General features: G+C 36.3%; 2 protein-coding genes and 1 long non-coding RNA gene across 3 annotated transcripts; 1 reads left to right on the forward strand and 2 right to left on the reverse strand.

The window, feature by feature from the left end:
• Nucleotides 1-15654: 15654 nt before the first annotated feature.
• LOC127107273 (uncharacterized) lies at nt 15655-17196 on the reverse strand. Its single transcript, XR_007795671.1, has 2 exons — nt 16871-17196; nt 15655-16000 (listed from the first exon to the last, which is right to left on the reverse strand). It is a non-coding gene; the product is annotated as an uncharacterized LOC127107273 (long non-coding RNA).
• Nucleotides 17197-23100: 5904 nt separating this feature from the next.
• Nucleotides 23101-24656, forward strand: LOC127105688 (cytochrome P450 94C1-like). Its single transcript, XM_051042887.1, has one exon. It carries the CDS (start codon nt 23101-23103, stop codon nt 24604-24606), a length of 1506 nt encoding a protein of 501 aa, XP_050898844.1. The 3' UTR covers nt 24607-24656.
• Nucleotides 24657-56904: 32248 nt separating this feature from the next.
• LOC127103062 (cytochrome P450 94C1) lies at nt 56905-58676 on the reverse strand. Its single transcript, XM_051040356.1, has one exon. The coding sequence runs from the start codon at nt 58512-58514 to the stop codon at nt 57000-57002; it is 1515 nt and encodes a 504-aa protein (XP_050896313.1). The 5' UTR covers nt 58515-58676; the 3' UTR covers nt 56905-56999.
• Between the last annotated feature and the right edge of the window lie 13413 nt (nt 58677-72089).

Raw genomic sequence — 72089 nt, forward strand, 5'->3', positions numbered from 1 at the left:
TATATATGAGTCGGAATGCCTTGCAAAATGTCTTGAAATATTAATGGGCAAATTTTGGGGTATGACAGACACCAATAGAGGGCGCGTTTATGAAAGCGCCCTCTAAGGGTACCCTTAGAGGACGCTTTTAAAAAAGCGCTCTCTAAGTCCATGTACATTTCCAGTTTATAAGGCGCTTTTGGAAAGCCTTAGAGAGCGCTTTCAGAAGCGCCCTCTTAGGCCCCCTTTAGAGGGCGCTTTTTTTACAAAAGCGCCCTCTAAGGTCCCCTTTAGTAAACATTAAAATTATAACATATACTGCATGTCTCTTTATTTTCCCTCTCTATATGCTATTTCGTTTACGTAACTGGGTTTTCTCTCTACTGCGATTACTCTCGTCCTCCGTTCGTTCTCCCTCCCTCACCGTCGTCGTCGTCGTCGCCTTTTTCTGCTGCTGCGTTCACGTTCACTGAGTTATCTGCGTCCACCGTCGCTGTTCACTTTCTTCTCCATCATTACCGTCACCTTGAAGGTATTTCTCTTCTTCATCGTTACCGTTCACTTTCTTCAGGTGTTTGATTAGGGCATTTTCTAAACTGAGTTTTACATTTTGTGCATTATGTTGATTAATGTTGTTTAGGGCAAACAAGCACTATATGGTGTTCATGAGCACCTTGTTGTAAGGTTTTTTATTTCTGATTGAAAACTGATGTCATTTGGAGTGTGTTTGAGCTTGTGCTTGGAAGTTTGATGATTATGGATGCAAGTTTGTTCATGTTCCAAACACCATAAGTTTGCATTGGTCTTTTGTATGCAGTAGGTGTGTGTGAGTTTGTATTCAATAATGATAAAAAAAAAGAGAGTTTAGATTGTTGTAACATGAGAGAAATGGAAGGTATATGAATGTGTTTTTTGTGTAGCTTCACGAATATGGTCATTGTCTTACTTGGGTCTTATTGAATCATTTCTATATTATAGATAAAATGGCTAACCAAGACGATACCCATGACGCGAGTGGATCACGTAACAATGTTGAAAAAGAAATCAAACGAGGATTGACTGTTATGAAGTCAATCATTCGTGCAAGAGACAAGGGTGAAAAATTTGAAGTACATTGGAGTGCTGAAGACCAACTAATTGAGCCTAACGGTTCAATGTTGGTAAGTTACATTGGTTTCCTTGTTCGACAACATATTCTGATTACATGTGATAATTGGAGAAGTCCGGAATTGAAGGTTGGCAAAGAAAAAATATGGTCTGAGATACAGGTACTTACCATATATTGTTATATGTTTTTTTTTTGACTATTTGTTGACCATATATTGTTATAATATTACTTATAATAACACACTCCATGTGTATGTTTTTTAGAGATCCTTTCACATCGATGAAAGCCGGCAAAAATATTGTATTCAATTGGCCGAAAAAAGACTCCGAGGATTTCGATCCTTTTTGTCCAACAAATTTCTCAAGGATGAGGAAGGAAAATTTGTTGAAGCAGAACGGCCAATGAAGTATGCGGAGATTATTTCAGCCGAAGAATGGGATAACTTTGTCGCCAAACGAAGAAACGAAAAATTCCATGTAATGTCTATTAATTATGGTATTATACAATTGTTAAGTTACTTGGTTCTAATATGCCTTAAACTTTTTTATCCAGGAAGTAAGCGACAAAAATCGGAAAAGGGCATCAAAACCCGCGTATCCGTACAAAAAAGGGCGTACGGGATATGCACGGTTACAACAAAGAATTGTGAGTATATTCAAATGCTATGAGCTTATACATTGTCACAATATGTTATAATTTATGATCTTATAATCTGATTCATTGTGTAGCTAGCCGAGGAGAAAAGTGACGCAACATCTCTTCCGGAGCACGTATTGTGGAAGGCTGCTCGGGTTGGGAAGGATGGGGCTGTCGTTGAAGCGGTTCAAAATGTTTATGACGAATGTGTAAGTATATGTAACATTATTTCTTTAATTATATCGAAAATTTTGTTAGACATATAATTCATTTTTAATCTCCTCTAATAATATTTCAGGAGACTTTATCTCAAACCTTACCTTCAACCGAGGTCCAGGATTGCAGGAGCGTACTTAGTCGAGTACTAAATGTTCCTGAGTATTCCGGTCGTGTGAGGGGTAAGGGTTTTGGTGTGACTCCGTCGTCATTTTATAAAAAACCAAAAACAAAAAATCCTACCAACAAAGAGGTGATGGAGACCTTGGCAGAGTTAAGGGCACAAGTACTCGAACTGCAAAAGGAGAATGCAAGGTATAGAGAGGAAATGTGCGGTTCCGAGGCAAAAGATACTAGTGACCGAGCTAGTATCAATTGTCAACCGAAATTTCCTGAGGTAATTATATATGTTATTATGAAATTAAAATAGCACTTTTTTACTTGACACATATACACGTTAACAATAACATTTATTATTGGTTTAGGGCATTACACCTTGTCAGCTGTATCTATCATCACCAACTTATCGCATAGTTGGCAAGGGAAAAGTGCACAACACTTCGGGTGAATTACTTCACCATAATCCCCTCCCGGTGAGATATATGAAAGTTTCGGTTGACCTTGTATTAGATACGGACGCGCTTCTACCATTACCTGACGTTGTTTCAGAGACAACGTTGATGCGAGATGCAGTCGGATCCTTTGTTGGATGGCCGTCAGATCTAATTTTCCCAGATGCCGAGGTATATATGTTCTAAATGATTATGAATATTTAGTATTCACATTTCAATTCAGCTACAATTATGATATTTAATCAATCCTTATTACATGGTAATGTTAGACTCCTACAAGACCCACACATAAAGCTGGTAAAGGGATTTCAAGACGCATCGAGTCGGTTGCATCTCAAAAAGAGGTACAAATATATATACCCATTAAATTATATACGCAATGATTCTGTTGCATCACAAAAAGTCATGATTTAATTTATATGAATTTTTAGGTTCCCGGTCGAAAGTTGAAAAACGCTGGTAAGGATATTCCAACAACGTCCGGGACAAAATCTCAAATTATGATGCGTCTTGAGAAAATGGTGGAAGAGTCCGATATTATGCACGGCGCCATCCGTAGTGTAGATTTTGATGAAGGTGTTTTCGGAATTGCTCATTCCGAAATAATTGCAAAGGAGGACATGCAACAACTTTTTGAACACGAAGAATTGGGCATCGCTGTCATTCATACATACATATGGTACTCCGATCAATCTATTATTTACTTAGTTGAACAATTTATTTACACATTTCAATGAGTAGTCTAATGTTTATTATGTTTCTATTTAAGGTATATGTATGACACATTGATGCGGGGAACTGAATTGTGTAACCGTTTCAATTTTATTGCTGCTTCCCGTATCAACACAACGTTAATAACGAAAAATCCAACATCCGTAAAGAATGAACTAGTCGATAGATTCAGCGGCCGACGATAATACTACACCCAGTTTATATTTTTTACCGTTTAATTCTGGCAACGGGTTAGATTTTCTTTCTAATAATTTCATTCTAATCTATGTATATCTTTTACGTAGAAAATTTTCATGCATCTAAATTTTTGTTTTATTTTACAGTGGTCACTGGGTGTTGGTTGCTATGGATCTTTCGAGACTAATGGTGTATTATCTCGATTCGTTATCGGGTGATTGGAGTAAATATCCGAGTATGAAGAAGACGGTTGACGCGTAAGTGAAATTCCCCTAAATATTCGTGTGTATTTGTATATTTAATTATGTCTGTCAGATTGATCTCAATATACGTTTTTATTTTGTTAGGGCAATACTAAAATTTAGATCGAAAAAGAATTATCGTAATAGGAAGGACATTACCTAGGTCAGAGTTCAGGTATATATTAAGTATCTTATTTTTGCTTATAATAGTGTTTGTTTTTTGCTTATAATAGTGTTTGTAAGAAATTAACTATATATATATTGTTTGTTTTTCTGTGTAGTGTCCTCAGCAAAACAATTCGGTCGATTGCAGATTTTTTGTATTGAGATTTATGAGAGATATCATTGCGTTGAATCGTATAGACATCCCAAAAATGGTATGGAATAATAACTTAGGGTTTATTTTAATATTATCGGATATTTCATCTAATTTGTTACTAAATCATGAATATGTTTTATTCTCTTAATTGTAGTACTTTGACGAATACAAATCTTACTCAAGAGCTCATTTGGATGAAATGAAGGATGAATTGTGTCAATTCATTATTGATCAAAGAATCATATAGCTAGGTTGTATATTGTTGTACATATATGTATGGAATGTTGTTGTTGTATGTTGTTGTTGTATATATGTTGTATATTGTTGTTGTACTTTTACTAAATCATGAATATGTTGTTGTATATTGTTGATCAAAGAATCATATATTAATGTTGTATATATGGAGGATTAATGTTGTATATAAATGGATTCATGTTGTATATATCAATGGATTAATGGTGTATAACATTGGATTAAAGGATGAAATCAATATGAATTTTACACTTTTGCAGCATGCGAACAGGTTCCCAATTAAATACCCACTGTTTTTCAAACAATTTTTTTTAAAATAACTAACACTTTAGAGGGCGCTTTCTGTAGGAAGCGCCCTCTAAACACTTTACATTGACAACTTTAGAGGGCGCTTTGTCCAGAAAGCGCCCTCTAAGGTGGCCCTTTATGGACCACTCCAGAGGGCGCTTTTTTCTGAAAGCGCACTATAATGTGGCCCTTAAAGGGCCACTTTAGACAGCGCTTTCTCCAGGAAAACAAAGCGTTGTCTTTACCTATGCCAGCGCCACTTTAGAGGGCGCTTAAAAGCGTTGTTATAGGCCAAAATAAGCGCCCTCTTTTCCCTTATTTGGCGTAGTGTATCATGATTCTTTACAAAGGAAATCAATCAAGACAAAATTGTCGAAGTCTTATAACAAGAATGACATCCAAAATTATGGGAATTCCTTAGAATGACGAGTCATACATGACTTTATATAAAACATCAGGACAAACAAGATATAAAACTCTCTGTAGGTGCCAACGAAGTTGGAATTTGACCGTAAGCATTGGTTAAAATCAGCTTCTGATGGATCGATGCCAGTTACAACTGGACTTTTCAAAATGGGGCCAATAACGACTGAACTTTAAAGGTGCCATGACCATTGAACTTTTCAAACAATGTTGGTGACAACCAGACTTAAGGTACCAATTACAATTGGATTTTGAAATGAGTGCCAGTTATAACTAGACTTTAAGAATGATGCCAATAACAATTGGACTTGCAAACATTACCAGTAACAATTGGGATTTCAAAAGGTACCAATAACAATTGGATTTTAAATAGAGTGTCAATTACAATTGGACTTTAGGATTGATGCTAATAACAACTGGACTTGCAAACATTTCCAGTAACGACTAGACTTTAAAGGGTATCAATAACAATTGGATTTTAAAGCCATGTGCTAGTTATAACTCAACTTAAAAGGTACCAATTACAATTGGATTTTAGAACAACGTACCAATAACGACTGGATTTCAAAGATACAAATAACAATTGGATTTTTGATTACATCAATCACAATTGGACGTTTGAGAATGAAGGTCAGTGACAATTGGACTCTGTAGGGGATGTCAGTAACAACTAGATTTTGAAATAGATGTTGGAGACAACCTAACTATAAAGAGATACCGGTGACAACTGGATTTAGAAGACATATACTGATAACAACCAGACATTGCAAGTGATGTCATTGTAAACTGGACTTGGGATGCCAATAACAATTGGGTTTTAAAACAATGTGCCAATAACAATTAGACTTTAAAAGGTGCCAATAAAAATTGGACCTCGAGAGTAAATATGGTAACAACCAGGCTTGGAAAATGCTGTCAATGACAACTGGACTTTAGATGCCAATGACAATTGGTTTTCGAAAAAAAAGTTCTAGTTACAACTGGAATTTTTAAAAGATGCATGCTGGTAACAACCAGACTTTTGTTACCCATAATAATTGGAGTTTGTAAATAGGTGTCAGTGACAACTGGACTTTGAACTATGCTAATAACAATTGGACTTTGAATACCAATAACAATTGGATTACAAACAATGGGTGCCAATAACAATTGGACTTTGGGATGACACTAGTGACAACTGAATTTTGAAGATAATGCCGGTGACAACTAGCCTTTAAGGGACGCTAATAACAATTGGGCTTTGAAGCAATACCAATGACAACTAGAACTCAAGGATACCAATAACATTTTGATTTGAAAATAGATACTAGTAACAACTAGCCTTTGAACAAGATGCCAGTAACAATTGGACTTCGGGGAGTACGAATAACAATTGGGTTTTAAGTAAAACCAATGACATTTGGACTATGGATATACCAATAACAGTTGGATTTTCGAAAAAAATGCTAGTGACAACTAAACTTTAAAGGGTTCCATTAACAACTGGTCTTTGGGAGATGTCTGCGAAAATCGAACAAGGGTTTAAGGGCGACAAATAACACTGGGACTTAGAAGATGAACTTCCAAATGAAAACTGGACTTGAAGGTTAAATCACCAAACGGGAACTGGTGTTTTGTTTTTTTATTTTGTTTTTGTTTTTCAGGCGAGAACTGACTTTCAGATAGTCTACCAGACGAGAATTGGTTTCTTTTGATTTATTGTCAGACGAGAATTGACTTTGAAATGAGATACCATACAGGAACTGGTTAAAAATGAACCCCCATACGGGACCTGGTTTACAAATAGGCCACTAGACGGGAACTGGTTTTAAGAAAAGGCGACCAAACGAGAATTGGTTTTAAGAAAACTGACTTCCAGATGGGAACTGACTTTCAAATGATTTACCAGACGAGAATTCGTTTTTGATGTTTGACCCTTTTTTATGCTATGGGCATATGCTCGACGAATGAGATTATATGCATGGCTTAACACTAGAGTGAAGCGACATGATTAATGCATGAGAATGCTTTATGCAATGACTTGAAGGTTTCTAGAACGTCCAAATGGAGGGTAATGGATGGAAGGTCCCTTTATAGCAAATATTCTTTGATGAAAGGCAACAGGTTATTGATGGGGTGATAACATGATTCCCCGACACTCATCTTAAACTCAATGGTTGCTGATGTATAGCATAAGCTTGAACAACTTAAAGGTATGAAGATGACTTACCCCTATGTGGCTCATCTTGCCCCATTTTATAGAGTCTTTGAAGATGTTATCCTCACAAGGAATTTGGAAGTAACTTGTCACAATAAGACCTTGAGGTGACTTGCACCAATATTTGAAACCTTAAGGTGGTCCTTGACTAATCGACTCTCAGTGTGATTGGCTCAGATCAACTGATGCTCAAAGTGATTTACCTCTGATTGGATATCTTTCACCTGATCAAGTTTCTCAACTGGTTGCATTTTGTTGGAATTCCCTTGATGCTAAATGCTGACATGCAAATAAAATTGTTCATTCAAAAATGATAATTTTAATGCAGTTCTTATGAAAAATTTGAAATTAATATTATTGAAATGATGGTGATATATAGTGAACGAGTCAATGATCCATAAACAAGGTTGATATAGCCATTCACAAGGTGGAAGATGATGCGATCAATACAAATGATTAGCAAAGATCTTTTGGAGTCAGGTTTACGCAACCTTGCTGTGATATGCTTTCAAAATAAACCTTGTCTTAATTAGGTATTTTAAGGGTTGTAATGTGTCCTAGTTCATGATTTTTGAACAAAAAGGATATGAGGCTCAAAATTTAATTTTATCCCACCCTTTATTATTGATGATCTCCATTCCTATGTTCAGCTAAATCGAGCATACACATTCAAATCTCAAGAGGTTTAGACAATGTGAGGGTGAAGATGAGGGTTCAAGATAAGATTTTCTCGAAATGGCAGTCACCCTATTTTTGTGTTTGTAAAGGGTTTTGGGTGAACTCTTTTGGTTGATTTTTATCTCTAATTTTTCATGGACCATTTCTTGGAAGTTTTCTGTCCACTGGGATGCCCTGATTTTGTCCTAAGTCTTATTTTATGGTATCTACTTAGCGAGCTTTCTTTTCCTTCTTTTTTGGAAGGTTTTGAATGCCATGTTATTGGTTGTTGAGGAACAACCACTACAAACCTTTTGGCTTTTATCAACTTCTTTGACACTTTGTGGTGTGTGCGAGGAATGGCATGTGGTTGAATCTCAGGTGGGAGGTTTTCCCTTGCAATTTGAATGCAAAGTCAAATTAACTGAACAATTACCCTGCCCCTGGTTAAGATTAAGGGTTTTTTATTCCGAAAGAAACACCAACTTCTTAGGCTCAAAGTGGTTGACTATGGATTAACTCCTTATCTCTTTAGTGTTTGGGGATTTGAAATAATGCCTTACATCATCGGAAAAGTTCTATTCGAAAGCATACCACAACAATTATGGGTAATGGTTTTCATCCTCCTCCCTCCAATATTTTCTTAAACACAAGTTTCATAAGAAAATGAGTGAGAAAATATTCTTGTGTTTTTTTACATAAGTGGAGGAAAATAGAAAGAGTTAATACAAATGGATTTATTCAAAATGCACGATCACTTCATTAATATTACCATTAAAAGACAATAATGTTTAAAAATAAGTAGCATTTAACAGACAAAGAAAACACAAATTCAAATGATAAAACAATGCCCAATGACTGCCAGTGTTGAGGAGGACTTCCTGTCTGACCCGCTTAATTTAGGAGATTCCCCTTGAGGTCTTTGCACTTATCAGGGTGAGAGGTTGACGTTTTAAGACCCCAATTTTGACCCTAATATCCCTCATGCTATTTCATCATATGCATTGGCTTTGGGATCACACCTTGGCATCCTCCTTACCCTTCCTTCATTGGGTTTGCATTGGGAGAGATCACCAAGCATAATTTGATTGTATCATACTTTATTTTTCATTATTTACTAATCAAAATACCAAAAAATATGTCAATGTATAGTTTGTTACTTTTGTAGGTAGTGTGTATGCTCACATATGCTCTATCAAGTTCATATCTAGGATTTGAGACCCTCAATGCAAGGAGTTCAATCAAGAATTGGTTCATATTGGCTATAAGTATCATATATGGATCCCCATGATCTTCACATGTTATTTTGATCAAGAAATCATCAAGGGTTTGAAGTTTGTTTGCCTTGGAAACCCTAATTCATCTGGGTATCTTGTGTGACTTCTTCAATAAGTTTCTTCAACAATTGATCAAATATTTCAAGGTATACTTCATATTACATCATCTTATGCATATATGATCCTCGATGAGTCCCAACATTCAAGAGAATGTCAAGCCAGCAAGATGGTTCATGGTGGTTGACCAGAGAAAGTCAACAGGTCAAAACTGGGGTTCCCTAGACCCTATCTCTTACACTTTTTGTCATATGAAAATGATTAAAAAATAAAAGTTACTCAAAATGACATTCCAAACAACTTTAATGTTGAGGTCAATAGCTATTTTGTCTTGTAAAGTCATTTTTAATGGTGAAAGATTATAGGTCATTTTGTCTGAACCCTAGTTTGGAGGTCAACTTCCCAAGACCATAACTTGCTCAATTTTTATGATATTAAAGACATTCAAATTTCATGATCAAATTAAATATGTATACTTCAACGTTTATGTTTGGAGGAAGTTCAAATTCAACTTGCAATTGCATGTGCCAAGAGGAAACATCATAGGTCACTTTGGACCAATACCATTTAACACGTGATTTTCCCCAACTTCTAAAATGCATAACTCCTTCATGCCAAATCCAAATGAGGTCAAATATGTGACCAAATTGAAGAGGTTTGAAAGAGATACAACTTTGATGAAGGAACGTTTCTCATTTGAAGTCCATATAAAAAGTTATTCAAGGTGGAAGAAGTAAACATTTGACTTGGGACTTAGAAAATTTTCAAATATGTTTGATTTCCCAAACTTCCACCTCAAAATTAATCATGATCCAAGATTCAAATGAAAAAGTGTTCAACACGAAAGTTGTTCCCCTTGATCTCATCTTTCCAAAAAGTCCAAGATAATCTCATTTGGCCAAAGTATGAGGGACTTGCGCATGGTTCCATTGTGGGAAGTGTTTTGGCAAGTTTTGAACTTAAATGACCATTCTTCTTTGCATGCTTCCACATGATGAATTCAGTACACGTTGCACACGAATTGGACTTGGATTACATTAGTCCTTAGGCCCAAATCATTGCCCATGCACCCATGCAAGGAGGTTTCTAAATTTGGCCAAATTTCAAGTGGTGCAAAAATAAAATACATTGCCTATTTAAACAAGCTCAAGGCTTCAGAATCAACATCAACACCTTGCCCAAGCTTTGCTAGACTGATTCAAACCCTCACTGCCATAGAATTTCTGAAGATTTCTCTTGAAATCGAGCTTGAACTTCATCTTTTGTTTGGAAGTTCAAACTCCAGAAATTCATTTCCCTTTTCATCTCAATTGGTTCCTGCAAGCAAGAGGAAGAGAAAGCAATCAAATCCAGATCAAGATCAAGTGGAATTGGATCAACTCGAAGGTGATTTTTCATAAACTTCATCTCTTCGATTCTCTCTCAATTCTCCACCATTCTTTGTGATTTTTGGTTGTCTGAAGTCCTATCAATGTAGACAAGAAGATTGAGTTGCTTTGAGGTCAAATCGAAGCAACTCAATTCATGATCCTCAAAATTCAAATCCCTGTTTTTTTTATATACTTGGAATTGGATAAAATTGATGCCAGATTCATGCTCCTGAGCATTTTTTCTTTAAATCCATGTCCTTGTTTTTCATTTTGGTGATGGTTGATGGTGGACCAGTCCGGTGAGGTCCACCGGAGAAGAAGACCGGAGCCCTAGCTCCGGTGATGTGTTGTCATGCATCTCAGCCATATGATCCAATTAATTTATTTTAATCTTGTGTGTTGCTTTTGATTACCCCGTGTGTGGGATAGTTGACTGAAGCGCATGTGGAACGCGTGTTTCCATCCATCTGATCTGCCACCTCAATTAATGAGGGAGATCAGATGGCTCTTTTTTTTTTGAATTTCTGAATATTTCATTTAATCCATTATTTTTAATTAATTCATATTAATTTCGTTTTTATTTCAAAAAAATATGGGACTTTCACCAAAAAAAATCAAATATCTTCCTCTTTCATTTTCTAAATTAAAATTATTTTTTGGATTAATTTTGATATTTTTCATGAATTAATTGTTTTTGCGCATATTTTTAATTGTTTAAAAATACTTCTCACTTTTCAAAAATTCTGAAATTTTTTGTCCAAGGTCCTTTGACCTTGTTTGACCTATGATAAATCTCTTGGCCATTTAATTGGTGTTTTGTAGAGGTTTTAGGTTTTTTGATCAAACATAATTTAATTTAAATGCATTTTAATTTGATTTTTAATTGATTAATTGTGTAGAAATCATATTGAGCCATTTTTATTGACTTGTGAAGTTTGACTATGTGTTTGGGCCTTGGTCAAGGTTTATTTGACTTTTGTTGGATTAAAATCATTGGATTTAGGGGATTGATGAAATGTATATTTTATCTCCCAAAATAAATGAAAGATTTTAATTTGATAAAATTCCTCCCATGACCAATTTATGTTTGTCTCATCTCCCCTCCCTCTTCATCTTCAATTCCATTCTATCCCGCCCCTTTCATTGACCAATGAAGTCTCCATATCCTAAGGCTAATTGGTTCATCAATAACTTCATGTTAGATGAACCAATACAAGTATGGATGAGATTAGGTCCTTCCTTTGATCATTTTCTTTTTTTGTGTGGTATGTTTTAGGAGTATGGTTCATTATACCATATCTCTAACATGCATTAACACAAAAAAATTCCATTGCCCGACCTCAGATAGTTGTGACTTCTACATAAGTCCAATTATGATTGCTTAACATAGTGCTAAAGTTTGACCCAAAGGCATATCATTCTAGTAAGTGAGATTGTAAGTCTCCCCCCTTTCATGGTATTGTGTGGAAACTTGGCCTTTTTTCCTTCATTTGGAAGATGTCTTGGTTCAAGGATCCATGCTTGTGAATAGAGGGTTGAGTGTTCTCCAAAGAATGACTTAATCAATTAAAAGCAAAACTCCACTAACTTCTAATCAACTAACATTTGACTAACTTTTATTATTATTGCTTTTAATTTCAAGTCATTTACTTTATGCAACTTAAATTCAAGTCATTTACCATTTCACATATCATTTAACTTGTTTATGTTCATACCATTTTCACTTTGCTCACTTGAGCCATATATTGTAATTGTATATATTTTTTTTGTGTCTTGTTTGTGTTTGTGGTCTTAGGACCTTAAAATACCTAATAAAAAACAAAAAACCCTAAAAATGTTTGTGTGGACTGTTGGATTTGATCCGAGCTTTGGACTTAGAATTAGGCAACATTCCCTATGCAAAAGGACTTGGCCAATGCCAACTTTTCTGAGACCAAGTTACGGTGATTTGAGTTTTCATCTGATGCAAGTCTTGGGATCCACTTGAGTTCATCTTCTACATGGTCTTGATGCAAATGTTACTTTGAACCTGTGTCTAAATGCCTTATTCTGAGCCATTCAAGGAGTATGTCATCTGATACATGGGAAGATTAAGAATAAGACTATAAAGTTGCTAGCTTGGATGTGGCTATCTTTATTTGATTCCTTTCTCTTCACTTTGCTACTCGCTTATTAATTTTTCTTGATTTAAAGTCCAAAGGAAAAATGGGTTTCTATATGACATTCTTATCTATTGGATTGCATCCCATTGGTCAGATCTTTTCAACAATTAACTTTTAAATTTTTGCTTAGGATTAGTCTATCCATCTCCTCCCATTTCTTAAATTTCAAATCTCTCCCCCTTTTCAAAATCTTCTTTGTTTGTGATTTTTAAGCTTAAACTTTATTACAAATTAGAAACTTTGGCCTTATGCCATTGCATTTTTAAACTCTTTTCTTAAATCAAACTTGTAAATGAACTTAACCGTATTGACTTAAAATTTCAAAAGACAAAAAGAACTAACACTCATTCAAACTCTTTTAGGCCCTTTGTGCCTCTTCTTAAAATTAGATTTTGTTAAAAGAAATTCACTCACTTTGAATGGATACCACGAACTACGAGGTTTTGATCCCTCATTTTTATGTTGGTATGTAGGCACAAGTCTGAAGGTCTTGTCAAACACAAAAAAATATAATTAATGAATTCTTTTCTCATCCTCACACTCTATTTGTTTCAAACATCTTTTATACCAAAAACACATACACACATAAAAAAGAACTCCCTAGGAGTACCTAGGACACTTTGGGTGCTAACACCTTCCCTCCGTGTAACCAACCCACTTACCTGTAATCTCTGACATTTTATTACTTTTGATTTGAAGACTTCTTATCTTTGGGTTTTGTTCGTACTTTTCCCTTTTCCTTTGGAAACAATAAAAGTGTGGTGACGACTTTGATTTTATTGACGTTAAGCTTATCCATAGCTTGATGGTCATGAATTTACCGCTACGGACGTGAACTACCATGTTTCCTTCTGGAAAAGATATGTACTTTTTGTCGATCAAGTGTTGAACCTTAGCTTTGAAAGTGTTGCAGTCTTTAGTCGAGTGCCCTATTGATCCAACATGATATCCATATTACATATCAGGTTATACCTAGGTGGGCATGGTTATGGCAACATCTTCAGAGGTTTGGGATCCACCAATGAGCTTTGAATCAGAGGCTGAAGAAGTTGACTGTACGTCATAAGAATTCAATCAACAGGAGTATTCCTTCTTTCTAGGTTGTTGCAAGGCTTATGCTGGCTCTGATGTTGATTCTGATATTGGCCTTGGGCTTGCTAATTTGAATGAGGAGCGATCCATGGTTGTTGGTACGACACTCTGGGTATTGCTGGTTTCCCATAAGGATAGTGTGGCACTGGAACTGATGACCGCTGAGAAGATGAAAGACCATAGGGTATTGTTGGTGCACCATGAGAATAATTAACATCTACCATAAATGCATTGATTACATCCTCTTCTTCCTCTTGATAACTGCTAAGGGATTCAGTCTCGCTAGTCTGGTTACTTGAGGCACATTGGATTTTCCATTTTTGAGGTCGCTCTCGATGGGTTCTTTTACTTTCACAAGGTCAGAGAAGTCTGATGAGGTACTTCCTACCATCATTCCAAAGTATGGGCTTTGTAAGGTATCCATGAACATGTCAGCCAATTCCTTGTCTAAGAGTGGTGGTTGCACTTGGCCTGCCAATTTTCTCCACTGTTGCGCATATCTTCTGAAGGATTCATTGCTCTTTTGAGATTAACTTTGCAACCGCCTTTGATCTGGAGTCATGTCCAAGTTGTATTTGTAATGCTTCAAAAAGTCATTGGTCAAATCCTCCCAAGACTGAATGTGGGTACTTTCTAACTTCATGTACCAACTTAAAGATTCCCCACTCAAATTGTCTAGAAAACAGTGAATCATCAGTTTGTCGTCTTGAGTATGAGAAGTCATTTTTCGATAGAACATCACCAAATGGTGTCTTGGGCAGTTATACCATTTGTACTTCTCGAAGTTTGGTACTTTAAACTTCGGAGGTATAACCAAGTCTGGCACCAAACACATGTCATCAAGTCTCAACGTGCTAAAACCTTCCACAAGCCTCAATCGTTTCTCCAGATCACGACCTATTTCTCCAACTTCACTCACTTGAGAATGCTTTATCTTTGTCATCATGCGGGCACTCTTAGAATTTGGCACGTTCCTTGTGAATTGAGGATTCCCTTCATCATTATAAACAATTGAGGTCTTCTGCACCATGATGACTTCACTAGACATCGAGATATGCACCGACTGAGGTCGGGTAGGAATGTCCACTTGTTGAAGAGCATAGTCCGGGGGGAGATCATACGTAGGGTTAGTCACCATATTAAAGCTTGGTGGGGGACCAACATTCTTCGCAACAATATACTGAAGATTTGACATAACTATCACAAGCTCCAACGTCTAGTCTACTTGGCCTTTTAAGACGTATATAATCCTTCTTATCACTGCTTGATTCGCCTTCAAATGCTCTAATGTCCTTCAATAGCTACCACCGGTTCAATATGGGTGTCGAGAAATCAGCGGCTGGTTATGGACAAAGACATAATGACTTTTTTTTTTGGAAATGGTATGCAATGCATGCAAATGCAATGGTATATGAATGAAAGCAATGTGATGCCATGTATTTTTTTATTTCAAGTTTTGGTGCATGGGTTTAAAGGTCGGAGGTAACTGATGAATTTGATTGCTTTCCACAATAGGGTTCTCACCGGGTATGATCTAGGGTTTTTACAAAGGACCCTAAAGTCACGAATTCACAAGAATGTTTGACCCTTACGGAAAATTCTTGCCGATCGTGAACTCCTTCGAGATAATCTATTTTGGGTGAGGTTCTCATACCGACCCTTACGAGGTATTCGCCTAGGGAGTCCTCACTACACAACCATCGAATTCAGTTCTAGACAGGATTCTTAGAGTCATGGATTCGCAAGATTGTTTTCCTCTTACAGAAAATGCTTGTCGGTCGTCAACTCCATTAAGAGAATCTATTATAAGTGAGGTTTTGGTATCGACCCTTACGAGGTATTCACCTCGGGAATCCATACTACGCAACCATCATTCCTAGTTGGCCAAAAATATCCAATGTTCTAAAAGGTTCTTAGAGCCATAGATCCCTTTGAAACATTGAAGCTTACGAGGCATTCCCCTCGGACGACAACACTTTCAAAAGAATCACAATTTAAATTACATTACATAAGCATTTTTTGACATAAATGATTATAAGTGATTTTTTTTCCATTACAAGCATAAGAAGATAAGCTAATCCATGTCCTAATATTATTACATCATGTTAGCACCATCCCGTGCTATTATATAGCTCGTATCAAAAGGGAAAGAAGCTTGGGATTTCGGAAGCCCGTCATTGATCTCCTATGCTTTATACATTTCCATTTGGTCATGCCTCCCTCCATCCAATCACATAACCCATCCTGCAAGAAAAACAGTCTACGATTTCAAGCATTCAATAATAGCATATGTACATTTCACATTCATGATATTGTCACATAGGTTGCATTTTAATAACATGTTAACTAGCCAAGAATCATGAAACGTATAACATACCTAAAATTTTCACATAACAGTTCTAACAAAATCAACAACTAACTATCAAAATAATTCATCCAAAGCTAACTTAATTTCCCTAACCTTCCATGTTTGCCTTGACTACATAGCAAGTCAGAAATCCAGCAAGTCCTAACATAACAAGTTTTATTGATTTCTAATCCATTTACTAACATTCATATCCAAGCATGATAACAAAAGTAACATAAATTAACAATAATTCTAACAGAAAATAATAGGATCCTTTTTCAATCCTAAACAACCTAACAGTTTTTTTACAGTTATTAACAGAGTTTCAAACTCATAATTGAATTCAATCCTAGAACAACCTTCTAACAGAATTCTAAACTAACATAACTTTCTCACTGTGAATTCACCTCACTCTATTTAAACCACATTCCTCACTCAAAACCTCTCTCTCGATTCCCTCTCATTTTTTAATCTGTAAATCTCGATTCCCTTTCATTTTTTTCTGCACACTTCTTTAAATCAAACATAAACCCTCACATTTCATTTTTTACGACTCAATTTCTCACCAAATTTCCCACTCATTTTTTCGATCTGCAGAATTGTACCAGTTCATTCACTCATCCACCATAATTCACAAATTCTTAAAGCTGAATCTCAAGTCACACAACAATCTCTCAGAATGATTCATCGCAACTCTACCGCAAGTCGAAATCAAACAGAGGGAGAAGAAGAGAAGAAAATCGAAATCGGAGGGAGGGAATTCATACTTATTCTCATCGAAGCTTCCATCCGGTGAGATTCTCGCTTCAATTTCAATTTCGTGTTCTCTAGTTTTAGGCATGCAAATGATGACTCATGCTTGGATACTGATGTTGATTTCAGAGAAGGATTGCAATTCGAAGTCGTGTTCTTCATTTTTCCATCCTCAATTTCGCGTCTGATGAAGAATAATCGAGCTTGCCCCGGCATCGCAGTTGTGTTTTCCTGAAGCGTTTAGAACATTGAATCGCGTGGACATTGTGATGCAACGTGAGGAGATTTTTCTTCCGCGATTGATGATGAGAGGAGGCGAAGATGAAAGCTGAAGCTCCAATAACTTTATATGCTAATGTTTCAATTCTTGCAGTTTAATTCTTGTCCATTAGCATTCATGCACCTTATCTTCATATCATTTTATTTCTCATTTGTTCTTTATCTTGGTATCTAATCTAAAACGAATAAAAATATGATAAAATGGAAAATACTAAAAAGACCTAATTTAAGGACTATTGGACTATGGACGTGATGTTTTACCTTAGAAGTATACATGGAGTATTATGGACCATATGGACCTTGTGTATGATCTAAGCTTGGAAACTTAGAGGACTCGTTTGTACCTTTGCTTGGACCTTGGACCAATGTGATTGACCTATGCAACTTGGAGCATTATGGACTTGTAATCTTTCATTACAAGAGAGCATTTATGGCACTACCTTAGGGAGACATGCTTTGTAATTCCATTATTCGCTTGTTAGCTTAGGACACAATGCACACACAAGGCTTTCTCTTGGGCCACCTTACAACGAGACCCCTTTATTTATCGCACAAATCCCTTGTATTTTCATGTATCCCTCTCCTAATTTTCGTGTACTTTTTACTCACTTTCCTTTGTCTTATTGTTGCTTGTTAACCAACCTTAGGAGTTAGGATCGTCACCGTTTCGTAAACAATAAATAAACCCTTCATCCAACGTCAAATGGTATTTTATCAAATCAAATTCAAAACATCATAAAATACGATTAGGATTGTATGTCACGAGTCTTAAGTGGTAGATAAAGGATGCGAATGGCGCTTCCCTACCCTCATTATGAGTATTTTGGATACAAGACGCTTGACTTGGTAGTTTGACATATTCACCTTTGCCCATAGTCTTTAGTGCAATCCGAAGTCAAGAACACTATCTTTTCAAACCTAAAAACAAACATCAACTCATCAAACCTTTTGTTTGCGCCTTAGGGCATCACTCTGAAAATCCTTTTTCAAGGTATAAAATCAACAAAACAAACAAAAATTTTATACCACGAACTACGAGGCTCTGATTTCTCACTTCAACAAGTGATCATACGTAGGCATGAGGGCCCAAACCCTTGGCGAGCACACTAACAAAAAATCCATTTTCACTCCGTAAACTTTAGCAAATAAGCGTTAAGATAACGACACCCATTCAAGCGTATACATCCTCGATGGTTCCCATCGAGTACGATGGATGTGAGGAGTGTTAATACCTTTCCTTTTCATAGTCGACTTTCTAACCTGTTCATGGTTGTGATGACCATCTTTTGGGGTTTTCTCGACATTTTCCTGTTCCTTTGGAATAAATAAAATCTGATGGCGACTCTGTATTTTTCGCGTAGCGACATCATCAAAGTTGAAAGTGACGTCAAATGCATCAAAGTTTCAATGCATCTTTCTAAAATCATATCCAAACTCTTCAAGCATGCATCAAATGAAGAATCATAAACAGTAAAGTCATCCATAAACACTTCCAAGCAATTTTCAATAAATTCAGTAAAAACACTAATCATGCATCGCTGGAACGTGCCAGGAGCATTGCATATACCAAATGACATCCTCCTGTAAGAAAATGTACCGAATGGGCACGTGAAAATTATCTTTTATTGATCCTCGGGTGCAATATGGATATGAAAGTAACCTGAAAAAACATCAAGAAAACAATAATGTGATTTAATAGCCAATCGTTCAAGCATCTGATCAATGAATGGTAAAGGAAAGTGATTCTTTCTGGTTACATGGTTCAATCTCTTGTAATCATTACAAACTCTCTAACTATTTTGAACTCTAGTGGGAAGAAGTTCGTTTTTTCATTTCTTACCACTACAAGGCCAAATTTCTTAGGTACCACCTGTACTAGACTTACCCAATTACTGTAAGAGATAAGATATATGATACCTGCTTGCAAAAACTTGGTTATCTAATTCTTAACAACATCAAGAATTAAAGGGTTAAGTATTTTTTGGGTCTACCTCACTGCTTTAGCACCATCTTCAAGAAAAATCCTCTACATACACATGGAGGGGCTAATACGGTAATTCAGCTAAGGTCCACCCAATCTCCTTCTTATGCATCTTCAAAAATTGCAAATGCTCGCTTCTTGATTAAAGTCAAGGTTAGATAAAATTATTACCGGTAGCTTTTCATTCATCTCAAAAAATGCATATTTCAGATTATCAGGAAATTGTTTAAGCTCTAAGGAAGGTGGTTGTTCAATGGACAATTTGGTTGGGGCAGTCGGGATATCGAGAGCTTCAATTGCATAAATAACTTCATTTGTAGGAAAAATGTCAACCTGCAAGGAAACTTGATCAGGGATCCCTTCTTCCTTTCTCTCACTCTTATATTATATCTTTATTCTTTTATTGAGGACAATATGTGACTTAAGTGTAAGGGAGGGAACCATTTTTGTTTTGTTTGCATTGTCGCTATATGTCGGCATATTCGTATGAATTCCAACAAACATTGACGTTGGCATGCCATAAGGGTAATCCCTATTATTCATTGACATTGAAAAACCAAACAGTGGTCTTGCAACTACAGGGTTAAATGGGGTATTTCCTGGCTGCGGTGCAGGTGTCATCCCCTATGACGGTATTGGTGCAACTAGCGTTGACGATACCACATGAGCAGTAGTTCTAACGGACGTTGAAACAACTGCCTCTTCAACCGTCAGTCCGACCGGTTGTTTCACTATATTTTGAACATTGTTATGTGAAATGAGATTATCCATAGAAGGACACATCATTTTCGGTAAAGATTTTCCACTTCTTAAACGCATACAAAATGTTTAGATCAATTCATGTACGTAGAACAATTTTATAAGAGAAAACTATGATTGATATATATATATATATATATATATATATATATATATATATATATATATATATATATATATATATATATATATATATATATATATATATATATATATATATATATATATATATATATATATATATATATATATATATATATATATATATATATATATATATATAAGGTCACAAAAATTTTAGCACAAGTTCTACTGGGCGTGCCAATTTGTTTATTGTGAAATTTGGTAAACAAGTGATAGTTTCTTATTGAAAGTTACTTACAGGATCAACTAGATAATCCGAGGACATAGTGCTAAAATATTTCTTATAGCTTTGTGTAGAAAAGTGATGGATTTCGACTTGGTCAAAATCTTTGAGAAAAAGTAATGTAAAAAGAAGATTGTTTAAAAATGTAAGTCTTTGCGACAATGTTAAAAGGTAGAACTTTGTAAAAGCGAATGTAAAGTGACAATGAACTTAAAAGAGAAATGAAAACAGATTTGTAAAAAAAATAAAACGAAGTAAAAAGCTTGAAATTTGAATAGAAATGATGTTTCAAGATTCATACATTTTCTCATTGAAACTCGTTTCTCTCTACGCTGTTGGTCGATGCATCTTGCTGCCGTAAAAAACCTGAGCAACAATGTCGTCGAGGTGCTAAAGGAAATACTCTTTTTTTCTTCTGAAAAATACTAAGTCCCACTTTTTATCTCTCATCTTGAGACTTCGACTTCTTTAATATAACATGTCTCCAAATGTCCATTTAAACTCTCAACTTTTTCAAGTCTTCTCATTATGCTGAGATTTTTTAATCTTGTCAAAAATTCTAGCTAACAAAGGGTTAAGCACATGCTCTTTCTTAGACATTTATATGCTAATTTCAAAAAAAAAATTGGAGGAGATACAATTATTAGAGACTTAATGATAGGAGCTTGCTCGATACAAGCCCGAGATGCTAAGATGAAAGAATTGAAGGTTGTTATTAATGTGAAGGCTTGGGAATGACTATCTAAAATACCTACTAAAACATGATGTAAGCATATGCATTTTCTGTTTATCCTAAATATGATAAACTAATAAATAATTTGTGTGTGAATGGATGAGAAATTACTTAATAAATAGGAATATTGGTTTAAGAGAAAAAGTTAATAAGTTGCAACATAGAATAATGCCTAAACATATTACTATGTATAATGGTTTACATATTGAACACCCTAGTTTTTCACTTTTTACACTCCACATCACCTTCTCTCTCTTCCACCTAATAGTTCAACACTCATTCATCTTTTACTTACTAGAATGGTTTTGTTTAATAAAATTCAACATCCTACCCCACCATTTTTATTTCATATTCTTATCTTTTTATGTTTTTTATTTTTGTGATTATATATGAATAACAATTATCGATTGAAATAAAATTAAAATAATTAAGAGTTAAATATTTTATTTTATTCTAATTAAATAACTTATTTAAATTTTATTTTTCTAACTTTATATTCTTAATTAATTTTTTTTCTTGCAAGTAATAAAGACGAGATATATGGATAATCATTATTAAAACAAATAAAATTACAAAAAACTTAAAATAAAATACAAACATTAAGCACACAACAAGCCTAAAATGAAACACACATAATTTAATTAGTACAATAGATCCTACTGACAAACAAAATATTTTGAACTTTGTCCATGTGTGTTTGACTAGACATGCTTGCAATTCGTGATGTACATTTGAATTACGCATCACAGATCTAACACGCACATGATTCTCAAATGCAGGTAACACCTCGATCGAGAATGGCTCTGGTGTACTAAACCCACTTGCCTCATATTGATCATAATATGTCAAATGTTGAGCATATATATCTCGTTCATCCTCAACAATCATATTATGCAATATGATACATGACCTCATTCCATGGAGGATCAAATGAGCAATGCTTATTAGAGTAATCAACAATTTTACCCCAATATAAATAATTTTTTTGGTTTTTACTAATAACACTGTCTGTTTCATATTTAATCCACCACTAATTAGAACCAAATTTTGATCACTGGTCCATTTGGGGATTTTTCAGCGAGCAGAAGTTGAATCCTTTGCATTTGCAGTGGCTTCATGACCACCACTCATGCCACCAAGAGTCATTTGTGTAGAAAATTCAGGAAATTCATCAAGTCCAATATTCGAAACATTTTCATTTTCCATTGGAGTAAAAGAATAATAAGGGGTGCTTGAGATGAATATGACATCATTGATCCATAATACGGACAATAATTTGAATTAGATGACGACATGATAAAATTTGGAGGAAATCCATAATTTGGTATATTTTGGGGACCTTGTTGGTTGGAAGATTAATTTTGAAATCTCTAGTTGTTGGGATTTGGGTAGTTGAAAGGGTAATTAGTAGTTGGGTGTTAAAAGGGTTATTGTTGGGATCCATTTCACTAAAAGTATATTTAGAGCTACAAACAAGAGTTTATTGGAGGTTAAATAGAAAAATTAGACGGAAAAAAGTCGATTTTTTTCTATGTCCAAATCAAATGAACCAAGTCTTTATTTATAGACAAAAAAAAATAATGAATTTTGGTGAAAAAAATGATTTACAATAAAATAGTTGACCATAAATAATTAGGATGAGATAAAAATTTGAAAAATCACAACGGTCAATAAAATTTTGCCAAATATTTTACGCGGTCTCATCCCCTTCTCATTCAATGTGTTAGATCTTTTCCAACACCAAATAATCCACCTCATTTAGAACATTCTATTCAACATCCTATTACAACCCTTCAATTACTTAATAATTTTGTAACTACTCCATTGTAAATGTTCTAAGTCTAGTTCCACAAACATAGTTTCTGGTGGTGTTAGTCTTTATTTTTTATTTAACAAAAACATAACAATAACAGTTAATTTTGTTTCTCCGTTGCATAGTACATCTATTCTAATAATAAAGAAAACATCAAAACCATTGCACAATGAAAACGATATTTATTTTGTTTTGCACTGTATTCGTTATTATATTAATAGTTGATAATTAACAACCCTCCAACAATAATAGTGAACCAAAACTTATTGTATATATATCGACCATTCTACGTACTCTCATCATATTCCCAAAATGAGTTTTGAAGATGCTCTTTCTCTTCAATCTACCTTCACTTTCCTCTTCTCCTCTTTCACCCTTCTATTTTCAGTCTTTTCTATTCTCACCTATATCTCTAGAATAAAACCATGGTGTAACTGCAACACTTGCAAAACTTGCTTGACAATGAGTTGGTCAAAAAACTTCATAAACGTATGCGACTACTACACACATCTTCTTCAAACATCACCAACAGGAACAATCCATGCCCATGTCTTAGGTAACACCATAACAGCAAATCCTGAAAATGTCGAATACATCCTCAAAACAAATTTCAATAACTACCCTAAAGGGAAACAGTTTTCCACAATTCTAGGCGATCTTCTCGGCCGTGGCATCTTCAACGTCGACGGTGATACATGGAAGTTTCAGCGGAAAATGGCGTCTCTTGAACTTGGCAGCGTCACGATTCATTCCTATGCTATGGAACTTGTCACAGAGGAAATCCAAACTAGGCTCATTCCTCTCATAGCTTCAAAAACGGATCAGAAAGATGATGATTTTTTAGACATGCAAGATATTCTTAGAAGATTCTCGTTCGACAACATTTGTAAATTCTCATTTGGTTTAGACCCATGTTGTCTTGTTCCATCACTTCCAGTTTCAAAGCTCGCTAATGCTTTTGATCTTGCATCAATGCTTTCAGCTGAAAGAGCGATGAACGTGTCACCATTAATATGGAAGATGAAACGTTTCTTTAACGTTGGGTCAGAGAAGAAGCTCAAAGAAGCCATTAAAGTAGTGAACGACATGGCAAAAGAGATGATAAAACAAAGACGAGAAATTGAAATTGGAAGTGACTCGCGAAAAGATCTTCTCTCACGTTTTATGGGTTTTTTGAATTCAAACGAAGACGAATATTTAAGAGATATTGTAGTTAGTTTTCTTTTGGCCGGTCGTGATACGGTCGCTTCCGCATTAACCGGGTTTTTTATGTTATTGTCTAAGAACCCGGATGTTGAGAAAAAGATTCGGGTTGAGTTAGACCGGTTAATGAACCCGGTTCAGGAAGTTGCTACTTTTGAACAGACGCGTGAGATGCATTATCTAAATGGAGCGATTCATGAGAGTATGAGGCTTTTTCCACCGGTTCAGTTCGATTCAAAGTTTGCTTTGGAGGATGACGTATTACCGGATGGAAATTTTATAAAAAAGGGAAGCCGGGTTACTTACCATCCTTATGCGATGGGTCGGATGGAGAGCATTTGGGGACCCGATTTTTTGGAATTTAAACCGGAGAGATGGTTGAGAGAAGGTGTGTTTGTACCAAAATGTCCTTTTAAGTATCCAGTTTTTCAAGCTGGTGTGAGGATTTGTTTGGGAAAGGAATTGGCTATTGTAGAGATGAAGTGTGTTGTTGCTGCTTTAGTTAGACGGTTTGATGTTCGGGTTGTTGGACTGAATCCGGAGCCACGGTTCGCACCGGGTCTATCTGCCACATTTATAGATGGTTTGCCCGTTAAGTTTTATGAAAGATCATGAATCTTAAGATTTGACTTAGATGTTTGGTTATAATATAATAACTATAACTATAGTAAATTGTGAATAAAGGAAATATATGTGATTGCCAAAAATCGCAGTAGAGAATAAATTGTGATTAATTCATATCACAACAAATGCAATCTTTGTACGACAATTTAAAATATTGGGTTACACCAAAATAAATTATCTTCCATATTAAACTATGCAAGAAGTTTAATATTTATTTGCAGACATTGTTGATGTGATTGTTGTTGTTGTTCTGGTGAGTGTGTGTATGGTAGTGCGATGAGCTAATTATGCAATGCAAGACAGCCGATGTCTTTTATTTTATTCATGTTTCAATTGGTATTGTGCATCCATCCATTATTGTTGTTTCCTAAAATGATCACAATTACTTTGTACTCAAAATGCTATTAGCATTAGTTTTAGAATTAAAGTGAGCTTGTTATATGTGTCTCTTCAAATCACCTCTTTAAATCTCTATCTTTATGACTTCATTGGTTTACTGAAGTGGTTTGTAAGTATTACGAGATTTATAGTTTGTAGCTGTAAGCTTATAGTTTTGGCCCCAACATGACTTGTAATAAGTATTACAAGATTTTTAGTGTATAGATGCAAATTTCTAGGTTTGGCCCCAAGGTAGACATGCACTATGTGTATGATCACTATTACGAAAACTATTTATTATCATGGTCGGGAAAAAAAGTTATTACGATTGAAGGTTCGTGATAATGAATAGTATGATAATAAGTGCATATACTTTCCACCAAGGGTTAGGGGCTGTTGTGAAAAATACGATATCGCGTCACATTTCACTACGGTTGGTTTCTCCAACCGTAGTGAAAAGTGGAATGGTTATAAGTTCAATATCCAACGATAGCTTTTTGACATTTTAAAATGGCACATCATATTTCACCGCAATTGTAGATTTTAAACGAGGTGATATATACAATTGAATTTATTATATTTATACATCCCGAAAAATTAGTTAACCAACCGAGATAGGAGGTCGACAAAGCCTACTTGAGCATTTGAGTTCTTTAAGGCCAGATTGACGTGATAACCGAGTATGGTGAGGTCAACAGACCGGATAGTCATGTTACCATTACAAGTCGGGACCTGGGTAGGACATCAGATCTATTAATCGATGAGGACATCAGAATAGGCATAACGGATCTGACCTCTTATAAATCGAGAATGATCTCATCAGTACAAGTCGGGCCCGATGACAAGGCCCGTATGTCATTTGAAGGGTCACAAGAGACAGTTACAATATGATACATTATAGAAGGGAGTTATAATTATTGAAGAGGCGACCATTAAAAAGAAATTATAAGGAGAATTTATCAAGGGTATGGAGAATCAAACATGGGAAGAAGGAGACTGATAAATAAGAGGATATTTTGAGGGTAAAAGGCAGACAGAAAACAAAACAAAATCTCACATAACGAACACTCCAAACATTCATTTTAGGCTCTCCTTGAATTATAACAAGGAACTCAGTCTTTTAGTGTTTTTTAGCAAGAACATTTGGCACCCACCGTGGGGCCTTGGTAAAACTTGTTCAGGCCACACAAAACCATCATCAAAGCGTTAATACTTCAGCCGAACGATGTCAGGATCATCTCCCAATCGAAGTGTCCCACCTCCGCCGCCAGATATAACTCAATTGGTCGTAGTGGTAGAAGCACTTCGTCAGCAAAATGGAACCTTGCAAGACAGTGTCCAAGTCTTGCAAACACAAAGTCTTCAAGATGGAGATACAAAGGAGGAGCCTCTATGTAACACCCCGATAATAATAAAATAATTATTTAAATTGAGTTAATAATGTAATTATTAATTTAATTGAATAATTAGAAATTTTATTATTATTATCTTGGAATAATTATTATTATTTGGAAAATATATATATGTGTTGGAATAAGGAAAAGTTCTCATTTGGAAAAGCATTTCACGTGAAAACAGAACAGAGAAGCATCGTGAGAGAAAAGGGAAAAAGGGCAGAGAAGAGGAGCTGAAGAGCAAAGGTTGGAGAACGAAAGCTTGAAGCCCAAAGATTCTGCCGGATTGTTAAGGTAAGGGGGGTTTATCGTCGATTGATGGGTATTTTGGGATAATATGTAATGGGTAGTGAGAAACCGTTGAATCGACCCTAATTGGGATTTGGAATGCTGAAAAATTGTGATGAATAGGTTGAGTGAAAACCGTAATCAAATTGATAATTGTGTGTGTAATCAAACCGATAAATTGGTGATGAATGGTGACGAGTAAGTTTGAGTGGGAAGGGTCTGGGATGGGCACATGAGATCCCTGCCCAAAGAAAACGCGTCTGGTGAACTGTCATGTTCGCCTAGCGAACATAACCTTCGCCTAGCGAAGGAACGCGCCTCAAACTCGCCCCAGCGAGATTGAGAGGTTTTGCTACTGTAATGTTCGCTGTGGACTCGCTGGCGCTTCGCCTAGCGAGTGAGTGCTAGCTGTGTTTTTCACCAAAACAGAATGAATTCGCTATTACCTTCGCCTTGAGCTCGCCTAGCGAATTAATTTACCAATTTCCTGGAGCTGTTCGCCTTGAGCTCGCCTAGCGAACCAGAGCTTCGCCACTGCCTCGCCTAGCGAGCAAGGCAGAAGAAGTGTTTATACATGTGTTGCTGAGGTGTTTCATACATGTGTTGAGGAAGTGTTTCATACATGTGTTGACGATGTGTTGATACATGTATTGATGATGTATGATGATTTGCCGTTGTGATAAAATGTGTTAATGATGTGTGATGCTATGCATGATGCTGTGATTGTATCAGTTGTGTATGCATTTGTGAATAGACTGGTTTGTGGCTTAGAGTGTGAGCATGTGTCTATTCTTAAATTGTTGTTGATGTTGCATTTGCTAGGTGTCTAGCTTGCACAATGTGGCCCATTTGGGGTGGTAGCTAATTCCCATGGTGAGGAATTAGTGAGTTAGTCGTTATTGGACTGTTGTTGATTGTTTGCATGCTAGGTGATTAGCGTGCATTTCATGGCCCATTTGGGGTGGTAGCTAATTCCCATGGTGAGGAATTAGTGAGTGAGTCACTATGTCTCAAATGAGTGGGACTAGTGAGCTTGGTAGCCGTGCCTGGATTTGGACGGTGAGGTTGAACTATATGTTCACAAATAGTCGGTACCGCATGCATAGAGTCTCATTGCATAATAAATGTATGGCATATAATATGAATGGATGTATTCCAGTATTATATGTGTGTTGTGTGTTGTGTTGTTGATGTTGAGTATGGTTGAGATTATATATATGCTATATGTTATTGTTGAATATGATGTTTGAACGGATACTGCCGTTGCTGAGTGTGTAGTCTGGTTAGGGTGAATTAATGTGTTAATTACTTAGCATTACATGTTGTTCTATAATGCTTATTATATTGATTGAGGAACTCACCCTTACACCTATTTTTCAGGTAACGAGAAATGAGTTGAGTAGAAGCTAATGCTTGGAGTCTAGAGTAGTTCTTATGGGTCATGCTCTGATAGATGTAACATCGGGAGGGGATGTCTTAATTGATTTGATATTGGTTGTTGATGATTTACATGTATTGTGTTACATGTTGTACATTGAGTTGAATTTTATTCCGCTGCGAATTATGCAAAGAACCTTATTTTGATTAAATAAATGAGCATGACAGAATATTTTAATGATTTTTGTGAAATGATTGTGTGACACCCTTCGGGGCATAATTACTCTGATGAATACATTGTTATTTTAATTATAATAATTTGGGGTATTTAGAAGGGTGTTACATTAGTGGTATCAGAGCATAGTCGGTCGTGTCGAATCGTAATTATTCTGTTTCCCTGTACGGGATAGGTGTTGTGTAACCCTATCAGTACTTATTGTTTTAGTTTGTTGGGTTTTCAGAAAAGAGATGGCTGGAAGAGGTAGAGATGATGCTGCGATTGCTGAGGCTCTGGGTATGCTAGCTGGAGTACTTGGAGGAAATCCGAATGTTGTGGGAATGGGAGCTGCTCGTCAACTGAGTGAGTTCCAGAAGAACAATCCTCCAATGTTCAAGGGAGCATACGACCCAGATGGTGCTCAGAAGTGGTTGAAGGAGATAGAGAGAATCTTCCGAGTGACGGAGTGTGCCGATAACCAGAAGGTCAGGTTCGGTACACATATGCTGTCAGAAGAAGCTGATGATTGGTGGGTTGCTACCCGCACTGAGTTAGAAACTGCTGGGAATGCTGAGATTTCTTGGGCTGTGTTCAGGGAAAGGTTCCTGAGAAAGTATTTTCCAGAAGATGTCAGAGGAAAGAAAGAGATAGAGTTTTTGGAATTGAAGCAGGGTAACAGGTCGGTTACTGAGTATGCTGCGAAGTTCACCGAGCTGTCAAAGTACTATACTCCCTATAATGAGGCTGCTGGAGAGTTTTCGAAATGTGTGAAGTTTGAGAACGGGTTGCGTCCCGAGATCAAACAAGCTATTGGATATCAGAGGATCAGGGTGTTTTCTGACTTGGTTGACTGTTGCAGAATTTTTGAACAGGATTCCAAGGCTAGAGCAGAGAGCTATCAGCAGAGGGTTGATAGGAAGGGTAAGAATCAGATGGATCGTGGAAAACCGTATGCAGTTGGCAAAGGTTTTCAGAAGCAGAGTGGGATGAGGAGGCCTAGTGGGGGAGACTCTAGTGCTCCTGCTAAGTGTTACAGATGTGGTCAGGCTGGACATCGTATCCATGAGTGTACCAGTAACGAGAAGAAGTGTTTCAAATGTGGAAAAGGTGGTCATTTGGCTGCAGATTGCCGGTTGAAGACTGTGACTTGTTTCAACTGTGGAGAGTTGGGTCATATCAGTCCACAATGTCCTAAGCCGAAGAAAGAGAATCAGTCAGGAGGCAAGGTCTTTGCTTTATCAGGTTCTGAGACTTCTGCAGATGATCGTTTGATCCGAGGTACGTGTTATATTAATGGCTTTCCTCTTGTAGCTATTATTGACACCGGTGCTACTCATTCTTTTATATCTTTGGATTGTGCTGTGAAACTTAAGTTAGAGATATCTGAGATGCTTGGAAGTATGGTGATTGATACTCCTGCGAAGGGTTCAGTGACTACTACTTCAGTTTGTTTAAGTTGCCCATTGAGTATTTTTGGTAGAGACTTTGGGATAGACCTTGTGTGTCTTCCATTAGTGCAGATTGATGTTATCTTGGGTATGAACTGGTTGGTGTTTAACCGAGTTTCTATCAACTGTTTTGAGAAGACTGTGATATTTCCTGAGATTGAGGAAGGAAAGAGTTTGTTTCTATCAGCAAGGCAAGTGAAGGAGGAAGTAGCAGATGGGGCAGAGTTGTTTATGCTGTTAGCGACTTTGGAGGCTAAAGATAAACTGGTGATTGGCGATCTAGCTGTGGTGTGTGATTTTCCTGATGTGTTTCCGGAAGAAGTGAATGAATTGCCGCCAGAGCGTGAAGTTGAGTTCTCGATTGATTTGGTACCTGGTACTAGACCGATATCGATGGCTCCTTATCGTATGTCTGCTGTTGAGTTAGCTGAATTGAAGAGTCAGTTGGAAGATCTGTTGGATAAGAAATTTATTCGTCCGAGTGTGTCACCGTGGGGTGCACCAGTGTTGTTGGTTAAGAAGAAAGAAGGTACTATGAGGTTGTGTGTGGACTACAGGCAACTGAATAAAGTGACGATCAAGAATCGGTATCCTTTGCCGAGGATTGATGATTTGATGGATCAGTTGGTTGGTGCGAGTGTGTTCAGCAAGATAGATTTGAGATCTGGGTATCATCAGATACGTGTGAAAACTGAAGATATTCAGAAGACTGCTTTCAGGACGAGGTATGGACATTATGAGTATTCTGTAATGCCTTTTGGTGTGACTAATGCGCCTGGAGTATTCATGGAGTATATGAATAGGATTTTCCATCCGTACCTAGACCAGTTTGTTGTGGTATTTATTGATGACATTTTGGTGTATTCGAAATCTGAAGAAGAGCATGCTGAGCATTTGAGAGTGGTTTTAGGAGTGCTGCGAGAAAAGCAGTTATTTGCTAAATTGTCTAAGTGTGAATTTTGGTTAGAAGAAGTTAGTTTTCTTGGTCATGTGATTTCAAGAGGTGGTGTTGCTGTTGATCCTTCTAAGATAGAAGCGGTATCTAAGTGGGAAGCTCCTAAGTCGGTTGCTGAGATTCGAAGTTTCCTTGGTTTGGCTGGTTACTATAGGAAGTTCATTGAGGGATTTTCTAAGTTGGCGTTACCGTTGACGATGTTGACTAGAAAGGGGCAAGCATTTGTTTGGGACTCAAAATGTGAAGAAGGTTTCCAAGAGTTAAAGAGGAGGTTGACTACTGCTCCTATTTTGATATTACCGAGTTCGTCGGAATTATTTGAGGTTTATTGTGATGCTTCATTGTTGGGTTTAGGTGGTGTGTTGATGCAGAATAAGCAGGTTATAGCTTATGCTTCGAGACAGCTGAGGGTTCATGAGAGGAACTATCCGACGCATGATTTAGAGTTGGCAGCTGTGGTATTTGTTCTGAAGTTATGGAGGCATTACTTGTATGGGTCAAGATTTGAAGTTTTCAGTGACCATAAAAGTTTAAAGTATTTGTTTGATCAGAAAGAGCTGAATATGAGACAGAGGAAATGGTTAGAATTTCTGAAGGATTATGACTTTGGTTTGAATTACCATCCGGGTAAAGCAAACGTAGTGGCTGATGCGTTGAGTCGGAAATCATTACATATGTCTATGTTAATGGTTAGGGAATTGGATTTAATTGAGCAGTTTAGAGATTTGAGTTTGGTGTGTGAGAGTACTCACAATAGTGTTAAATTGGGAATGTTGAAGTTAACAAGTGGTATTTTGGATGAGATCAGAGAGGGTCAGAAATCTGATATGCTTTTGGTTGATAAGTTGACTTTAGTAAATCAAGGTCAAGGTGGTGAATTCGGAGTTGACGAGAATGGTGTTTTGAGATTTGGTAATCGAGTGTGTATTCCGGATGTTATAGAACTTAAGAAGAGTATTCTGGAAGAAGGACATCGTAGTGGTTTGAGTATTCATCCTGGAGCTACGAAGATGTATCATGATTTGAAAAGATTATTTTGGTGGCCGGGAATGAAGAGAGAAATTGCAAGTTTTGTGTATTCCTGTTTGACTTGTCAGAAGTCGAAGATTGAGCATCAGAAGCCGTCTGGGCTAATGCAACCGTTGTCTATTCCAGAGTGGAAGTGGGACAGTATTAGTATGGATTTTGTTTCTGGTTTGCCGAAGACAAGTAAGAATCTTGAGGCTATTTGGGTGATTGTGGATAGATTGACGAAGTCGGCTCATTTCATTCCGATCAGAATGGATTATCCGTTAGAAAGATTAGCCGAGTTGTATATTGAGAAGATTGTAAGCTTGCATGGTATTCCGTCGAGTATTGTTTCGGACAGAGATCCTAGATTTACATCGAAGTTTTGGGAAGGTTTGCAGAGGGCTTTAGGAACTAAGTTGAGATTGAGTTCTGCATATCATCCGCAGACTGATGGTCAGACTGAGAGGACGATTCAGTCACTAGAGGATCTGTTGAGAGCTTGCGTTTTGGAAAAAGGAGGTGCTTGGGATTGTTATTTGCCTTTGATTGAGTTTACCTACAACAATAGTTTTCATTCGAGCATTGGTATGGCACCGTTTGAAGCTTTGTATGGTAGGAGATGTCGGACACCTTTATGTTGGTATGAGTCCGGTGAGAGTGCTGTGGTTGGACCGGAGATTGTTCAACAAACTACGGAAAAGATTAAGATGATTCAGGATAAGATGAGGATTGCTCAGAGTCGTCAGAAGAGTTATCATGATAAGAGGAGGAAGTCACTTGAGTTCCAAGAGGGAGATCATGTGTTTCTTCGTGTTACTCCGATAACTGGTGTTGGTCGAGCCTTGAAGTCGAAGAAGTTGACACCTCGATTCATTGGTCCTTATCAGATTTTGGAGAGGATAGGAGAGGTAGCCTATCGTATCGCTTTACCGCCGTCGCTTGCGAATTTGCATGAGGTTTTTCATGTGTCTCAGTTGAGGAGGTACATTCATGATCCGTCGCATATAGTCCAAGTAGATGATGTACAGGTGAGAGATAACCTGACTGTTGAAACATCACCTATGAAGATAGAGGATCGAGAGTTGAAGCAGTTGCGGGGTAAAGAGATTGCCTTGGTGAAGGTAGCTTGGGGAGGACCAGCAGGTGGCAACGTGACTTGGGAACTGGAGAGTAAGATGAAGGAATCTTACCCAGAGTTGTTCGCTTGAGGTATGTTTTCGAGGACGAAAACTCTTTTAGTGGGGGAGAGTTGTAACACCCCGATAATAATAAAATAATTATTTAAATTGAGTTAATAATGTAATTATTAATTTAATTGAATAATTAGAAATTTTATTATTATTATCTTGGAATAATTATTATTATTTGGAAAATATATATATGTGTTGGAATAAGGAAAAGTTCTCATTTGGAAAAGCATTTCACGTGAAAACAGAACAGAGAAGCATCGTGAGAGAAAAGGGAAAAAGGGCAGAGAAGAGGAGCTGAAGAGCAAAGGTTGGAGAACGAAAGCTTGAAGCCCAAAGATTCTGCCGGATTGTTAAGGTAAGGGGGGTTTATCGTCGATTGATGGGTATTTTGGGATAATATGTAATGGGTAGTGAGAAACCGTTGAATCGACCCTAATTGGGATTTGGAATGCTGAAAAATTGTGATGAATAGGTTGAGTGAAAACCGTAATCAAATTGATAATTGTGTGTGTAATCAAACCGATAAATTGGTGATGAATGGTGACGAGTAAGTTTGAGTGGGAAGGGTCTGGGATGGGCACATGAGATCCCTGCCCAAAGAAAACGCGTCTGGTGAACTGTCATGTTCGCCTAGCGAACATAACCTTCGCCTAGCGAAGGAACGCGCCTCAAACTCGCCCCAGCGAGATTGAGAGGTTTTGCTACTGTAATGTTCGCTGTGGACTCGCTGGCGCTTCGCCTAGCGAGTGAGTGCTAGCTGTGTTTTTCACCAAAACAGAATGAATTCGCTATTACCTTCGCCTTGAGCTCGCCTAGCGAATTAATTTACCAATTTCCTGGAGCTGTTCGCCTTGAGCTCGCCTAGCGAACCAGAGCTTCGCCACTGCCTCGCCTAGCGAGCAAGGCAGAAGAAGTGTTTATACATGTGTTGCTGAGGTGTTTCATACATGTGTTGAGGAAGTGTTTCATACATGTGTTGACGATGTGTTGATACATGTATTGATGATGTATGATGATATGCCGTTGTGATAAAATGTGTTAATGATGTGTGATGCTATGCATGATGCTGTGATTGTATCAGTTGTGTATGCATTTGTGAATAGACTGGTTTGTGGCTTAGAGTGTGAGCATGTGTCTATTCTTAAATTGTTGTTGATGTTGCATTTGCTAGGTGTCTAGCTTGCACAATGTGGCCCATTTGGGGTGGTAGCTAATTCCCATGGTGAGGAATTAGTGAGTTAGTCGTTATTGGACTGTTGTTGATTGTTTGCATGCTAGGTGATTAGCGTGCATTTCATGGCCCATTTGGGGTGGTAGCTAATTCCCATGGTGAGGAATTAGTGAGTGAGTCACTATGTCTCAAATGAGTGGGACTAGTGAGCTTGGTAGCCGTGCCTGGATTTGGACGGTGAGGTTGAACTATATGTTCACAAATAGTCGGTACCGCATGCATAGAGTCTCATTGCATAATAAATGTATGGCATATAATATGAATGGATGTATTCCAGTATTATATGTGTGTTGTGTGTTGTGTTGTTGATGTTGAGTATGGTTGAGATTATATATATGCTATATGTTATTGTTGAATATGATGTTTGAACGGATACTGCCGTTGCTGAGTGTGTAGTCTGGTTAGGGTGAATTAATGTGTTAATTACTTAGCATTACATGTTGTTCTATAATGCTTATTATATTGATTGAGGAACTCACCCTTACACCTATTTTTCAGGTAACGAGAAATGAGTTGAGTAGAAGCTAATGCTTGGAGTCTAGAGTAGTTCTTATGGGTCATGCTCTGATAGATGTAACATCGGGAGGGGATGTCTTAATTGATTTGATATTGGTTGTTGATGATTTACATGTATTGTGTTACATGTTGTACATTGAGTTGAATTTTATTCCGCTGCGAATTATGCAAAGAACCTTATTTTGATTAAATAAATGAGCATGACAGAATATTTTAATGATTTTTGTGAAATGATTGTGTGACACCCTTCGGGGCATAATTACTCTGATGAATACATTGTTATTTTAATTATAATAATTTGGGGTATTTAGAAGGGTGTTACACTCTAGACCCTCAACCTTTATCTGAAGTTATCTGGGATGATCAGGTCCCGGAGAATTTCAAGCCACCATCATTAGTGTCTTTCAATGGTAAGACTGATCCACAACAACACATTATTGCCATTAATAATCAGATGGTTATAATAGGAGCTTTTGATTCACTCAAATGTAAGCTCATGGTCAGGAACTTTCTGGAAGGTGATTTAAGGTGGTATATGAGTTTACCCCGGTTCTCGATCATCAGCTACCAGGACTTGACCAAAAAGATGGTACAACACTTTTCGACAAGTAAGCATAGGAGGATGTCAACCTCTAGTTTGTTTAGTGTCCGACATGGGCACGCAGAGTCTCTCCGAGAGTATATGAAAAGATTCAATGAAGAAACAATTAAGATATCTCATATGAATCAAGGAATGTTCGTCAGAGCATTTTAGCGTGACCTTAAGGCCGAACAGTTTAATAAATCTTTAGCATAAAAAACGGTGTCTAACATGGATGAGGTTATCATAAGAAAGTAATATGGATAAAAGATCTCGAGATGAAAAAGAGAAAGACTTTAAGCCAGGACCCAGAGATCGACCAATAGCAAGACCATCCCGACGACCATTCAACAAAGAGCAAGATTACACTCCACTGAATGCTAGGCACAGAGACATTTTAAAGGAGGTCTATCACCTCAAATTACTCCCCAGGTCGGTGGTCCCAAAAGGGGCGCACACTCTGATGGGAAAAGACGAAGGTGAATGGTATGCATACCACAAACTTTGAGGACGCCATATAGAAAATTGTCACCAACTTAAGACAGAAATTGAAATATTATTTTAGAGAAGTCGGTTATTTTCGTATGTTGAATACGTGGGAGGTCAGCTCGGGAAAATAAGTCATCCTCGATAAGACTCAATTCAAAAAATCCTACACAAAAGAAAGGGAATAGTACAAAAGAAGTCCGCAGAGCCATTGTAACATGTCATATGCATGTCGCTACCGGGATTTCACACGATAATGAAAATCGGGACTTTGAACTAATGGATGCCTCCTCAATTGAAGAGAGAAGTCAAAACAGAAGAGTCGTCGTCGAATTTTATTTGTGTGCCTCTATCGGAAAGGCGAGGGGAAATAGTCGATAAAACCCATTGAAAAGATACGTGCATAGGAAGTGCTAGAAAGTGATAAGTAATCGGTCTCACAATCGAGATTTGGTTTCATGAGTCAATTATGCAAGGGGAAGGTATTAGCACCCCTCACATCTATGGCATTCCATGAGAACCATTTGGGTTGTTTACGTACACGAAGATTTGTCTCATTATTGTTTTATTTTCAAGAGAATGTGTGTGAAAGAAAGGAGTTTTAGGATTTTTATTAATGTGTTTGCCAAGGATTGTGGCCCTTGTTCCTACGTATCACTCATTGGGGATGAGCAATCAGAGCACCGTAGTTCGGAGTAGAAAATGTTTGTGCGTGAATTGATTTTACCTTTGAGAAAAGGGTTTTCGGGGTGGCTTCCATAAGTCATAAAAATTAGGTTTTATGGGTTGCGTTAATTTTACCTTAAACAAGGGTTTATAAAAAGAATGTTTGTGATTAGATTGCACTAAAGTCTAAGGACAGAGGTGAATATTCTAGACAACAAGCCAAGCGTCATACATCCAAAATAATCAGAGTGAGGGTAAGAATGTTCCATTCTCCACCACTTAAGGCTCGTGGCGTACAATGCTAATCATAGTTATTAAGAGTTTTGAATTTATTTAAGAAAAATTTGTTTGACGTTGAATCAAGGGTTTGTTTATTTGATTGAGAAATTTGGCTTATGGAACATGAATACAAAGTAACCAACAAGAAAGTAAAAGGTCTCATTATAAGATAGCCCAAGAGAAAGCCTTATGTGTGCAAAAGAGACCTAAGCTAAACAAAGGATAATGATCTTACAAACATGTCCCCCTAATATGGTGCCATGATGCCATTCTTACAACATGTATGTAAGTACAGATGAAACCCAAAGTTTGAAATAAAGTATCACAAGAAGTAATGGAAAAGGCATCCAAGCAAAGATCCTCTAAGTCCAAGTGGATTAAGGTGCAATGGATTGTTTTTGGTCTTATAATTTTATCATTTTTTTGTTGTTTTTAAGTGTATGATGACAATAAGGTAAAGACAAGATAATAAACATGCAAGATAAAGTTTATATAATGAATATGATGATGAAGATGACTTAAATGTAGATGATATAAAAGTAAATAACAATGAATAATAACAACGATAATGATAACAAAAGGTTAGTAATAATTAAAGGTTAGTAAAGTTAGGTTAAGTTATATGGACAAGGCATAATATAAACAAGATAATAAAGGGTTAGTGTATGATATAAACAAGTTAGTAAAGGGTTGGTGGGTTATTATAAACCAAAAGGAAACATAAATGTATCAGATGAATCGATAAGTTAACAAGTGCAAGCAAGACTTCATCCACAAGTCAAATGACCCAAGTTATTTTAAGTAGGGGCAACATATCCATGCTTCAAAGTGCCATGGATGAACACTTGATCATCTAATGTTAGGTTTGAAGTATGGAAGGTTTTAATCAACCCTAAACCAAACAAGTCATGACCTAAGTAGATTTCATTAGTCCATAAGTTCAAGACTTCATAAGTCCAAAAAAAATAACTCAAATGAAATAAAACAAGTCACTAATAAACTATAGAGACAAAAATAATAGGAGTTTATGTTAAAAATATTTTCAAAATAATAAAAATGAAAGGGTTAAAAAATAAAGCAATATGGAAGAAAAATGAAAAAATAACATAAGTGAAAAATAAATGAGGGTTTGCACATGTTGGGGGTTGAACCCCTGACCTTGGGGTCATGGGGGGATCAACCCCCTGTCCCACTGGTCCACAAACACGGTGGTGATAACTGTAAGACCCTAATTTTGACCCTAAGATCCCTCATGTTATCTCATCATTTGCATTGACTTTGGGATCACACCTTGGTATCCTCCTTACCCCTCATTCATTGGGTTTACATTGGGAGAGATCACCAAGCACATTTGATTGTATCATACTTTATTTTCTTTTGTTTACTAACTAAAATACCAAAAATATGTCTATATATAGTTGTGTTTCTTTTGTAGGTAGTGTGCGCTATGCCTCATCAAGCTCACATCTAAGGTTTGAGACCCTCATGACTAGAGATCAATAAAGGAATGGTTCACATTAGTCCTAAACATCATGGATCCCCATGATCTTCATTTATCATTTTGATCAAGAATTCATCAAGAGTTTGAATCTTGTTTGCCTTGGAAACCCTAATTCATCTAGGTATCTTGTGTAACTTCCTCATCAAGTTTCTTCAACAATTGATCAAATATTTCAAGGGATACTTAATGTTACATAATCTTATACATATATGATCCTCCATGAGTCCCAAAGATCAAGAGAACTTCAAGTTTTCAAGTTGGTTCAAAGAAGTTGACTAGAGAAAGTCAACTGGTCAAAACTGGGGTTCCCTAGACCCTATCTCCTACAATGTTTGTCATATAAAAATTATTCCAAGAGCAAAGTTACTCTTTATGACATTCCAAACAACTTTCATGTTGACATAAAGAGCTAGTTTTGCTTGGAAATGCATGTTTTATGGTGAAAGATTATAGGTCATTTTGTATGTACCCTAGTTAGGAGGTCAACTTCCAAGGACCATAACTTGCTCAATTTGTATGAGATAAAGTCCATACAAGTTTAATGATCAATTTCAAGATGTCCTTTCCAACTTTTATTCTTTGAGAAATTTCAAATTCAACTTGCAAGGGCATGTGCCAAGAGGAAACATTATAGGTCATTTTGGGCCATCATCATTGAACAAGCAATTTTCCTCAACTTCTAAAATGCATAACTCCCTCATGCCAAATCCAAATGATGTCAAATTTATGACTAACTTGAATATGGATGAAATAGATACAACTTTTATGAATGAACTTTTTCCATTTGAAGCTCATAGAAAAAGTTATTCAAGGTGGAAGAAGTGGTCATTTGACTTGGTACTTAGAAAATTTTCAAATATGTTTGATTTCTCAAAATTTCACCTCAAAATTCATCATGATCCAAGCTCTAAATGGAAACGTTTTCAACATCAAAGTTGTTCCCCTTGATGCCACCTTTCCAAAAAGTCCAAGATCGCCTCATTTGGACCAAGATTGGGGGACTTGTGCATGGTTCCTTTGATAGGTTTGTTTTGGCAAGATTTGAATTCAATTATCCATTTCCTTTTGCTTATTAGCTTACATGTTAATTCTGCAGGATTCGTTGTGCCCAAATTTGAATGTAATCACATCATGAATTGGCCCCAAATCAATGCCCATGCATCCATGCACCAAAGTTGCTAAATTTGGCAAATTTTCAAAGTGTGTGAAAAGCAACTTGATACCCTATAAATACATGGCCATTGTGATCAGAAAGAGGATCCCTGCTTGCCCAAGCTTTGAACCATTGCCTCCCTAGCCTCCATTAAAGGATAAACTTGAAGATTTCACTCGAAATCGAGTTTTAAATCTCCTTCTGTTTTGAGATTGAAACTCCAAGAATCCAAGCCTCTCTTTGATCCATTTCACTTCCTACAAGCTTCTAGAGTCGAGCCAAGGCCAATTGGGAGCAATATCAAGCAAGATTCAAGCTACCCGAAGGTGATTTTTCAGAAACTTTGAGCCTTCAATTCTCTCTTAATTCATCACCATTCTCTTTGATTTTTGGTTGGCTGAAGTCCTACCAATGTAGGCAACAAGATTGAGTTGCTTTGAGGTCAAATCGAAGTAACCCAAATCATGAACCTCAAATTTCAAATCCATGTATCTTTCAATATACTTGGAATTGGAAGAAATGGAGGTCAGATTCGAGCTCCTGAGCATTTTTCCTTTAAAATCATGTCCACACTTTTTATTTTGGTGAAGGTTGGTGGTGGATGTAGTGGTAAATTCATGACCATCAAGCTATGGATAAACTTGACGTCAGTAAAACCAGAGTCGCCACCGCGCTTTTATTGTTTCCAAAGGAAAATGGAAAAGTACGAACAAAACCCAAAGATAAGAAGTTTTCAAATCAAAACTAATAAAATGCCAGAGATTACAGGTAATGGGGTTGGTTACACAGAGTTAAGGTGTTAGCATCCAGAGTGTCCTAGGTACATAGAAAAGAATTCATTGATTATACTTTTGAGTTTGACAAGACCTTCGGTCTTATGCCTACGTACCAACATAAAAATGAGGGATCAAAACCCCGTAGTTCGTGGTAAAAATGTCAAATGAGTTGGTGAATTAATTTTAACAAAAGGTTAACAAGAAAAGGGCACAAAAAGGGCTACAATTTTGAATGGAGTTGTTAGTTCTTTTTGTCTTTTGAAATTTAAGTCAATATGGTTAAGTTTATTTACAAGTTTGATTTAAAAAAAAAGTTTGAAAATTCATTGGCATAAGGCCAAGGTTTCTAATTATTAAGCAATGTCTAAGTTTGAAATCACAAGCAAAGAAAGGTTTTTGAAAAGAGGGAGAGATTTTAAATTTAAGAAGATGAGAGGAGACGGGGAGATTATCCTAATCACAAATTAAAAGTTAAGAGATGAAAAGATCTGACCAATGGGATGCAATCCAACAAATAATAATGTCATTTAGAAACCCATTTTCCTTTGGACTTTAATCAAGCAATAGTCAATAAGCAATGAGAAATATCCAGACATCATGAAGATCAAGGCATCAAATAAAGATAGCCACATCCAAGCAAGCACTCTAATATCTAGCAGTCTTCATTGTCTTCCAATGTATCAGATGAAATATTCCTTGATCAACTTAGAACAAAACATCAGACACAAGATCAAAATAACAATTAAGCACAAAGACAGAGTAGTAGATGAACCCAGTGAATCCTCAAGTCTTGCATCAGATGAAGGCCCAATTACAGATAACTCAGTCTCAAATGTTGGCATTGGCCAAGTCCTTTTAGCACAGGGAATGTTGCCTAATTCTAAGTCCAAAAGTTCAGATCAAATCCAACAGTCCACCAAATGTTTTTTTAGGGTTTTTGTTGTTATTATGTGTTTTAAGGTCCTAAGACCATAAACAAAACCAAAATCAAGCAAACAATATATACAATCACAAGATATGACTCAAATGAGCAAAGTGAAAATGACTTGAAACATAAACAAGTTATATGGAATGTAAATGGCAATGGATGATAAATGACTGAAATTAAATTGCATAAAGTAAATGACTTGAAAGTAAAAGCATAATGAATAAGAGTTAGTCAATGGTTTGTAACAACCCGTATAATATATATCTAGAATAATATCATACAAGTGTTAAATCTTGGTACTGTCACAACATAAGTGCCTAATGGCATCAATATATATACATGTCCAAACTAAAACATCAATGGAACATGTTATACAATAATTCCTAAACAATAAAAAAATCTAAGATCTATGTACAATATCTTCATTGCACACAACTCCACAGCGGAAGATTATAATGAACATCGACCCTTGAAACATCCATAACAGTTTCTCTTAGATCCAACCTGTAAGGAATACCTGAAAAATAACAACAATGCTGGGATGAGATAATAATCTCAGTGAGTTCTCCTATCCTATGGGTCCACTCGGCTCTACAGGGTTCTAATCAATGTTCATCTCATATCCAACTCAAGTCAACAAGGGAACGAAGACTTGAGCGATGGGGAAACTATCTCGCAATTGTATGGCAACATGTATCTGAGTTCTCATAACTCAACCACGATCATTATTCAGATTCACGCAACATCGATCCCCAACCGGACCTACGTCTAGGCCAAGGCTTGGTTCACGCATGTCCGTATGATTCGACTTTCGCGGTGGATATCTGGTTCCCCTATGGGACTTAAACCCACTTTTAAGAACCATCACCCGTACGGGACTCTAACCCACCTAGGGTATCTTTCACCGTATGGGACTCTAACCCACATAGGTATCCACCTTTCCCCCATGTCCGCCATGGTTGGGGCTCAAACCCAATTGAGGCTCGAATCATTGGTCCCACATCCCAATGCTTACTCATCTAAGCATACCAATAGAGATGTGTACCACCACAGAAAAACACACATTCTGAATACATGATCGGTTCCACAAAACATTGGTTCCACGAACCATAACAAATTCATCAATCATAGGTGACTTCATTCACCATAATACACAAATAATAATATGGCATGTTCCATACAATGCGTCTCATTCTCAATCATGGTAACAATTCGTCCACGACCTCACATAAGCGTCGTACGAATGAATACTGTATTCTCATACATATATCACATATGTTCCATAACCTAGATCATATTTCTAAGTTATTAATCATGTCATTCTCCTAGGTTTCCTCACTCATCTTTGTAGAGTTTTAATCATGTTACTTCACCTTTCACATAACAACAATATTTAATTTTCATCATGATAAAATTCATGGCATTTATAAATCACATAATATTTTATAACATGGAACAATAATAATAGCCCTTTACGTTATCTTTCTAACGCATCCGGCCGTGTCCAAAACGGAGGTATAATACTCAATTAATTCATTAATCTATCTTAATCAAGATTTAGATTAATATTTATTCATTGCATAAGCATTCAACAACAACCTCTCTAGCCTAGTGGTAAGGCATGTACAGTTCAAAGGAGGTCCTGGGTTCGAATCCCCTTGTTGACATATTTTGTATAAACAGGAAATTAAATTATGTTTCAGTGTTAACCGGTTAACCTATACCGTTAACCGGTTAACCATTGATAACATTTAGATCACAAAGGAGCTCTAATCATTACAAATGATAATAGATAATTTACATAGGAATTAAATTGATCTCAACTGACAACTAATTGAGCATTTAAGGGAATATGGTTAGTCAAATATTAGTGGTGATTTTTAATTGATTAAGTCAATATTTGGAGAACACTCAACCAACCATTCACTCACAAGTATGAATCCATAAGAAAATACATCTTCCATGAGAAGGGCTCCAACTTGGATAATTTAACAAGTATGCCACTAATTTCATCTTCCTTTGCCTTTCATTTCTTTTGCTGATTGCACCTGCAAAGCCATATCACTCTTCGACTTTCCTGCAGCTCTTTCAACCATTCTTTATTCATGTGATTTAAGCGTCCCTTGAAGCTCTTCCTTTGTCAGTTTTGACAATCTTTCGACTCTTCTATGGCTACTACCACGTGGTCGAACTTTGGAGCCAACGACCTTAAGGTCTTTCCAACAATGGATTTTGATGTCAACACTTATCCATATACCTTGATTTGATTCACCAGTTTCATAACCTTAGTGAAGAAATCAGTTAAGCTTTCATTGTCTTCCATATGAAGCAATTCATACGTCCTTTTATGAGTTTGTAACCTCACCTCTTTCACCTTCTCCACGCCTCCAAACGACTTCTCCAGAATTTCCCATGCTTCTTTATCAGACTGTACATCACCAACCTTTTCAATGGCATCTGGATCAACATATTGATAGATTATAAAGAGAGATTTATAATCTTTCTTCTTCAATTCTTTATGTGCAGCCTTTTTTTGATCTGTCTCGTTTTCTACAAGCGTTGTTACTCCTTCCTTCACAATATCCCAAAGATCTTGATAACAAAACACGACATTTATTTGCTTGCACCAATTCTCAATATTATTGTTCTTGAGAATCAGAAGGTTCGCTAGAAAATTCCAGTTTGGATGATTCATTGCCATCGTGATTTTCTTCCCACGAATCGCTTAAACTGGAGCTCTAGATACCAGATGTTGGAAATTCACTACAACCTATGGAGAATTTCTATCAATCTTGATGAACAAGATTACTATCACCCACACAATGACAATGAAAAGAAAAGAACAATTGAGAAAGAAAGAAAAAAAACATTAGAGAGGAAGAATAATATTTTTTACAGAGTTTTCTCTTTGTCCACAAACTGTGGAAAACTTCTTTATTCACTTTGGAACTGCAAAATTCGGCGAATACAATACTCTGAGTTCTCTCTTACAAGAATATGGGCTACTCCCTCTATTTATAGATTTATGTTAACTTACTCTCTAAGCCAAAGCCCTAAACTATAAAAGCCCAAAATAGTTAACACTACAAAAATAGGCCTCAGTCAAAATCCTGTGTGTATCAACATGCTTCGACACTTCGACACACTAATACAACTCGACAAACTAGGTGATTCGAAACTTCCTTGCTTTTGTGGAGAAATCTACTTCGAAACAAGGAATTACAATTCAACAAATTCCCACTTGCTTAGATTTAGTAAGGAAGTCAGAAACATTCCTTATTTTATCCATAGTAAAATCAACTTAATATACCATATACTGCAACTTCGATGTCGTTCTGCGATGAAAACTTTCCTGGAAAAAAATATAAAATTGCACATCCAATCATGTTGTAATTATGAACAGTATGAGAAGAGTAAGGGAAAATGTAGTATGTTGGAGAATAACCATAAGGATCGATTTTCCAACAGAAGTAACAAACAATTAGAAGTAATAAATAGAAGCCAGAGCCTAAGAACCATATTGTTGCAATGGTGAATATAGGAAATGTTGTATATGCCACTGAATGCATTCAATGAAAAAACAAAAAGGAGATACTTTTGAACCTGGTTTGGTAATGACATCGTTTCAAATGATTGTTGATGATGTCTTCGCACCACGAGGTGACTGCTATCAATTGTTTGACATTATTCGTTTAGATGTTTTGCTATTTTTCCATCATGAGGCGATTGCTACCATAGTCTACTTTCCTCGGCATGTCAGCATTGTTGTACTACTTTGTTTACCTCAACCCAGGTGTGACCTGTAAGAAGAAAAGGAGAGAAAGCAAGTTGGTCATGTGGACATGTCTTTTTATACAAATAGGAATCGCTAAGAAGCTTAGGATATTTTTCATTTCTTCCTACCTTATTATTCCCTCTATGACACTAAAACTTCATGTACTAGTATCAGAGCTGTTAAATACAAATCTAGATAATGTTACCATAGTAATATTTTGTTCATTCTATTCACTTAAAAAAGGTCAGCTTATTAACATAAAAGAAAAGTTTTCAAACCATCAAAGTCTGACATTTCATTGCGAGATTAACTGAGCAAGATTAGGGGTAAAACCAGATATTTGTCTTGAAATCCCTAACACTTTGATCGACATTGTAATAACTCTATTTTTTATATGTAAACAAGGTCGAATTTTGGAATTCATAATCTCACATGTGAAATTCTAGTAACAGACTATCGATGTCACACTGGATGTTATGACATCCAATTCTGCACATACAAGAATGTATACAGAAGGTAAATGTAAAATGCAGTAAATAACACAAAGAATTGTTTACCCAGTTCGGTGACAAACACACCTACGTCTGGGGGCTACCAAGCCAGGGAGGAAATCCACTATTAGCAGTATTAATTCAGGCCTTAAACCAACTGTTTAATCCTATCACTTAATACCTACCCAATGTAATTTCAATCTTAAACTAAGACCAGAGTTCCTACTCACTCCCCCTCAATCACCACAGTGATTACAACCTTTAATTAGTTTAAATTCAATGGCGAAGTTATACTTCAAACAACTCTTGATTGTGCTTAACAGCTTTAATCAAGAAACACAACACTCACACTTAAAAGCTTAGAGTGACACAACACTTACAACTCAATTGAACACCCTAGTCCAATGCAATCATCTAGGTGATAATTGCTTGGCTCACAAGTTAAACCTAATACAATACACAGTTAAAATACAGCTATGAAATACAATGATGTATTTAATGCTTCACACTTTGAAATCCCTGAATTGCTGAAAGTAGGATTGTCATCCTTTTATAATGCAGCACTTGGGCCTTGTACTTGAATTTCCTAAAATTAAGGTTAAGCAAGTTAACCTAATTTCCACATATTAGGGTGCTAACAAATAGGTTATTTGTTAGGGCTCTTGAATTTATCTCTTCTGTTAGTTTCCTGGATTTTAGCACAGCTGTTAGATTCCTGAAAAACAGCCTGAGAAAAATACTGAAACAGAAAAACTAACTAGCCTACACTTTAGCATATGCTGTCAGGAATGAATGTCATAACATTCAGTTTGACGTCCAGAACATAGGCCATATGCTAGGTCTGTTATTCTCCTGAAAAACAGACTGAAATAAATACTAAACTGTAACAGAAAGACCAACCAGTCTATAATTTAGTATCTGCTGTCAGAGATAAATGTCATAACATTCAGTTTGACATTTAGACAATAGGCCATATGCCAGGTCTGTTATTCTCCTAAAAAACAGACTGAAATAAATACTGAGCTATAACAGAAAACCCAACTATTCTATAGTTCAGTATCTGCTGTCATGGATGAATGTCATAACATCCAGTTTGACATTCAGTAAATCCTGTATTAGCTAATCCTGCAACATACTACTCAAGCATGTCATGACATCAGTCAAGACATCAGAGTACAGTTAGTGTTTTAACACAAAATGCAGCCAATCAAAAACATCTACAAACTCCCCCTTTGGCAAATTTTTGGCTAAAACAACTTGGCATCACAACAGAGTTCACATCCGCGGAATGCACACATCCAAGCAGAGAATCAAATTAGCTAATACACTCAGCATACATAGAAGTTAAACTTCACATAGCAGCATCACAAGTAGATAGCAAACAGCAACATAACCTCATGTTTAGAGGACCTTCAACTTCAAAGAAATCTGTTGTCCTGGGGTACAGGTGTTACTCCCCCTTTTTGTCAAAAATGTTGCCAAAGCAACACTTAATATTGCAGACCAAAACAGATAAAAAGACAAGCAATTATCAGACACACAAGCTTGATTTCACTTCACAGTTTCAATTAAGAAGACACACACTTGATCTTGCTTCACAACTTTGATCAAGTAGACACACGCTCTTGCTTAACAACTTTAGAGTGACGAATTACAGCCACAAAACAGATCTTCAATCATACACAGATTGCCATTAAGTGGGCAATCACAAAACACCAGTCATTCACACTGAATGTTCTGTGTACAGGATGTCATGACATCAGGTCTGACAGCCTGGAAAAATCCTGCATAATTTCATAATTCCTTTTATAACTTCCAGCAGGTACAACCATATCAGATGCCATGACTTTGTGTATGACATTCTGAAATAATCCTGCATGAACATGTTCTTGAACTCCAGCAGGTACATAGGATATCTCATGTTAAGACATCACACATAACATCTTGTGAACACTCTTTGTTTTACCAAAATTGCTGCCAACACTAAGAATCAACAAACTCCCCTTTTGGCGCATTTTGACTAAAACATGTATTTGTCCTTTTTGTTCACAAGGTAAACTATCAGCAGTTAAACAACATAACAGTAGTTTACACAGCAGCAGAAGCAACACAATTACTAGCTTTATAGTTACTAGTAATACACACATGCACACGGGAACTTCTCCTCCCCCTAAATCTGTGCACCAAAAAACAGAATTACTAGTTATGGATGCAACTAGTAAGACACACAAATGCACAAGGGTACTCCTTATCCCCCTAAATTTGTGCATACATCAGATACTAGTAACTCCAGCACCTGTACCAGCCAGAATGTCAGTCTGACATCTGCTTCAACATCAACACCTGTGCACCATAACAGACATCCTCTTTGACATACTGTAACTCCAGCACCTGTACCAACCAGAATGTCAGTCTGACATCTGCTTCAACATCAACACTTGTGCACCATATCAGACATCCTCTTTGACATACTGTAAACAGAACAACATTCTTGTTTTAACACATGTGCACTTCCTTCAATAATAGTTGTCCTTCAGTTCAGCTACATACACAACTGCTTCCACATTCCACATCAACACTTATCAACCCTTCTCCCCCCCCCCCCTTTTAGTCAAAATTGACCAAAGGTGACAAATTAGACAAAATAAATGTCAATTAGTCTATCAGAGAATGTTAGGACAAATGTTATAACATTAAACATGTTAAAACATAATAGTTAAGCAGTGCAAACCATCATCATACACATCTGTGATAGCTGAGATAATGAACAACTCCAAGGAACTCATTAAGAGCCCAAAAAATTACAAACAGGCATCAATGAGGACTGCGAGCATCCAACCATCAGCACCACATCTTTTGCCACAACACATTCTTCACACAAATTAACAATAAATTCTTTTACCAACATCTCATAACACTTGTTGCAAATGAAATAACTAGTATTTGTTGACCAATCAAAGCATACTTTTAATTGTTTAATAATCTGAAATATTAAACAGTAAATTCCTAACATCATTAGTTGCTATAATTTCTCAGAAGGACAAATTCCCACTTTGCCCCTTAAATTTTCAAACTGAGTAGCATCCAATGTCATGACATTCTGAGTGACATTGTGCTCAGTCTGCATCTGGTTCATCCATACCAATGGGGAACAACTGCTACCAGATGCTAGGTACTTAGCTTCTGCAGTGGATAATGATACACAATTTTGTTTCTCCCTTGCAACTACACCATTTTTATGAGGACTAATAGGTGAGGACAACTCATGACTTTCAATCTGCATAGGTACCATTAAGTCCATGGGCAAAGGTTCCAGAACATTGGATGTTTTTGGATGTCCAATCTTGGGATGTGACATCTTGGTTAGCTTGCCCACCTGATATTTTCCACAGACTTTTCTTTCATCCATAAGCAGATTTGGGATTCCTCTAACTGCTTCCTTGGATATGATCTTCTTCATTCCTTTTAAATGAAGTTGTCCAAGTCTTCCATGCCACAGCTTCACTTCCTGTTCTTCCTTGGCTAAGGGGCACTTTGAGGAGTAGTTTGAGACTTTAGATTCCCACAGATAACAGTTATCTTTGGAACTGGATCCTCTCATAACTTCCTGATTACCTCCATTCATCACCACACATGCTTCCTTAGTGAACTGTACATTGAAGCCTTGATCACATAGCTGACTTATGCTGATGAGATTAGCAGTTAGTCCTTTTACTAACATCACATTACTCAGTTCTGGAACTCCAGGATAGTCCAGCTTACCAACACCTTTGATTTCTCCTTTAGCTCCATCACCAAATGTCACATACCTAGTAGTATGAGGTTGTATATCCACCAATAAGTTACTCATCCCAGTCATATGTCTTGAGCGGCCACTATCAAAATACCAGTCTTCTCTGGTAGATGCCCTTAGAGATGTGTGAGCTAGTCTAGCAACCCATTGTTGTTTCTTGATGGGGGCATTATGCTTAGATGCCTTCTGCTTAGGTCTGGCTTGAGGGGTCTGGTTAGGATAACCATGCAACCTGTAGCAGAAGGGTTTTATATGACCAAATCTACCACAGTAGTGACATCTCCATCTCTGAAATTTCTTCTTCTGATGGTTACTCCTCCTGTTTCCCTGATATTGTGACATTGGTTGTGACTTCTGCTTGATTTTCTGAACTTCAGCCTTTGAGCTTTTGAGTTCAGTTGAGGATTTCTTAACAAAGCCTAAACCAGACATGGTTCCTGACTTCTGTCCCACCTTTAGAATCTCTTCCAAAGTGTCAGTTCCTTTATTCAGCATTCTGATGGATTTTGTCATTTGTTCTAGCTTAGAGGTCAGTAAGGTTATCTCACCATTTAGACCATCTATGACTGTCAGATGCTTCTTTTTCTCAACTTCCAGCTCCTTGATGAGTTTCTTCTGCTTTTCTCCTTGTATACACACTTCTGCACTTTTGACACATAACTCTTTATATGAAGCAGCCAGTTCATCAAATGTAAGTTCATCTCCACTTGAGTCATCATCAGAGGCACAAACACTAGTTAGTGCAGTGACATGTTTAGCAGATTCTCCTAGATTCACTCTCAGAGTCTCCTTCAGACCAGGTGACAGATAGTCCCTTCTTTTGCATCTTGAGGAAGGTAGGGCATTCAGCTCTAATGTGTCCAAAACCTTCACATCCATGGCACTGGATTCCCTTGCCTTGGTTGAACTTTTCTTCAGATTTTGATCTTCTACTGATGTCAGATGAAGAGTTCTTGACATTAGATCTGCCCTTTTGATCAACCTTCTTTATGAACTTGTTGAACTGTCTTCCAAGCATGGCTATAGCTTCTGAAATGCTTTCATCACCTCCAATATTTCCTTCTTTTGAATCCTCTTCATTATTTGATACAAAAGCTATGCTTTTGTTTTTCTTTTCAACATCCTCACACAAGCCCATTTCAAAGGTTTGGAGAGAACCAATAAGCTCATTAACCTTCATATTGCAGATATCTTGAGCCTCTTCTATAGCAGTGACCTTCATGGCAAATCTCTTGGGCAATGATCTGAGAATCTTTCTGACAAGTTTTTCTTCAGACATTTTCTCTCCTAAGCCACCAGAAGTGTTGGCAATTTCAAGAATATTCATGTGGAAGTCATGAATAGTCTCATCCTCTTTCATCCTCAGATTTTCAAACTTGGTGGTCAGCATCTGAAGTTTAGACATCCTCACCTTGGAGGTACCTTCATGAGTTGTTTTGAGAGTATCCCAAACTTCTTTAGCCAGCTCACAGTGATGCACCAGTCTGAAGATGTTCTTATTTATCCCATTGAACAGTGCATTCAAGGCCTTAGAGTTTCTAAGGGCTAATGCATCTTGCTCTTTGTCCCACTCTTCTTTAGGAATTTGCATAATAATTCCATCTTTGCCTGTCTTCGTTGGATGTTCCCATCCTTTGTTGACAGCTCTCCAGACCTTGCTATCCAGAGACCTCAAGAAGGCTATCATACGAGGTTTCCAGTCATCATAGTTAGAACCATCCAGCATGGGTGGTCTATTTGAGAATCCTACATCCTTGTCCATGGTACTAGAAAGTAACATCCCTAGATCTCTCCCAGAATTTAACAGGCGGGTGCCTGCTCTGATGCCAATTGAAATTCTAGTAACAGACTATCGATGTCACACTAGATGTTATGACATCCAATTCTGCACATACAAGAATGTATACAGAAGGTAAATGTAAAGTGCAGTAAATAACACAAAGAATTGTTTACCCAGTTCGGTGACAAACACACCTACGTCTGGGGGCTACCAAGCCAGGGAGGAAATCCACTATTAGCAGTATTAATTTAGGCCTTAAACCAACTGTCTAATCCTATCACTTAATACCTACCCAATGCAATTTCAATCTTAAACTAAGACCAGAGTTCCTACTCACTCCCCCTCAATCACCACAGTGATTACAACCTTTAATTAGTTTAAAGTTAATGGCGAAGTTATACTTCAAACAACTCTTGATTGTGCTTAACAACTTTAATCAAGAAACACAACACTCACACTTAAAAGCTTAGAGTGACACAACACTTACAACTCAATTGAACACCCTAGTCCAATGCAATCATCTAGGTGATAATTGCTTGGCTCACAAGTTAAACCTAATACAATACACAGTTAAAATACAGCTATGAAATACAATGATGTATTTAATGCTTCACACTTCGAAATCCCTGAATTGTTGAAAGTAGGATTGCCATCCTTTTATAATGCAGCACTTGGGCCTTGTACTTGAATTTCCTAAAATTAAGGTTACGCAAGTTAACCTAATTTCCACATATTAGGGTGCTAACAAATAGGTTATTTGTTAGGGCTCTTGAATTTAGCTCTTCTGTTAGTTTCCTGGATTTTAGCACAGCTGTTAGATTCCTGAAAAATAGCCTGAGAAAAATACTGAAACAGAAAAACTAACTAGCCTACACTTTAACATATGCTGTCAGGAATGAATGTCATAACATTCAGTTTGACGTCCAGAACATAGGCCATATGCTAGGTCTGTTATTCTCCTGAAAACCAGACTGAAATAAATACTGAACTGTAACAGAAAGACCAACCAGTCTATAATTCAGTATCTGCTGTCAGAGATAAATGTCATAACATTCAGTTTGACATTTAGACAATAGGCCATATGCTAGGTCTGTTATTCTCCTAAAAAACAAACTGAAATAAATACTGAGCTATAACAGAAAACCCAACTATTCTATAGTTCAGTATCTGCTGTCATGGATGAATGTCATAACATCCAGTTTGACATTCAGTAAATCCTGTATTAGCTAATCCTGCGGCATACTACTCAAGCATGTCATGACATCAGTCAAGACATCAAAGTACAGTTAGTGTTTTAACACAAAATGCAGCCAATCAAAAACATCTACAACATGTTCGGCTTCTTATTGGCCACCCTTATTATGTAAGCTAACATGAAAATACTTATTGTTTTCATCACCAACATTCACCCAACAAACCTTTCATTTATGCTTTAGGATTTTCTCTTCAATAAGAAGTTAATGCTCATATGCATTCATGTGTTCCTGCATTGCAACAAAGACATTTGACATGATCTTTTCTTCAATAACTTTTGCGACATTCCTTGTCTTGGCCTATTGCAATCCAACAATCCTCCTTTTTCCAAACATAAAAGCTTGACTCTTAAGGGATCCACTAAGCTCATTTTTTGGTTATTGTTGCAATCTTCTCCTCTACCCTTAGGATCAGAAGAAATAGTTTTTGATATCCAGTCACTTGAGTTCATGGAGTTATGGACACCGTTGCTCAAATCATCTTCTATAACGCTCCAACTTTCGACCATGAATGTTTTATCTCGTAGTTGATTAGTGTCATACTCCAAAATTTGCCCTTCCATCTTCATTTTAATCTGACTTTTGATTTGTGGTTCATTTGCATATTCATTAGCATCATAGTACATTCATATCTTCCATTTTCATTAAGAAACAAAATCATAGATTCAAAGGTCTTGATATCTATCATACAAAGCATTAAATGGAGGCTGAGTCCTAAGCCAAGATTTTTCCATGATATATTTGTATTTGTGGATCAAGCTATGGGACTTCATTATCCTTCGTCTTGGATTTCTTGATTATAGAATGAAGCATGAAACCCTAATTCCTGGGTTTTGGTAGGTAGTTTGCATTAGGGCATTAGCTTGGTTTTGGATTACAATTTACATTAGGTCAACCTGGATGGATAGAATTCAATTGATCTTATTGGGTTTGTGCATTAGTCCATTAGTTTGTTTGATTGGGATTCAAGGCCATCATGATTCATATTTCATTTTAAAGATGGAATTCAATCATTCAAATTCAAGAATATTCAATTTAGAAATGGAAGTAAAATTGGGTTACTTGGAAAACAAGTTACAAGTCATTCATTCAAGTGTAAAAATCCATTACAAAGGTATCAAAAGTGGAAATTACAAGGGAAATTGATGTTTGACCTATGGTTGACTTTTGGTCAAACAGTTGACCAAAGTCAACTCTACAAATCCTAACCCTAACTACAACACTGTGTTCACTCCCTGATGCATCTCCAAGTGATCTTCATCTATCTTGCCCTCATGTTGCTCTGCATTGCCAGAACCATGAAGTTGCACCAGAATCAAACCTACATCATAACCAAACATCAAATAACCATTAACATGAACTCATAACAATCCAAAAAAAACATTAACTAACTATTTCCCATATCAAAATAAACTCAATTCTACTCATTTACTAAATAGTCAGCATACTTAGAAATCATTTACTATTCTTCCGAATCATTTGGCTATTTATTCCTAGTTGAAATATCTATACTAGCTCCATAAATCACAATTCCGGTTACTTTCAATTTTCATTAACTATAAGGGACTAGCATGACTTTAGTTTACAAATCAATACTAATGCTATAACTAAATTCAATTTTCTCTTCAATCAAACGAATCACTAACCGTCAGTGCCAATCCAAAATAGCATTCATACAATAACCAATTCAATTCCTTTCTAACCTAACATTTGCAATGCAGTAGGAACTCCTTACAATTGCGCAGCGAACATCATAAATTTAATCACAACATGCATCTTTTAACAATATAAGCATGACATAATTTTCAAATCAAGGCTAAGGCAGAACATAGCTAACGAAATTCAACTTAACAAACTAACACTACACAACTTAAACATGGCAATCCATACATGCATTCAAATTCATTATTTATCCTCCTAGCATAAGCAACTCACTCTAATTACCATCAAAATAACTAACTTTCATTTTTCAAATTCAGTATAATTCACTAAACTAAATTCAACTAACTTCTAGCATTAACCATCAGTATATCCACTGATTCATTCAAGTTAGAAACTATAGCTCATGGACAAATCAAGTTAAATCATTATAACGTTGCACAACCAATTAAAACAGTTTCAACCATTCATCAAAATGCAAACAAATCTCTAAGTTCACATAACAACTTCACTAACAATAACAATTCAATTTCATAAGCAATTTCATTTCACTAACGTCTCAACACAAAGTTAATAAACCAGCCGCATTCCATAGCAATGCAGTGGGAAACTAACTCATTCAACTCAACTCAATAACTTCACTTTAATCAATTTGTAACGTTCATTAACATTAACACTTAACAGAGCTAACTCTAATATAAGTGTCATTAATTGTTCTCATCTAACATAGTCATAACAAAATCTAACTTCTAACTGACTTACACTGTGAAATCTTAACAGAACTAACACCTGTCCTAACTTTGCATACCTAATTTCCTCAATCAGTTACACAAATCACTCTATATAACTAGCATTCCCTCTTCATTCAGGGGAACCATTCTCACATTGCAAAAATTCACCAATCACTCTGCAACTTCTGAATTCTTCTTCCTCACCCTCACCACATGTTCACATCACCATAGTTGTAGAGCTTCAACATTGGAAGCTCTAACAGTTGAGCTCAAAACACTTCCTAACTCATCATGCACTCACGTAGCATCAAGCGAGAGTAGCAACACAAAGTGATACATCAAGATCCTACATACTAGAGAAAAATGTAGAAGAAAGAAGAATAATTGAAGAAGAATAAAAAGGTTGCAGTAGAAATGAAGTGCTTATCGAATTCGTAATATATCTGGTTTTCTCATCACCTTTGTCATACAGTAGAATAAGATCCAACAAATCTCAAAGAAGCTTTGTCATTTCTGGATGCAGATTTGTGTCAAGAAGCTATTAACAATGAGATAAGTTCTCTAGAATCTAACAGGACCTGACACTTAGTAGACTTGCCTTCTAGTTGCAAACCAATCGATTGTAAATGGGTTTTGAGAAAGAAACTAAAACCTGATGGAACTGCTGATAAGTAAAAGGTTCTCCTTGTATCCAAAGGTTTTAAACAAATAGAAAATATAGATTTCTTTGACACGTTTTCGCCAATCACTCGAATTACATCCATTAGGGTTCTGATTTCAATAGAAACTATTTATAATTTAGTGGTACACCAAATGGATGTTAAAACAACTTTTTTAAAACAGTGACTTAGAAGAAGAAATCTATTTTGACAAATCGGAAGGGTTTGTGATTCATGGGTAAGAAAATAAGGTCTGTAAGTTAGATAAGTCTATGTATGGTCTAAAACAAGCTCCTAAGCTATTTCATAAAAAGTTTGATAACTTAATGATATCAAATGGGTACAAAGTGAATGAGAGTGACAAATGCGTTTATTACTGATTTGAGAATCACATTTTCACTATCATATATCTCTATATAGACGATTTACTCATATTTGGATCAAACATTCAGGTTGTTAATGATGTGAAATCATTGTTGAGCAACAACTTTGAGATGAAAGACCTCAAAGAAGCGAGTTTGATTCTTGGAATCAAGATCACTATATTCAAAAAAGAAATTGCGTTGGATCAATCACACTATGAGGAAAAGATCTTAAAGAAATATAATACTTTGATTGTAAACCTACGAGCACACCATATGATCCAAGTGTAAAACTGTTTAAGAACACTGGTGAAAGTGTCAGACAAACATAATACGCGAGCATCATTGGCAGTCTTAGGTATGTCATTGATTGTATTAGACCTGACATTACATATGTCTTATGATGATTGTGCATGTTTACTAGTAGACCAAGTAATGAGCATTGACAAGATATTGAGCGAGTCATGCGGTACCTTAAAATGACCATCAATCTCGGTTTGCTTTATCAGAGATTTCATGTTGTACTTGAAGGATACAATGATGCAAATTGGAACAACTTATTAGATGGTTCCAAAGAAACTAGTGGTTATATATTCAATATAGCTAGAGGAGTTGTATCTTGGAAATCAAAGAAACAGACTATCCTGGCTCAGTCCACAATAGAGTTTGAGATTATAGCATTAGTGACTGCTAGTGAAGAAGCTAGTTGGTTAAAACGATTGTTATCTGAGATTCCTGTGTGGGAAAAACCTATGTCAGCTGTGTTGATCCACTGCGATAGTATTGCGGCTATTGAAAAAATTGAGAACTGATAGTATAATGACAAGTGACGTCAAAAAAGGAGGAAACACAACATTGTTAGAGACTGTATCTATAAAAGAGTTGTAAGATTGGATCATGTACACAATGATGAAAATTTAGTAGATCCTTTGACGAAAGGATTAGCTAGAGAAAAAGTCTATAATACATCCAATAAGATTGGACTAATGCCTATAGAAAAATGAGTTGCTCATAATGGTAACTCGACCTAAATGACTGGAGATCTCAATAAATAGGTTCAATGGATAATAATAAGTTGTGAATAATATGAGGTGATCGTGCTAGAGTAAATAAGAGAAACATGAATTCTGAAGCGATAAGAGAATGAGATAATAGAAACTCTTAATGAGATTTATGCTCTGTATGAGGGAGTACCTACGCTACAAGAATACTTTTGATAGACTCACCCATGTGATTGTGGAACTTAGACTGGTTCCTATGAAATTTGAAGGCAAAATTCCTAAAACCTAAATTTCATAAGTTTTGTTTCTTTTTGGTTGCATCCACCGTTCTTTCGAGTTTAGTGGATTTATTTTATTCTTGTTACATAATTTATTTATTTTTATTTTTATTATATTTGTGAAAAAAAGGAATTAAAATTTAAAAGAAATCATGTTTGCCACGAAAATTATTCACGCATAGTTTTCAAGGCTACTAAAGTTATTACAATCTAACAATAACTTAATTCTTAAGATTCATGTTTTCTTTCATAAAATATAACCGGCAAGCCACCTCCAAACGTGGCAGTTAGTCCCGGTACAAACCGTGGCTCCTGATTCGGTCCAACAACCCGAACATCAAACCGTCTCACTAAAGCAGCAACAACAGCCTTCACCTCTACAATAGCCAGTTCCTTTCCCAAACAAACCCTCGCACCTGCTTGAAAAACCGGATACTTAAAAGGACATTTTGGTACAAACACTCCTTCTCTCAACCATCTCTCCGGTTTAAACTCCATAAAATCGGGTCCCCAAATGGTCTCCATCCGACCCATAGCATAAGGATGATAAGTAACCCGACTTCCCTTCTTTATAAAAGTTCCATCCGGTAATACGTCATCCTCCGAAGCAAACTTTGAATCGAACTGAACCGCTGGAAAAAGTCTCATACTCTCATGAATCGCTCCATTTAGATAATGCATTTCACGTGTCTGTTCAAAAGTAGCAACTTCCTGAGCCGGGTTCATCACCCGGTCTAACTCAACCCGTATCTTTTTCTCAACATCCGGGTTCTTCGACAATAAAATAAAAAACCCGGTTAAAGTGGAAGCAACTGTATCACGACCCGCCAAAAGAAAACTAACTACAATATCTCTTAAATATTCGTCTTCGTTTGAATTCAAAGAACCCATAAAACGCGACAGAAGATCTTTTCGCGAGTCAACTCCAATTTCAACTTCTCGTTTTTGTTTTATCATCTCCTTTGCTAAGTCGTTCACCACTTTAATCGCTTCTTTGAGATTCTTCTCTGACCCAACGTTGAAGAAACGCTTCATCTTCCATATTAACGGTGACGCACTCATTCCTCTCTCAGCTGAAAGCTTTGATGAGATATCAAAAGCGTCAGCGAGCTTTGAAACAGGAAGTGATGGAACAAGACAACATGGGTCAAAACCAAATGAGAATTTACAAATGTTGTCGAACGAGAATCTCCTAAGAATATCTTGCATGTCCATAAAAGCATCATCGTTTTGACCAGTTTTGGAAGCTATGAGAGGAATAAGCCTTGTTTTGATTTCTTCCGTGACAAGTTCCATAGCGTATGAACGAATAGCTACGCTACCGAGTTCAAGAGACGCCATTTTGCGTTGAAACTTCCATGAATCACCGTCGACGTTGAAGATGCCACGGCCGAGAAGATCGCCGAGAATGGTGGAAAACTGTTTCCCTTTAGGGTAGTTATTGAAATTTGTTTTGAGGATGTATTCGACATTTTCTGGATTTGCGGTTATGATGTTACCTAAGACGTGGACATGGATTGTTCCTGTGGGTGAGGTTTGAAGAAGATGTGTGTAGTAGTCGCAAAGATTTATGAAGTTTTGTGACCAAGTCACAGATAAGTAAGTTTTGCAAGTGTTGCAGTTACACCATGGTTTAATTCTAGAGATGTAGACGAGAAGAGAAAAGATTGAGAATAGAAAGGTGAAAGAGAAGAAGAGTAAAGTGAAGGTTGATTGAAGAGAAAGAGAATCTTGAGAACTCATTTTGCTGTTTGAGAATATGATGAGAGTAGGTAGAAGATTGGTATCATATATAGAATATGTTTGGTTAACTATTGTAATGTTGGAGGATTGTTAATTATTAATTTATTAATAAATACAGTGGGCTAAATAAAATAAAACATCGTTTTCATTGTGTACCCTGGCCTTGATCTCTTGTTTCTTTTTTGTATTAGAGAGTTTTATAAAGAGATATTACTATAAACAAATTAGTGAATTTGAGAAAGGAGAGAATGAGACAGTGGAAAGATGATAGTTGAAATTCGGACACGCAAAAGCCATAGATGGTAGTGGACAGAGACAAACGATGACACGAGTAAAACAAGGTTGGGAAGGATGGGACTATTTGGTCTTGATTACACCCACGTGATGTTATTACCGCTTCTAGTTTGGTTTTGGAGCATATGTAGTGGGCCTACTGATTTAGAGTTTCTTTTTGCTGCTCTGTCTTTAGGGTGTTCCAACTGGATTTTTAATAACTTCGAGACATACTCTTTCCATTTTAAAACGAGGAAATTTTCTACAATTATCTTCCACCGCTACGTTTTAGCCACGGACTGTAATTTGTCTTGAGAAAAAGTACCGAAGTCGTTTGAAACTAAGGTTTTTATTAATTTTTCGGAGGTCTTCTAAGTAAGTTCTCATGCAGGAACAACAGATAAAAATTAAAGACTGGAGTCTTATATTAGAGATATTCAATAGTCAATTTTAATTAACTAAATTTCTTTAGTATACGATTATTGTGAGCGATAAAACTTTTTTTTGTATTCGAGGTCTTTAAAAGTCATCTAATGGTGTATTTTTTAAAAAAAAATTAATATAAAATTACTTTTTTACTAGTGGTGGTAGTCGAGGATGCGACAGTAAGGTTATTCAACGCGGCAGCCTAAGACGAGAAGCCTTATAAAATCGGTTGGTGATGGATGCACGACAAGAGCAAGAACATGGACACGTGGAGCTACCACATCCGTTTTCAGGGGTGTCGGACGATACGGGCACCAAGTTGCATTATTACAAATAATATATTTTATAATGAAGCTTTCATTTCAACAATTGAAAAATCGATGTCAAATAATTTGAAAGGCGCCATTTATTTATTTTATTTTATTAAAAAAAACTTAATCTTTTATCTTAGTTTTCCCAAAAATCGACATAAAAAATTTTATGGGTTTGAACTTCGATTTCCAGCGCTTGTAATTTTATGTTTTATTCAGAACTAAAAAGACGCATTTATTTTTTATAGTTTTCACGTCGAATATGTTTTGCGGGTTTTTAATAAAATCGACATAAAAACTCTCTTAATAACTTTTATTCCTATAGATTTAATTAAGTCTCGTTCATTTTCTGCGCCCTAGCTAGCGAACGATATTGAAACACTATTCTTCTCCAGCAAACAAAACTGAAACACCATTATTCTCCAAGGAGGAAGAAAACTCGAACCTCAAACCAAAACTTTTCTTAGAGTCTCTCATCATATTTCTGGTATGTATAAATTCTCATTTATTGTTGTTGTTGTTATTGTTTCTGTCGTCATTGTTGTTATTGTTATTGTTGTTGTTGGTGGTGGTGGTGGTGGTGGTGGTATTATGGTCGTCGTTGATGTTGTTGCCTCGTTAGGGAGTGATTCACTTTTTTGAATTCGCGAAAAAAAATCTTCCTAACGATAATGGAATTTTTTTGGTGTCCTTGTAAAATTTGCTGAAATACGCAAAAACATCCAAGTGTTGTTATATTCAATCATTTAGGTTGTGATGAAATTATTCAAAATTATACGAAATGGATATGACATAGTGAAGTGATAAAAAAAACCTCTATCACATATAGTTGAAGATGATGATGAATTTATGAATGATACTCTAAAAGACATGATTCATGATATTGGAGTGGATGCTTTCAAGAAAGCTAATGTGGTAGATACTTTGCAAAGAGACATGAAAGAGTCGTTGTATCCAAGATGCGAAAGTTTTACAAGATTGTCAGCTATGTTAAGACTATTTAATCTTAAGGCAGGAGGTGGGTGAACGGATATAAGTTTCACAAAATTGCTTGAATTGTTGAAAGAAATGCTTCCAGAAGGTAACATGTTGTCGAAACGTAGTTATGAGGACAAAAAGATATTATGTCCAATGGATTTAGATTATGTCAAAAAGACATGCATGTCACAATGATTGCATATTATATAGGAAAAAATATGAAAACTTGAAGGAGTGTCCGAAATATGGGAAGTCACGCTTCATGCAGAAGGAAAATGGTGTTGAAGACGATGACAGTTTAACTAGAAAGTGTGTTCCTTCCAAGGTGATGTGGTACCTACCGATAATTCAAAGGTTCAAGAGATTGTTTGCTAATGTAAATGAGGGAAATAATACTAGATGGCATGTAGATGGAAGAATGTGTGATGGAAAAATTTGCCATGTAGTTGATTCATTGCAATGGAATAATATTGATTCCTTGTTTCCAGATTTTGCCCTTGAACTGAGAAACGTTGGGCTTGGACTTGCAACCGAAGAAATGATTACTTTTGGTATTTGAGTGCTAACCATACGTCATGGCATGTTCTTCTCATAATTTACAACCTATCTCCATGGTTGTGCATGAATCACAAACATATGATGTTATCGATGATGATTTCGGGTTCAAAATAACCAGGAAAGGACATAGATGTTTATTTAATGCCATTGATTGAAGATTCAAGAATTTTTTTGGAGGAAGGTGTTGATGTTGATGATGTGTATACATGTGATAACTTTAAGCTGTGTGCCATGTTATTTTGCATAATCAATGACTTTCCTGAATACATTAATTTGTCTGGGTACAACGTCAAGGGACATAAAGTGTGTCCTATGTGTGAATTTGGTACAAGCCACCACTGTCATACCCTGATTTTTCCCGGTTTAGTTAACAAAAAAAACTTTCGTTAAGCACCCATGAAAAAAAAAGAGCACGACACATATACTCAAAACTTGGAGGCTTTTACTTTATCAAAACTTCATCAACCCTAAAAAATGACCAGCTTTCTTCATAGGGTTTTCCCAACCCTAAGCTACTCCAGACTTCCCATCATTTCTAGTAAGGTTTCACTTGCCTAGCCAAAGTTCCATTCAATGCTCACATGTTCATTCTAAAAGACTCTCAGTGTCATCAAACTTTCAACATTTTTTCAGTGGTGTTTCATCTCTTAAGTTCCTTGTTAGTAACCCAAAAATCTGTTGCGTTTATCTCTTATAGCTATTACCAGTGCGTGGGGTGGTATGTGCATTTTGGGACTTTTTGGTTATACAAGGCTCATTTCGGTTATTCACAAGATCTCTTGGTTTAAAAGCCCATTCATGTCAACATGTTCATCATAAATATTGCAATTTTAATGTGTGGTACAAGTCATTTCCATACGACACATTCCAAATCCACTTTCTTGTTAGCAAGTATTAAATGTCATTTTACTTGTGATGACTGCCTGATTAAGTCCGAGTTTGCAAAATTCATGGTCCACTTTGTCTCATAATAATTACGTGAGGCATTGCTTACTATTAGTTGGGTTGTTCTAAAGTTAAGTTGCAATTAAAACGTATATACGAATTGATTAAGATAATTCAAAAGGTTGTTTACGTGTACCACATGTATTTGGTTTCTTTTCTTTTTCACAAAATTTGGAATAAAGTCTAGGAGATCGTACATAGTCTATTCCCAAATTATCATTATAAAACAATATAATGCTAAGTCCTAATTGATGAAACCAAGTCACGACCAAGGCAATGCGCCACGGACCCATCCAGCTGAAAATAAGTTTTTTGTCAATCAGGGACCATGAGACCTTAACTTGTTGTAATGTATACTAGCGCGCGAATCACTTCCTAAATCAGCATGTACATAACCTGTAAGAAAGCAAATCAATGGCATCACAATATTAATCAAAATCAATTACATATTGTTCCATAATTCTTCAAAGAAAAAAAATCATCAGTTGGAATCATAAAAGCGATTGAATCACACGAAGATGTAAGGAAACATAGAAAACAGTCATTAATAGTTATTTCATAGTATTACTATCACGAATATCACAAGTTTGGGGACCACAAGAAGAATTTACAAACAAAAAGAATACACCAGAGGTATCAAAATTGTCGCTCCCCACTCACAATTGGATCCCACAAAATTTGGGATGTGCCAAGATCTTCTAACGGATCTATCCTAACCAAAATCACCAGCTTATCATTCAGGAGAATTTTACACATGTATCCCTCACTCTTGCCCTATAAATGAAACCATTACGCCAGATAAAAAAGAGACGCATACACTGTTACTCTGCCAAAAACTCACCAGAACCCTTACCTAAAGCTCAATAACTTATAAAACTTAAGTTAGAGTTTCAGACTGAAACTCTGACCTAAGAGAGCTTAAACCACCAACGACACGATAAACACCATCAAGAAAGAGCAAGAAGAAGGTGAAGAAGGAGAGCATTTAAAGAGAAGAAGGAGCCTTATCTGAATCATGCCGGAGAAGACATCGCCGCCGGACCAGCTCCGATCAAGTAGTCTTCTTGTCTCTTCTTTGCCTAAAATCTTCATACCATTGCATTCGCCTTTTCGAAATGATTAAAAACCCCTTGTTAATTGCATTGAATCGCTACTGTTGAGGGTTTGATTTCAAAATTAGGGTTTGTGTTTGAACTTGTTTCGCTGTGTTTTTTTTTTGTTTCGATTTGGTTGTTAAGAGGATTTGTAGGTTTGTCTCATCCCTCCACTCTATTTATTGCAAACATCATTTTGTACAAAAAACACATATGCACACAAAAAGGGCTCCCTAGGCGTACCTAGGACACTTTGGGTGCTAACACCTTCCCTCTTTGTAACCAACCCCCTTACCTGTAATCTCTGGCATTTTATTAGTTTTAATTTGAAAACTTCTTATTTTTGGGTTTTGTTCGTACTTTTCCCTTTTTCCCTTGGAAACAATAAAAGCGCGGTGGCGACTCTGGTTTAATTGACGTCTAGATTATCCATAGCTTGATGGTCATTAATTTACCGCTACAGGTGTTAATCCTAATCAACTCATGCTTAATCCACCTTTAATTAGGTTGATTCATTTTTAATCCCAGTTTTCTTGTTAATCATGATGCTGATTGTTTTGGTATGAATTAGATTAACTCATGTTTTTTTTTGTAATTAGGATTAACACACTTTTCTTTAGGTTAATGGATAATTAGACTTAGTTAGAATAATTAGGAATAACAGGTTTAATCATTTCTAGATTAGATTAAATTTCTTAATTTTCCAGAATTAATTCTCATTCGATTAAGCATGCCATGATTAGGCTTTAGTCATTAAATTTTGGCTATTTCATTTTGTGGATTTATGTTGCGATTTATATGGTTAACGTGCGATTTTTCCATGATTAGAACTTAGGTTAATCTCCACTCAATTTGATTTGTATAATCATAGTCGTTAGATTTTATTCTTGAGTTTGGATTGTGAATGTCATATTCGATTGATTGTGATCCTAATGCATGTTTAGGTAGATTTTTAATTTTTAGAATTAGTACTCACTTTAATTGTCCATTTAATCGATTCTTTTGGTTTATGATCATTTTGATTAAATTGAAAATCCCATTTCAATTTAGGTGATGAACATTTTGTATGTCTAATTCCACTTTCCATGATCGTAGGATATATCTTTGATTGTTTTTCATTGGTTAATCCATTACCTTTCGAGTCGATTCTAACCATTGTATGTACTTACGTATTGTTGCATCATTCTCAGTCATTCGATTTTATCTCATGCTAACTCGTTTGTTGTTGTGTTTCCACATGTTGATTTTGATCCATTCTATCTCTCACCTCCACTATTCACTCACTATTTTCATAATAAATTTGAATGCTTGATCTAACGTTAAGTACCTTTTCTTAAAACCATTTTCATAACAAATGGGAATGCAAATGGGGTGTACGTGTTTGTACACAACATTCAAGTAATTGGGTTATCGGCCGTACCTAGCCTGAGGACCCGACACTTGAATTTCCCCCTTAAAACATATAATCATTCAAACAAGTTAGATCTAGGTGCTATGAGGATGAAAAATAATAGTTAGGACTTCGTTGTCCTCTCGATTCCCAAGTACTTTGATCGTTGATCGTACTTAGTCAAGGGTTAGAGACTTGTCTCCGTCTAAGTTCCAACGATTAAACTTGCCAAATTCTTGTCACAATTCAAATCTCTATTTTGGATGAAAAAGAGTGATTAGGACAATAATGTCCTCTCAACTCCCGAGTTATTGGACCGTTGATTGTATCTAGCCAAGGGTCTAATGCTTGTCTCCATGCATAAAATCGACCCTAACAAATTAAATCATATTTTGCCTTAGTGCACCCTATTCAAAACCTTTCAATAAGGACGTGTTACTTCCGTTCTACCGTGAACGAAGCTTAAGCCTCCATGTGTGAGCAAGTAATGCTTAACTGCTAGAGTGCGAACCAAGCGTATCCACTTTACCGCAAACAAGCAAATACTTTCCGCTCCCATGACAGAGTATACAAGAAAGTGAACAGTAGCGCGCGAACATTAATATTGTTCAGTAAAAATAACCAAACAAATACGCCATTTTTGAGCCAAACTACAAAGCTATGACTTCCCTATTGCACGTATGGGGATACGTAGGCACAATGGCCTAAATCCTTAGCGAGCACACTAACTTAAAACTTTTTTTCTCCCACCTTATTCTCTCATCTCATTCCCGATAGCAAGCAATTTATAGATAAATAAACATCCATACGCATTTGATACGAGCAAGTGGTTCCCATGGAGTACCATGGATATGAGGGGTGCTAATACCTTCCCCTTGCATAACCGACTTCCGAATCCGCTCTTGGTTGCGAGACCGTTTCTCTCATTTGGGGTTTTATCGCTATTTTTCCTTTCCTTTGGAATAAATAAAATCTGGTGGAGACTCTGTATTTTTCACGGCGTTTCAATGCTTCATTGATTCCTATCTCGAACCAGCTACTCGTTCTTGAATCCCTACCGTAGGACCAGAGCATACCAAAACTGGAGCGAAGCTCATACACCATGATGGATGACTCTCAATAATATGCAGTATCACCAAAATAATCAACAAAATTATCATCATGCATTTATCACCATTATGTACAACATCATTCTCAATACTTCACAATTAATAAATGTTACGATAATCAACAAACAACACCAAACAACAACACCTCATCAAATTTATATCCACATGACATTCGATCATATTAAATCATTATAACATCAATTTACCATTAAGTAAATACAAAAGTCACATAATTCTACACTTCACGAGATATAAACATCATTCATACATGGAAATTAATCTCACAGCTCACTACCATAATGTAACTCTCTGGGTTAGCTTTCCAACACTTTGAACTGCGTCTGAGTCCGAGTGCTAAAACTCAAGTTATGATCAAAATCGTATTTGAACCAAATCAGTTTAGTCATGACGGGTGGCCTGTCACGAAACTGACGACTGACAAGTCGCAATAGAATGCAAAACTGCTGCTAAATGCAGAATTCTACGTTGGGCTTTCTCTATAGTGTTCAACATAAAACATTCACATCCAAAAGGGTGAAAATAATAAATGTTGGGTTTTTTGTTCTTCCACAATTCATAAGGAGTCTTACCCAAAATATGTCGAATAGAAATCATGTTCTAAATATAACAAGTTGTGTTAACTGCTTCTGCCAAAAAATGCTTAGCCATATCAGTTTCTTGGACCATGGTGCGAGCCATTTCTTGCAAAGTTCTGTTCTTCCTTTCGACAACTCCATTTTGTAGTGGAGTTCTAGGACAAGAGAAAGAGAAATCATGGGAAATACCATTTGAATCAAAAATATTTTCAAAATGTTTATTTTCAAAGTCTCCACCATGATCACTTCTAACTTTGACTATTTTGCAATTCATTTCTCTTTGCACTAGTGAGAAGCACTTAGAAAACACAGAATGTGACTCATGGTTGTGTTTCAAGAACTTTACCCATGTCCAACGACTGTAGTCATCAACTATGACCAATCCCTACTTCTTTCCATTGATAGAAGCAGTTTCATTGGTCCAAACAAATCAATGTGCATAAGTTCTAACGGTCTAGAGGTAGAAACAACACTTTTTGCTTTGAAATATGTTTTAGAAAACTTTCCTTTCTGACATGCTTCACAAAGAGCAACTGAAGAAAACTTCAGTTTGGGTAGACCTCTGACTAATCCAAGCTTATTTAGCTGAAAAATCCTTCTCTTGCTAACATGGCCCAAACGTCTATGCCATACCCATTGCTCCTCTCTAATAGACATTAGACATTTTACATTTTGATCTTCAAGATCAGAAAGTCTAATTTTATAAATGTTGTTCTGCCTCTTTCCAATATAAATGATCGTACCATCTTTCTGACTAACAACCTCACAAGACTTTTGATTAGAATTGATATCATAACCATTGTCACTAAGTTGGCTAATAGGCAACAGGTTATGCATCAGACCATAAACTAAAAGAACATTAGAAATAGAAGGAAGTTTATCGTTACCACTGGTTCCAGAGCCAATGATCTTTCCTTTTTGGTTTCCTCTGAAACCAACGAAGCCTCCAGGCTTAAGTTCCAAATCTTTGAACATATACCTTTTACATGTCTATGTCGCGAGCATCCACTGTCCAGGTACCATGACTAGTGTTTCAGCTAAGTTGTTAAGGATGTCTGCAACATAAGTTATTTTATCCTTAGGTACCTATTTTTTGGATCCTCTTTTGTTAGTTTTCCCAAAGTTTCTTACAACTTTGGGTCTTTTAGCAGAAGGATAATCATGAGAGATTTATGCATGATACTTAGGTTTTAGAACATAGTTCTTATCCTTAGTATGCTTTCGTGTCTATGAAGAAGTATCAAGCTTACTACCAGCAAGCACGAAATGCACATAGAGAGGTTTTGGTTTGACCTTCTGACTTTCGTCAGGTTTTATAGATTCTGTACAACCTAAACCTTTCCTGCCATTTATACTAACTCCATAGATCAATGAAGCCATTTTGCTTCTATTTATGCTTTTATCCAAAAAGTACTGGAATGTTCTTTCATATCTGATGGCGTAATCAGTACCAGAAGCTTCTGAAGTTATTTTCTCCTCTAGTTTTAAAATTTTTCTTTTTAAAGCAGGGTTGTTACTTTCTAGAGAAAATACTTTTTCATTTAGATAGGAAATATCTTTCTCAAGCTCTTTCTGAGTTTCAGAAGCCATTACTTGGACTTGTTTAAGGTCCTTGTATTTACTTTGAAAACTCTAGTACTTTTCCATCATTTCAAAGAGACATGATTCAATATCAGAACGAGATAGGTTAGAAAATACTTCTTCAGAATCGGAGTCAGATTCTGATTCTAATAACACCTTGTCTTCTAGTTCTTCAGAAATTGTGGGATCCTCTGTAGTTGCCATCTATGCAATGTTGGCGTTTTCTTCGTCATAATCTTCATCAGATTCTGAGTCATCCCAGGTAGCCATCAACCCCTTCTTGACTTTGGAAAATTTATTCTTGGGCCTTCTGTCCTTCTTCAACTTAGGACAATCATTTTTGTAGTGGCCTGGATCCTTGCACTCGAAGTAGATAACTTCTTTTCTAGAGCCTTGCATCTTCTGTCCAGACAAATATTCGAAGCAGCCAGCAATCCTTCTAACTCCTCTGAACTTCCCTTGACCATTTTGCATGTGTTTCCAGAGTCTGTTGACTCTCTTTGATATTAGAGACAGCTCATTATCATCTTATGATTCTTCATCAGATCCTTCTAATTCTTCCTCAACTTGATATACTCTAGTCTTCTTAGGCTTGGATTTTATAACAACATATTTACCTCGCTTCTGAGGTTCATCTTCTTCTAGCTCAATATCATGGCTTCTTATTCTTCAAGACCGATGTTGTTGATATCCTTTTCCAACTTCAAGGCAGTTACCATAGGTCTCCATTTTTTGAGAAGAATTTTGATAATTTTCTTGACATGATCTGTTGTAGAATATCCTTTGTCTAGAACTTTAAGTCCTGCGAAAAGCATCTGAAACCTTGAGAACATAGTCTCAACCTTTTCATCATCTTCCATTTTGAATGCCTCATATTTCTGGGTTAAGGTCAAGGCCTTTATCTCCTTTAATTGAACATTTCCCTCATGAGTCATCCTCAAAGAGTCAAAATAGATTTGGCAGAATCTTTGTTTCTTATCTTCTCATACTTAGTATAAGAGATAACATTAAGCAATATGGTTCTAGCCTTATGATGATTTTTGAAGTCTTTCTTATGTTGATCAGACATATCACTTCTTGCTAAAGTATTTCCTTCAGCATTTACTGGGTGAACGTAGTCATCGAGTATAAGATCCCATAGATCAACATCGTAACCAAGAAAGAAACCTTTTATTCTATCTTTCCAATTGTCAAATTTCTCACCATCAAAAATAGGTGGTTTTGCACTGTAATGATCTCTATCATTATTATTAACAATGTTAGTAGCAACCATTATTTCTCACACAAACTGGATTAGTACTGAACATTGTGAGGTGTTGATAAAAGCGTTTTATCACAATTAGAACATGAGCTCTGATACCAATTGAAGGTGTGAAAAACACAAGAAATGAGAGGTTTGAATTTGGTTTTACAAGTAAAAGCTTTTTTCAAAACAAGAAAACCAATAACAAGATGATAATGAAGAGATAAAAACACAAGTATTTTTATCCTGGTTCGCTTGAAACTCAAAGTTAATCTAGTCTACCCGCCAAGGTGATTTTTCCTCATACACAAGGACTTAATCCACTATAATCAACAGATTACAAAAAACACAAAGAATAACCTTCTTTGTCTTCTCAAGGATCCAACTAAACCTTAGTCTCCTTAAGTACTCACAAATAACAACCTTCTTTGTCTTCTCAAGTATAACCTCCTTAAGGAATGAAACAAATAGTTTGAAGAATATTTTGTGTGTTACAAGATGCTTCTATACAAGCAGATTTTACACATATGAATAACAAACACTTAAAGAAAAATTATGTATAAATAAATGATAGCTTTTCACAAAGAGAATAACTTGTCAAAATATTTGTGTAATCGGCGTTTTTCTTTTAGTCTCCAAGTCATACTTATATAACATAAGCATATGAATGTTGGAGGGGAAATTAGGAAAGCTCATTTGGGCAGTTGTCCACTGTTGGATGGGAAATGAATGATACTGTGTATTGTCTTTCGCCCATAAAATCGGTGTCATGTGTGATGTATAGTACTGTCCTTGCCCATAAAATCAAGTAGTGGAAAGGATGTTTGTTTTATACCATGTACTATTTGATAACATTCCTATTTTGATCTTACCTTCAAGTTTATTGTCTTCTGATGAAAGTTGATGAAGCATGAAATGAAGAAACATAAAGCTGGATTCAGAAACTTCAGAATCTTTGGTCAGAACCTTGACAACGTCAGTAGTATGACTTGAGATCTTCAGAATCTTTAGAGTCTTTAGAATCCTCAGTCAGAACCTTGATAGCTTCAATTGTATCTCTTGAGATCTTCATCTACATAACACAACCTCGGAAGCTTGCCATTTTTTAGAAGTTTGGTGATTCGAGTCACGTCCAGAAGCATGAACTGAGAGAATATTGTAGTAGCAACATAGTGTATCCTCATAAGCTTCTTATGAGTGAATCAACACAGAAGCAGAAAGATCATTGCATCAACAATATTGGACATCTTTCAGAACTTCTAATAGCTGGCGCAGAAGCAGATTTGGAACACATAGTTCAGAAACTGATGACATTGCACATCATATATTCAAAATCAGAACTGGTTATTAAACCTACACAATAACAAATCATTAGGGTACCATGATTATTCTCACACAAATAAAATATTGTTATCATCAAAACTCAAGGTATAGATGTAGAACCAAATCTTGTTCTAAGAATCTCCCCATTTTTACGATGAGAAAACATGTATTTTTATGAATAGTTTTGTAGAGGGTAATCACAGAAGAATACATCTTACAGAAGCAAAAATATCCCCCTGAGATGTATAATCTTATAAAGATAAAATCATAATGAAAGAACACTTTCCTGAATAACCTTTTTTTTAAATACCAGAGTGAATTTTCTGTCAGAATCTGGTTTATCTTTAGAAGTTGATTGATGTTGTCCAGTGCACTAGTTTGATAACATGATTATTCTGATAGGCTTCACTTAAGAATCTTTACTTCAAAAGCTTCACTTAAGAAGATTTATTTAGTTCTTTGTGACGAACCTTTAGAGTTGGTTGTTTTCTTTAAAAGAGTAGGTTTTCTTATCGGAACCTTGAATTTTCAAGTCTAGTTACTATAGAAGAAAATCTCCCTTGTAGAAAACCATGATTTTTAGAAATTCAATTATCAATATGAAGGACTTCAGACTCAGATAGAAGACCATTTCATCATAAACTGGTAGCTTATATTTTGATCTTTGATACTTCATGACATCTTAAGATATTTGATTTTAACTATTCTGATTCTTGAGAAGTAACCCTGCAAAACATTTAACAAACTCTTTTTCGAAGAAGTTGTTAGCATAAAAACATTAATCAATGTTTGGGTTTTTAATTTAGGAACTTAGATATAAAAAAACACTAATTCTTCCCCTTTAGAACGTTGTGTTTTCTCCCCCTTTGTCATCAATCATAAGACAAAAAATAAATGAAGAGAAACAAACATTTTTCATTGAAAATTTCCCAAAAGGCAATGCAAGGTAAAATGATAAGAAACAAAAGAAATTTTCAAGAAACTAAACGAAAATTAAGGGTTCTGAGGAGGAGAAGGAAGTCTTAAGAGAATCAACTGAAATATGAGATCCTGTTTTTCCAGACGCTCACTGACCCTTGCATTGTCAGCCTTGATTTCCTCAATTGTCTTCAGAAGTGCAACAAGGATAGGCTGAGAGGCATAAGCTTCAAAGACGAAAATATGAGCAGTAGCTTCTTTCATAGCACAATCTTGAGGTTCAGAAGCAGCATCAGCTTCTGGAGTAGACTCAATATGCTGAATACTTTCTGTTTCTGGAGCAACTTCTTCTTCCATAACCTCAGGAGTAGCTTCCTTGATTTGTGAAGTAGGAAGACAGAGTTAAGAGTAACTTCTAGAGTTCCATTAAGGGAACGAACTCAGAATGAAATTTTCTTTCAACAAGAGTATACCCAAGATCTTTCAACATAGAAATCTTGGAATTCATCCAACTTCTATAAGCTTCCCATGTCGAATCACTCGCAATCGGATTTGTTGAAGAACGACTGATAGTCATTGCTTCATGCAGACGGATTTTAGATTTCGACTCAAATTTCATCAAAACCTTACCAATGTTAAGGGAGGATTTTGGTGGTTGTTTGGGGTATTTAACTATAAGGTTGATATTAGACTCATCAAAGTCAGGACCATAGACAGAAGGAAATTATGGGACAATAATGGGAGGTGATTCATGATCAGGTGAAGTTGGTCCAGGTTCAAATTCGAACATACCTTCAGGTGTTCCATCAAAAACGTGTCCATTAGAAACT

This window comes from Lathyrus oleraceus, chromosome 7, assembly GCF_024323335.1.
Source record: "Lathyrus oleraceus cultivar Zhongwan6 chromosome 7, CAAS_Psat_ZW6_1.0, whole genome shotgun sequence".
Classification (NCBI taxonomy): Eukaryota; Viridiplantae; Streptophyta; class Magnoliopsida; order Fabales; family Fabaceae; genus Lathyrus; species Lathyrus oleraceus.

Bases quoted from the DNA above. Each gene is read 5' to 3' on its own strand.
- LOC127105688 (XM_051042887.1), top strand. From the start codon at position 23,101: ATGAGTTTTGAAGATGCTCTTTCTCTTCAATCTACCTTCACTTTCCTC.
- LOC127103062 (XM_051040356.1), bottom strand. From the start codon at position 58,514: ATGAGTTCTCAAGATTCTCTTTCTCTTCAATCAACCTTCACTTTACTC.